Below are 72,089 nucleotides of genomic sequence, written 5' to 3' on the forward strand. Positions count from 1 at the left end.
CCAATCAATTGAATCAAGTTGTAGATGTATATCTCAAGGATGATCAATGGAAACAGGATGCACCTGAAATCAATTTTGAGTCTCATAGCAATGGGTCTAAATACTTATGTAAATAAGGTATTTCTGTTTGATTTAAGTTTGCAAAAATCTCTAAACTTGTTTTTGTTTTTTGTCATTATGGGGTGTTGATTGTGGAAACACGATCAATTTTAGAGTAAGGCTGTAACGTAACAATGTTGGGAAAAAGTCTGTATGAATACTTTCCAAATTCACTGTATACGGTATATAATGATATTGACATTCGTGGGTTAATTTACTGCTACTCTACACCTCTTAAGAAGATTTTAGAAACTGAAGTGGTCACACTTTCCCATTGTATAGAGGGGGCAGAACTTTTTTTTTTTTTTTCAGTTCTCATTTCCTCTGTTCTTCTGCTCTTCTCCCTCTTTTCTCTCCCTCCTTCTACCTGTCTCTTCATCGCTCTATTGCTCTACCCCTCCCCTCAATCACCCCCTTCTCCTTCCTTTCCTCATATATCTCACCGGTAGCCTGGCCTGGTGGAGAGGTTGGTAGTGGTGGACATCAGTCCAGCCCAGACCACCACCCGTACCAACTTCCACTCCTACATCCAGGCCATGAAGGATGTGAAGATCTCTAGCGACATCCCTCGCTCGACCGCCCGCCGCATGGCCGAGGACCAGCTACGCAAACTGGTCAAGGTTAGGGCAAGCTCCTCACTGGCTATCACTACTGTTATTACCACCAGGGTTCATACTACTGTTAACATCAGAGCTGTGTTCGAATACCCATACTGTATACTACATACTTAATGACTATATACTATTAGTTCAATTTAGTATACTGTAAACTTATCCTTTCAGTTGAGCATACTAGCGCTACACCTGTCTACCTGATGTTGATTGTTGCAATGCAACCTTGTGCTAGCTTGTTAGAGTAATATATTACTAGCTAGACATCTTATGACTTTGGGTGTGTTTGTTAATTCAATATGGAGTGCCAGCGTGCGCTCTGGGCGTTTGTAAATTCAGAGTTTTGTTCTCTGAGCGTTCAGAGCGCACACTCTGGCCGAGGAGTAGGGTTGATCCCAGCTTTCTGGCACAATCAGACTCGAGTGCTCTGAAATCGGAGTAGATAGCCAGAGTGAATTTACGAATAGAGTGAATTAACAATGTCCATTGAACGCACAACAGCAATCCCGCTGAGCTGGAAGAATGACGTGAATAATCAAGTCGATAAATGTTGGATAGTTAGCATGTTGTTAATATACTTGAAAGTTGGCCGTATTAGTAGCCAACTAACATTAGGTAGCAAGCTAACATATGGTACATACTGCTGTAATATGTTATGCGGTCCGTAAAGGACAGTGTAGCTAACAAATTGTCAGTCAACATAACTTTTTAAATACATTCCAAGTTATTACTTTACTAAATTTCTCAACATTTTCTTAACATTTGTTGTAATTGGTTAAAGCAATGAATTTTATCTGCTCTCATTGAACTTGGGCTGCATATTTTCTGCCATTTTCTTCAAATCTGAAAAGGTTTGTGAAGCCACGGCCATTTTCGGTAGAATTGCATTATGCGCCCTAAAAGCACGGAAATAGTGTCCACTGCTTGTATACTTAGTATTTCGGCGAATGTAGTACGACACCCGGGATCTTTTGGCATACTAACTATATCCATACTATGACCAATAAGCATAGTACATACAGTTGAAGTCGGAAGTTTACATACACTTAGGTTGGAGTCATTAAAACTCAGGTTGGAGTCATTAAAACTCAGGTTGGAGTCATTAAAACTCTTTTTCAACAACTCCACAATTGTCTTGTAAACAAACTATAGTTTTGGCAAGTCAGTTAGAACATCTACTTTGTGCATGACACAAGTCATTTTTCCAATAATTGTTTACAAACAGATTATTTCACTTATAATTCACTATATCACAATTCCAGTGGGTCAGAAGTTTACATACGCTAAGTTGACTGTTCCTTTTAAACAGCTTGGAAAATTCCAGAAAATGATGTTGTGACTTTAGAAGCTTCTGATAGGCTATTTGACATCATTTGAGTCAATTGGAGGTGTACCTGTGGAAGTATATCAAGGCCTACCTTCAAACTCAATGCCTCGTTGCTTGACATCATGGGAAAATCAAGTCAGCCAAGTCCCCAGAAAAGAAATTGTAGACCTCCACGCGTCTGGTTCATCCTTGGGAGCAATTTCCAAACGCCTGACGGTACCACACGTACAGATGATCAAGTAAACACCATGGGACCACAGCTGCCATACCGCTCAGGAAGGAGACGCGTTCTGTATCCTAGAGATGAAAGTACTTTGGTGCGAAAAGTGCAAATCAATCCCAGAACAGCAGCAAAGGACCTTGTGAAGATGCTGGAGGAAACGGGTACAAAAGTATCTACATCCACATTAAAACGAGTCCTATATCGACATCACCTGAAAGGCAGCTAATCATGGAAGAAGCCATTGCTCTAAAACCACCATTAAAAAAGCCAGACTACGGTTTGCAACTGCACATGGGGACAAAGACTGTACTTTTTGGAGAAATGTCCTCTGGTCTGATGATACAAAAGTAGAACTGTTTGGCCATAATGACCATTGTTATGTTTGGAGGAAAAAGGGCGAGGCTTGCAAGCTGAAGAACACCATCCCAACCGTGAAGCACGTGGGTGGCAGCATCATGTTGTGGAGGTGCTTTGCTGCAGGAGGGACTGGTGCACTTCACAGAATAGATGGCATCATGAGGGAGGGAAATGATGTGGATATATTGAAGCAGCATCTCAAGACATCAGTCAGGAAGTTTAAGCTTGATCACAAATGGGTCTTCCAAATGGACAATGACCTAAAGCATACTTCCCAAATTGTAGCAAAATGGCTTAAGGACAACAAAGTCAAGGTATTGGAGTGGCCATCACAAATCCCTAACCTCAATCCCATAGAGAATTTGTGGGCAGAACTGGAAAAGTGTGCGAGCAAGGAGGTCTACAAACCTGACTCGGTTAGACCAGCTCTGTCAGGAGGAATGGAAGGCTACCCGACACGTTTGACCCAATTTAAACCATTTAAAGGAAATGCTACTGAACACTCAATTAGTATATGTAAACTTCTGACCCACTGGGAATCTAATGAAAGAAATAAAAGCTGAAATAAATCATTCTCTCTACTATTATTCTGACATTTCACATTCTTAAAATAAAGTGATGATACTAACTGACCTAAAATATGGAATTTTTACTTTGATTAAGTGTCAGGAATTATGAAACTGAGTTTAAATGTATTTGGCTAAGATGTATGTAAACTTCCGACTTCAAATGTATGTGACAGTAGAGTAGTGGCCTGAGGGAACACAATGTGTTATGAAATGTAGTGTCTGGTAATATTTTAAGTGTGTGTGTATATAACTACCTTATGTTAATGGAACCCATAAGACAGCAGCTAATAGCCATCCTTAATAAACACAAGTACTACTGCTAATACCACCCAGGGTTCACACTACCTGTCACTATCATCTCACTACAACTGTAGCAACCCAATCGTCTGACAGCTGAAAGGCTATGTAATTGAACATACAACTACTGTAATGAAGTAGCGAATGTGAAACATAATACCATTTTATTGCCCAAATGCAATACCAGTAAATTATGCAAATTAACCTATAGACCGATCAGCATGACCAGTTAAATCGGTTAGCTGCCAAAAATACATATAACTGTTAACATCCCTGGTCTTTGGAGACTGAATGAATGAATGAATGCATTGTGAAACCAAATGGATATAAAGTAGTCTTCAATTGGTTGTTGACTAATCCCCAAGCACCATCTAAAGGGCTTTTTGAGTAAAAAGCATTATTATATACTGTAATTGCAGCCCATTGAAATGCCTTTTCTTTTGAAACCAAAGAGAAGGCATTTGGAGGACATACCCGGTGATAGTCTGTTTAGTAATGGTGTTGTTCCTTCCTGTGTTCAGGAGCGCTCAGTGCGCCAGTTCCTGCTGACCAACCTGGTGGAGCAGAATGGACACTACGCCTGGAGAGTCAATCTGGACGCCATTGCCGCACACCTTGATGACATCATGAGCTTCCCAACATTCGAAACCACATACGAGGGCCCCACCCTCTTCCTGGGCGGAGCCAGTTCTGCCTACATCAGGTATAAGATGTCACCTGTTATACAGTTTTTAATAGCTGTCATTGGTTTAAGACTGCTTTGTAATATTTCTGATTTGGTTTGGTGTCTTCTGTTTCCCTACTTTGACTCTTTCATCTTTTGTCTCTCTCACTTTCTCCCTCCTCGCTCTGCTCTCGCCCTCCTCTCTCGCCCTCCTCTCTCTCCCTCTGCTCTCTCCCTCCTTGCTCTGCTCTCTCCCTCCTTTCTCGCCCTCGTCTCTCTCACTCTGCTCTGTTCTCTCAGTTCTGAGGACTATCCAGAGATCCAGCGGTTGTTCCCATGTGCAGACATCCAGTACATCCCAGACGCCAGCCACTGGATCCACGCAGACAAACCCCTGGACTTCATAAGCTCCATCAGCTCCTTCCTGCAGCCCTAACCTACCCGGTTCCAACCCTCTCCACCACCTAATTTACTGTTCCAACCCTCTCCACCACCTAATTTACTGTTCCAACCCTCTCCACCACCTAATTTACTGTTCCAACCCTCTCCACCACCTAATTTACTGTTCCACCACCAACTGTTCCAACCCTCTCCACCACCTAATTTACTGTTCCAACCCTCTCCACCACCTAATTTACTGTTCCACCACCTAATTTACTGTTCCAACCCTCTCCACCACCTAATTTACTGTTCCAACCCTCTCCACCACCTAATTTACTGTTCCAACCCTCTCCACCACCTAATTTACTGTTCCAACCCTCTCCACCACCTAATTTACTGTTCCACCACCTAATTTACTGTTCCCCTCTCCACCACCCTAATTTACTGTTCCAACCCTCTCCACCACCTAATTTACTGTTCCAACCCTCTCCACCACCTAATTACTGTTCCAACCCTCTCCACCACCTAATTACTGTTCCAACCCTCTCCACCACCTAATTACTTATCCTACCCTGGTCCAGCCCTCTCCACCCTCCATCACCTAATTACAGGACATCCGCTGGCCTTTAACATTATTCACACTAATACAGCACAGCACAAAGCCACTGTTATCCAATGGCGGAAAAGAACACGCTCCAAAGGGCATGCTGTGTTGCGAAGGCTCTGAGGGTGTCGGTCACTGCTGTTGCCTGCACTCGTCAAAGTTCAAATAATTGTTTGACCTTTCCAACGTATGTGCGTGGTGTTCTCGCTCTGAGCAAAACGCCTTGTGCGAATAATGTGAAAGGCCTGTTAGGCTCCGCCCACTCACACTGGGGTCCACCTCTTAAAACAGCCAGTAGGTAGAGCTTCAAACCAGAGGAGGCACAGCCATCTTAGTAGACAATGCTAATATTGCTAACCCTGGACCAAACTCACTCTCTTTCCATGCTGTTTATCTTGTGCTTAAAGGAGCTGTATGGAATGGAATGTATGGAAAATGCCCTTAATTTATCTATAGTAATAGTGGAATGGCAGTGTTTCATCATATTTTGTTCCCCAAAAAAAGTTTATTGGGCTCACAAAAAATTGCATTCTAATGGTGCAGCCTTCTTATTGGTCAATAAAAGACGTACCATCTCTTGTGAAATTGACAACGAGTTACATATAGCTCCTTTAACCGCCATATTGTAATCAAGGATTTGTGTAAATCCTGTATTACCGTACTTAATAGATATGTAAATATTAAGAAAAGTAGGTAGTTGGGTAGTAAGAGGTTGAGATTATATTTAAGGTAGATAGATTGACAGTTTGTTTTTAAATGAGGGAGTGTTTTTAGGTATGAGTTACTAATCCAAAGATCCTCTCGTCATTGTTGCACAGTACCATTCTACTCTAATCAGGTTGATGTAAATCAGCATTGAAGAAAGGCTTTGAGCCAGGTCTTATATAGTCTAGTCTGGACATGTTCTGTATGTATGTGGCTACGTCTCAAATGGCACCCTGTATCCCATATAGTGCACTAGTTAAAGATGCACTATTCGGAAACTGCTGTGCCATTTCCTGGTTGCAAAAATTCTAATAGCTTACCTAATGTCAGTTTGTGACAAACAGGAAAGTATAGTGTGGAGAATCATTGTACCATTTAAACTGCTGTGAAATAATCCATAACCTAAAATATTGTATTTTTTAGGTGTTTGAAACTGGTGTTCAAATCTGAAAGTAAAAGATGCAAAAATGTAACTTAAGTATGGGGAACATAGAAATAGCGCACATAGAACAGATCTACCACTTCTTAGACTTGCTTTCAATGAGAATGACAGATCTATAGCTTAAATGTTTATGTGAATTTGGTCAGATCGCCCAAAAATGTACATATTGCAGCTTTAAAAGCCGTGCACTATGTAGGGAATAGGGTGTCATAACATCTTTAATATAGTGCACTATGTAGTCCAGGGGTACCAAACTCATTCCACTGAGTGTCTGCCGGTTAAGACCGAGACAACCAGGTGAGTTCCTTACTAATTAATGACCTTAATTCATCAATCAAGTACAAGGGAGGAGTGGCCCTCCGTGGAACGAGTTTGGCGAAATAGGGTGTCTAATTTGAGACTATGCCTGAGATACAGCGCAGTTCTAACCCTACAGTATGGGGAATATGTGTAATCTCTAAAGCAGCCAGACTGTGTCTCTGGGATGGGTAGTCTAGAGGGGTGATTCAGCAGGGAGCTTGGCAGAACAGGAGGGTTGGCGATATAGAAATATAATCTTGTTCTATTTTTATTTTTTTACCTTTTATTTAACTAGGCAAGTCAGTTAAGAACAAATTCTTATTTTCAATGATGGTCTAGGAACAGTGGGTTAACTGCCTGTTCAGGGGCAGAACGACAGATTTGTACCTTGTCAGCTCGGGGATTTGAACTTGCAACCTTCCGGTTACTAGCCCAACGCTCTTACCACCGCTGCCCTGCCGCCCCATGTGGTTGGAACCCTGGTTCATAATACTGGCCGAGAAGTGAAGCCTGGCCTAAAGACGAGCCAAGCGGAGAGAATGTAAAGCACAGCTAAAGCATTATTTACAAAGCATCTCGGAGTAGGAGTACTGATCTAGGATCAGTGCGCCCCTGTTTTTGCCTGATGACTCAAATTGAATTATTCCGCTGCTCTATTGTTCGCTACATACTTCAGGATGACTGCCATCATTAACCAGGCATGTTTCCATCCAACATTTTTTTTAAATGAGATTTATAGTACGTGTCGGATAAAAAAAAATGCCACGATAGCCTTGATGGAAAAAGCAAATTGGTCAGTGAACTTTCCAAATGTCTAGTGTATTTTGTTTAGTCTACAAGGTGGGATCTTTTTGTCGTAGAATGTATTATGCGAGAACTGGGGGTCCTTCCATTACGACTCGGGAAAGCATGCAGTTTATTAGGCTTCATATGAAATAAGTTGTGAGGAACTTCACATGGTGGTGAAAGTGCAAGGGGATTAGCTTGATGCTGCTTTCCAATAAATATTGAGGGTCTTATTCTAGTGACATGATGATCGCTGTTTGGCTGCCATTTGACAAATAAAAATTATCTTTCTCTTTAGTCCATAATAATTGAATTATTCAGAACCGGTCGATTTTAAGGCATTCCTAGTCGATCACCAAACATTTCTGTAGAAAATCCAACGTTAAAGGTTGTGATAAAGGCTTGCTCTCCTTTTAAATTCATGTTGTGCTTTTGGCGAGAGGTGCGCTTGATTTGAGAAGCCCTGCGCACCGGGTAATCAAAGTGTTCCCCATTTTGAACCATTTCAGTTGTCTGAAAAGTTAAACTGGGGGACTGGGAGATCTGTGGCTAAATCGAGTGCACCTACTTGGGCGGCCAATCTGATATATCAAATAACAGTGCCTAAGGAGCTTCCACGACCCCAGGCCATAGCAAAGTTTGATACAAGCCCAACTTAGATGTAATAACTTGTAAAACCATGACCACAGAGAGACTGTCAAAGAATACAGCAAAGAGCTGCTCTTTTTAGGAGCGAGTTCATGTTAAAAATATGTATTCAACACTATGCTCAGCTCTGCCTTGCAAGTGCTACACCAACTGATCTATTTTGTAATCAAATCTCATTTTTTTTTTTTTAAATATTGCCAGGTCAGGTAAATATAGCCAATATGCTGTGTTAATATATTAGGCCTACTGCACAAACCTCATTCTAACAGGGCTGCTTTTATTGGGTTAATGTTTCATTTTCTTAAGTCATGTTTGAAAGATAATCCTGAGCGGTATCTCGTGTTTCATTTTGACTGCGAAAGTGATCTTGACTCAAAGGTTGGTGACCTCTGAGCTGTTGACTAAAGCGCACAAGCCAATACCAGAGTGGCCACATTCGCTGTATAACGCAACATTTTTTTTTGTGACAAAACCATCAGTAGGCCTGGAGTTGAAAGTACCATGGAAACCCAGTTAACTTTGTTTATTGGGTACATATGAATCCGCAAAAGGTATTTTTATGTGCACTACGTCATCACGCACGGCCTTTTATCCACAACAAGTCCATTTGATGGAAACCTAGCTATTGGATGGAAACCTAGCAATTTAAGTCGTTAGCGGTGTTGTCAAAGAGGGGTGTTGTACAAAATAAAGTAATCAGCGATTGGCTCATCTCTGACTAATCAAACCTCTACTTTAACCGTGTGTGTTCTGGCTCTGGCCCAACCCATCTGTTTCTGGGACCAATCAGAACGGTTAGAATGTTTTTCCATTTTAGAAATCGTTGTGGAAGTACTCAAATTTAGACTCATTGCGGAGAAGCAATTAACACCCGTGGGTGTGGTTTAGCGTTTGGCTGGAGCAAGGTGCTTGGGTAGCCAGGCAACCCCTAAGGGAGGGGGAAGAGTGTGTGTGTGTGTATATATATATATATATATATATAATCCTACATCAGCACTCCTAATCCTACAATGCTTTATAAATACGGGCCCTAATTGTTTTATATTAGAAGTCTGGACTAAAGACAGGACCTCTCAAGCAGAGGGAATGTAAAGTACAACTGCAGCGCTGAACCATAGATTAGGGTGCTGATCTAGGATCAGTTTTTCCTTTTTAGATCATAGTGAATAATGTATGAACAAAGGGTGAACCTGATCCTAGATGAGCACTCACTCATAAGTGCTCTGGTTCTGTCTGAACTGAGGTGGATTTAGCAGCTGGAATCAGTGAAGGAACATCTACGGCTCCCCAGAGAGATCGGGGCTGTTGTGTTGCTGTGTGCAATCGCTTTTATTCTGTGTGCTGTATGTTACTAAGCCTGTGGGAATTAGCCAGAAATGGAGAACAAAGTTGTAAAATGATTGTTACCGAATGGAATAAGACATTAAGTGAAAGCACACAGTGTAGCCTAGTGTTAAAGCTGTTTTTTTTTTTGTATCTTATCCTCAGCTGGGGAAAAAAGGTGTTAGTAAATCTGACCCTTAGTCTTTGGAATTAATTTCAGTATTTTTTTGTCGTACTACTAGATTACATGTAGTGTAACATGTGTGACCTTTTTTATCGTGTGATGTCATTCAGATAGCTAAATAGCTACCTTTCTATGCCATTTAAGCGCTAATAAAGCTATATCTTTCCAGGTACTGTATTATCTCCTGTATCTCCCAGGTTAGACTCTAGAGCAGAGGGGGTCCTACTCTGGTCCTGGGGAATCTACTGGACCTGCAGGGTTTTGTTCCAGCCCTACACTAGCACACTCTGGAGATCCCTAGGACGGTGGGTCCTGACTCCCAGCACTAACACCTTATTCAACTAATCAAGTTCCAGACAGAAGACCATGAATAGTTGATTACTTGAAACGGGTGTGTTTAGTGCAGGGTTAGAACAAAAGCCTTCACTCTCTCGGACTGGAGTTGGAAAACCCAATGCTCTACACTACACTCTGGGTAATATTCTCTACTCTTCTGTGTTGTGAGTGGGCATTTTGTAAAAAATTAACTGTGTACTCTGTGATAATCTACTAGTGTCTGTTTCAATGGTCATTTATTCAAGTATATGAATCACATTGACTCTGTAGACAAAGGCAGCATTTACACAGGCAGCCCAATTCTGATATGTCGTTTGACCAATCAATGTTTCGCAAATAATTGGGCAAAGGATCAGAATTGGCCTGCCATGTTTTAGTGTTCATGGGTATGTCAGATATGCTGCAAAAATCTTAACTCATAATGTCCTTAATCTTATCAGATTTCCTCTACTGTGGTCGGGTTTGTTCTTCAGTGAAATGTTTTGGTGCTTGTGTGTCTGGGGAAAAGTACAATCAGTGATGCTGCAGCTCAGTCTGTGTTTGTGCCTCTGAGGCTTTTTTTGTTTTCATCTCTTTTTCATCTCTGTCAAATTTGTAACAAGTTTTTTCCGCAGTTATCCAGCAGCTCTGAGACTGGTCTCCGTGTTGCCAGTTATATATTATCACAGTAACTCATAGCCCCAAAAGGGTCCTAGTGTGTGTATAAGTTTTGTAGTTGAAAGTATTTTGATCAGTTGAAAGTTAAACAAAAAGTGTACTCCATTGGATGCCAGGTTTGAATAACTAAATATATCAGAATGGTTCGTGTTGAACTAGCTTACCCTTGTTTTAACTAAAATAGTTGTAATTGAGTAGCTAGGCAATCCCCTACCAATCACTCAGACCCCAGGATTCATATTGGCTTTCTGTTGGTCAAGAATGTGTCTAGGGGAAAGATGTACAGATATTGAACCTGGGTTGATGGGGTTTGCACTTTTGGGACTATTCCATTAACACTGTACAAGCTCAATCAAGCGCACACATAAAGTATTTGAAATAAAACCAATACTAATTGAACCAATTTAACCCAGGTTTGAGGTGAAATGTTTAATTTATTTATGTTCATGTTGAAATTGACAAACCGTAATTTAGTCTATTTTACTATGAGCATGCCTTTTCATCCTCTCGTTCAGTTGTCGATAGGCCTATGCATTTTAACTTTGCCACAGTAACGTTCATTCAATGTCAAATGTTATGTAGTTGTGAGATACATTGGGTGAATAATTGAGAAATATTAAATGATGTATTACTGATGTATATTAAAATTGAAGGGGAAAAAAACATGTCTTCCTGTCTCATACCAGTTAGTCTGCACTTGGTAAATATTATGGGTTAAGGAGAATGGGATGGTGTGATATCCTTGGGACATTGTGGCTGTTTTATCCCTAATTTTTAGCTGTGTACTTGTATCCTCGACTAGAATAAACACCACTCTCAGCATTTGGAAGGACGTTTCAATTACTTTAATCAAAGACACGCGTTTATAGTTAAATGAATGATTACAGTTGGAGAGACTACAACCCAAATGTACTATGAATGTGTGTAATCCATGTATCTCTCCCAGTAGGAATCAACAGTTTGAAAAATGTATAAAGTAGCAATGATTTGTCCCTTTCATGTTGTATTATAAGTCTATGGTATGAAACCCCTCCAGTCTGCTGCTGCTACTCGACGACCGCGACACCGGTGACGCCTGCGCTGCATCCTGGTCACCATGGTGACCCGTCTTCCCCCTCTTCAGCCTGTCCCTCCAGGTAACAGGGGTGCGTTGTAGGGCAGGGGTGGAGGCTGGCCTCTGGTGTGCGGGTTCTTTAGTTCTCCTCAGCAGCCCCAGACGGGAGGGTTTCCTCTGGGCTTGTTCTGCTGCCTGCTGGCTCTGGAGCTGCTGCTGCAGGATCCTCTGGATGTCGTCCTGACACGAAAATACATTTGACATATTTAGTGACTAATGGTAAAAAACACTATTGATGGATTATTTCTCATTATGGCAGTTGTATTTATGTTTATCTTATACCTTTGATAATACCTACAACGTCATCAAGATATGTGTGCAACAAAAGTTCAACATTCACACTTTGCTACTAGTTCTGTCAAACCGTCTACGCATACATTTGATAAATCCAGCATATGTAAGGCAAATTCAGCGTACCATTGGAAATGAATGCACTTCCGGTGTACGAAAATACAATGACGCTATCGGTGTGATCGAGGCATTAGACACCAAACTTGGTACACATTCTGACCAGTGATGTAATAGTAAAAAAATAAATGTATGTGTGAACTCACTAATGCTCAGTGACTTTCAACTGGCACCGTCATAGGATGCCACCTTTCAGTTCATAAAATTTCTGCCCTGCTAGAGCTGCCCCGGTCAACTGTAAGTGCTGTTATTGTGAAGTGGAAACTTCTAGGAGCAACAACAGATCGGCCACACAAGCTCACAGAACGGGACCGCTGAAGTGCGTAAAAATTGTCTGTCCTCAGTTGCAACACTCACTACCAAGTTCCAAACTCCCTATGGAAGCAACGTCAGCACAATAACTGTTCTTCAGGAGCGTCATGAAATCGGTTTCTTTGTTATTTTTCTCCAATTTCGTGATTATGAACTTGTCTCATCACTGCAACTCCCCAACGGGCTTGGCAGAGGCAAAAGTCGAGTCATGCGTTTTCCGAAACATGACCCGCCAAAACGCGCTTCTTAACACACGCTCACTTAACCCGGAAGCCAGCTGCACCAATGTGTGAAAAACCTTTCAAATTACGACAGAAGTCAGCCTGCAGATGCCCGGCCCGCCACAAGGAGTCACTAGAGTGCGATGAATCAAGTAAAGCCCCCCCCTGCCAAACTCTCCCCTAACCCAGATGATGCTGGGCCAATTGTGCGTCGCCCTATGGGACTCCCGGTCACGGCCTAGGATCGAACCCCAGGCTGTTGTGACGCCCCAACACTGAGCCACTCGCAAGGCCATAAATGGATTTCTATGGCCGAGCAGCCACACACAAGCCTAAGATCACCATGCGCAATGCCAAGCGTTTGCTGGAGTGATGTCAAGCTTGCCGCCATTGGACTCGAGAGCGATGAATCACACTTCACCATCTGGCAATTCGACAGACGAATCTGGGTTTGGCAGATGCCAGGAGAACGTTACCTGCCCAAATGTATAGTGCCAACTAAAGTTTGGTGGAGGAGGAATAATGGTCGGGGCTAGGTCCCTTAGTTCCAGTGAAGGGAAATCTTAACGCTACAGCATACAATGACATTCTAGACGATTCAATGATTCCAACATTGTGGCAACAGTTTGGGGAAGGCCCTTTCCTGTTTCAGCATCACAATGATCGTGCACAAAGTGAGGTCCAAACAGATATGGTTTGTCGAGATTGGTGTGGAAGAACTTGAACAGAGCCCTGAACTCAACCCTATCGAACACCTTATGGATGAATTGGAATGCCAACTGCGAGCCAGGCCTAATCGCCCAACATCAAAGCCTGACCTCACTAATGCTCTTGTGGCTGAATGGAAGCAAGTCCCCGCTGCAATGATCCGAAGACTGGAGGCCGTCATACCAGTAAAGGGGGGATTAATATTAATATTAATGCCCATGATTTTAGAATGAGATGTTCGACGAGCATGTGTCCACATACTTTTGGTCACTTTAGTGTATGTCATGTCGTATTGCACCATTAGAGGAAGTTGGTCCCTCACCACCAGATGGCCCCAGGCTCTATTACTCCATTATCATGCTAGGATACCAGCGGGTGACATGTACCGGCTGGATGCATTATACCGTGTGTGTTAACCCATGGGTAATTTGCCATTGTCCCTCATTAGTGAGAGCTTGTTTTCCACCGTAACCTAACCCCAGCTGAGCCCATATGTTGCTACTGTATGTCTCAGACATATCCATTTTTCCGACTCGCTCTCTCTTTCTCTCCTCCCACCATCTTTTAGTACCTTCCAGGCCTCTAGTTCCAGTGAGAGCTCCAGTCGTTTCTGCACAGCCTCCAACAGCTGGTTGTTCAGTAACATCATCTCTGTCTTACTGCGGAGAAGCTCCGCCTCCATGGCCTTCTTCCTGTTCAACAGGAAGGGAAAAAAAAATAAACAAAACATCAATGTGTCATTTTTCTACAGGAACAATGCAGTTCCCTCTTAGAGGAGGCATTGACACTTCTCTTTGCTGTGAATGTGTGTGTGTGTGTGTGTGCACTCACTTGTCCATGGCATCGTCTCTGTCCCGTAGTGCCTGTTGTAGAACAACACTGTCATCCATACCATTCCCTTTCTTAACCCAGAACTGGGCATCCTGGGGAAAACAAAACAAGAGAGAGTGGTTGGGAGAAAAAAGGCAGGTTTGTTTTATTTATATTCACACAGTTATGGAATACTTTGACATAAAAGGGTGTTTCTTAATATTGATGACATCAGTTCTTCTGCTAGTTGGAATAAAATCTTTGCTGATGTATTCTGACCTTCTGTGTATGTGGTGATGCATTACGCCTGGGAGTCACGTGGTGATACATTACGCCTGGGAGTCATGTGGTGATGCATTATGCCTGGGAGTCACGTGGTGATGCATTATGCCTGGGAGTCATGTGGTGATGCATTATGCCTGGGAGTCACGTGGTGATGCATTACGCCTGGGAGTCACGTGGTGATGCATTACGCCTGGGAGTCACGTGGTGATGCATTACGCCTGGGAGTCACGTGGTGATGCATTAAGCCTGGGAGTCACGTGGTGATGCATTAAGCCTGGGAGTCACGTGGTGATGCATTATGCCTGGGAGTCACGTGGTGATGCATTACGCCTGGGAGTCACGTGGTGATGCATTAAGCCTGGGAGTCATGTGGTGATGCATTACGCCTGGGAGTTATTTAAATGCCACAGAGTAATTAAAATTCCATTGAAACCAGGTTGAGCTAACTGAAACCATCAGGTCACATACCTGAACTGAACCAGTCTGGGCTCACCTGAGGGCGGTGTCTAAACTCACCTGACATGAACTGTTAGCCTCTGAGCTACGGTTGGATAGGCACAGATTTACTCATCTTTGTATTCTCTGGGTTTGCCTGTGGGGGTGGGATCTAAGCTCACCTAAGAGGTGTGAGTGCAAGCCTGGGTCACATTCACTAAAAACTGAGGACTAAATGCATCCTTGAGGACCCTGGCCGAACTTGTGCTGTGTGGCTGAGAGCTAGTTTAGGTTCACCTGTGCTGTGTGGCTGAGAGCTAGTTTAGGTTCACCTGTGCTGTGTGGCTGAGAGTTTAGGTTTGTGGTTCACTAGTTTGTTCACCTGTGTGGCTGAGAGCTAGTTTAGGTTCACCTGTGCTGTGTGGCTGAGAGCTAGTTTAGGTTCACCTGTGCTGTGTGGCTGAGAGCTAGTTTAGGTTCACCTGTGCTGTGTGGCTGAGAGCTAGTTTAGGTTCACCTGTGCTGTGTGGCTGAGAGCTAGTTTGCGTGCGACGTTCTGCAGCAGGACCAGCGCTGTATCCAGACTGTTGTCCTGAACAGATGGTTCTACTGTGCTGGACTCTGCTTCTGTCAGAGGAAGCAACAACCTCAGAACGGACTGAACCTCCTCTGTAACCTAGAGAGAGAAACAGTCAAGGCATTCATGCAGAAGAACAGCTCCTGACTTTTATAACTTCTTGTTTGTTAAGATCACAATGAAAATGTGCTACAAAATATAAGTAATCAAATTATACAACTGAAGATCGGGGACAAGATTGACAGTGAGTTAGATTTTTTTTTATATCTTAATCGTGCTAGCTAGCTAGGTTGAAATTTGTCAGTTAGCTTGCTAGGAAGTTAATCCCTGGAATTTGGGGAATTTTTCTTAAATTCACCAAAAAAAAAGTTAGCTTATAACAGTGAATCTTTTTTTTGTGGGATACACAAGGCAATTCTAAGTCTTGTGGCATATTTTGGTTAAACTATCCCCAATCCAATGGAATTGCAACCCTCTGCATGCACAGTGCATTCTTCCATCACATGTACAGCTGATACTCAAGATCTTGCACACTAATGAGATGCTACAGAGCCCACACTACTACACTGTCTGAGCCAAAGACTACATTCTTTCTGGTAAGTTGATTACAATCCTGGATGGGGTGAATATTTTATGACATTATTTTTTGTTAATTAGTGAATAGTAGCCTACAGCAAAGTGTGTTTAAATAATTTCTAACTTAATAATTTCTGCTAGTTAGTTTTTGCTACCATGTGGGTTTTCGCTTGCTTGAGCCTGCCAACTGAGTGTGAATTCACCTGTTTCCATACATGTTTCATTTATCTTACAAAGAAGTTGTGTAATCTAACTGCTTAACTATTCATCTGTACATGGAATTGTATTTGTTGTTTTTTTACTCTTTTTTTCTAATGGTTACAGGGAAATGCCACAGGCACCATCTGATGTGTGGAGACTGCAGGTAATGTAGAAGTTAAAGCTGTGTACATTTGCAAACACTGTGCCAAATTATATGTGAAGAATGCAACAAAGATGCAGAATTATCTGGCCTAGTGTATAAAGTCCCCTCAGCGCTCACAACAAGCAACCTCTGACAAAATTCCCTCTACATCCATTCGAGGTGAAAATGATGAATCAGACACCACAAACAAGGGACAACAGACACACCGGTCTCGACATTGCAGATGAGCTGAAGGCAGTCATCAATTACCTTGGACCACAGAAGGTATTTGCACTGGTGAGACAATGCTCCGAACATGAAGACTGTTTGGTCTAAAGTGGAGGAGTCCTACCCTCACATCACACCCATTGGCTGTGCTGCTCATGCATTGAATCTGCTCCTCAAGGACACCATGGCACCGAAAACAATGGATCATCCAGGAGGATCCTCTTGATGGGAGAGCCAAGGAAAGAGAGCCAAGGAAATGGTTAGGTATGTGATGGGTCATCACGTTATAGCAGCAATCTATCTCACTAAGCAAAGTGAGAAGAATAAGAGCACCACATTGAAGCTGCCCAGCAACACCCATTGGGGTTGTGTTGTCATCATGTTTGACAGTCTCCTGTAGGAATCTCTCAAAGAAATGGCCATATCAGTCTGCTGATATGGACAGCCCCATCAAGAGGCTCCTCCTGGATGATGTATTTTGGGGGAGGGTGGTAAGCTGCCTGAAACTCCTGAAACCTAAAGCAGTAGCCATTGCACGGGTTGAGGGAGACAATGCCATCTCGTCTGATGTTCAAACTGCTTGCAGATGTAAGAGAAGAAATCCATACTTCCCCTGCCCACTGTTGCTCCAAGCAGAAGAAACTGAAATTCTGAAATACATCAAAGAGCGTGAAGACTTCTGCCTGAATCCCATACACGCCACAGCGTACATGTTGGATCCCAAGTATGCTGGCAAGAGCATCCTGTCTGGAGCAGAGATCAACAAAGCCTATGGACACTACTGTGTCTCACCACCTTGGCCTGGATAAGAGCAAGATTCTTGGCAGTCTGAAGTACACTTCCAAGCAAGGGCTTTGGGATGGAGATGCAATATGGCAGTCGTGCCAACATCTCATCAGCCACCTGGTGGAAGGGACTTTGTGGATCTGAGGCTCTTTCCCCTGTTGCCTCCATCTTCCAAATCCCACCAACATCAGCCGCCTCAGAGCGCAACTGGTCCTTGTTTGAGAACACACACAGCAAAGCATGCAACAGGCTGACCAATACAAGGGTTGAAAAATTGGTGGCCATCCAGGCAATTTTTTTCTTTTTGAGCCTGACAAGGAGCCATTCTCAACAAGGTTGGAAAGTGACCATGAAGATGAGGCCTCAGTCTGATGTTCAAGAGGTGGACATTGAGGTCCAGGAAGAAGACATAGAAGCCTGAGAAGAAGACAACCAAAGCTTTAGTTTAAAACTGTTTAATTTGAACCTGAGTGTAGGTTACTTCCCTGACATCTGGAATCTAGGACTCATAACCCCAATCTTTAAGAATGGAGACAAATTTGACACTAACAATTAGAGGTATTTGTTTGAACAGTAACATGGGGAAAGTTTTCTGTAGTATTATAAATGTAAGAGTTCTATACTTCCTTAATAAGCACAATGTCTTGACTAAAAGTCAAATTGGATATCTACCAAAAACATCTCATGACATGACAATTAAATCCTTGGCAATAAATGGAGCATCAGAATTGGCAAGAAATGATTTAACCAGGGGCCTTTGCCAGGGTTGCAATCTCAGCCCTGCGCTCTTGGCCACTATTCTAGAAAAATCCTCAGCCCCGTTGTTGGTCTCCACAATACAGAGGTTAAATGCCTGCTCTTCGCAGATGACCTGTGGCTGCTGAAACCCACAGCACATCAACTAGAGCAGTACTGCCAGACCTGGGCCTTGGCAGTAAATCCCCAAAACACTAAAACAATGCTTTTCCAGAGAAGATCTCGATTGGTACAAAATATACAGAGTACTGCACACACAACAATTACTTAGGTTTCAAAATAAGCTCAACTGGACACCTAAAAGAGTCAGTGAATGAATTGACAGAGAAAACACTAAAAAACGAATCCAAATAGAAATACCTCATCTAGTTTGGCTAAAACTAATTGAATGTATCATTGAATCAATTGTACTTTATGGCAGCGAGGTGTGGAGTCCACTTGCAAAACAAGATTTCACTCAATGGGGCAAACACCTACAGTACATGTCCAGAGGAAAACTACAACAATGCATGCAGGGCAGAATTAGGCCAACATCCACTAATAATAACTCAAAAAAGAGCAATGACGTTTTGAAAACATCTCAAATGTAGTGACCCCTTCAAATAATGTTATTCAGCCTCTATACATCACACTGATCTTGTTTCTGTATGTTTCAACAATTGCATGACCTTTGAAATTACCTGTCAAATTTATGGTTATGCTTGACTGTATTTGAAGTGTGCGTGTTACCTTCTCCCTGTGTTGGATCCATCCCGGTTCGTCTCTGTTCTCCTGTAGTTTGTCCACCTGAGCCTTCAGCCTCAGACTGCGTCTCACTGACAGCGCCACCTCCCGACGCACTTCCTTCAACTATACACAAGCACGTTTGTAAAGAAGCATGTTTAACAAATTCCTACAGGTGTTGCTGAATTTCCTCTTCCCTTCAACTAGACACACACCACCAGTGTTACATACATAACACACACACACACACACACACACCACCAGTGTTACATGCATAACACACACACACACCACCAGTGTTACATGCATAACACACACACACACCACCAGTGTTACATGCATAACACACACACACACCACCAGTGTTACATGCATAACACACACACACACCACCAGTGTTACATGCATAACACACACACACACCACCAGTGTTACATGCATAACACACACACACACCACCAGTGTTACATGCATAACACACACACACCACCAGTGTTACATGCATAACACACACACACACCACCAGTGTTACATACATAACACACACACACACCACCAGTGTTACATGCATAACACACACACACACCACCAGTGTTACATGCATAACACACACACCACCAGTGTTACATGCATAACACACACACACACCACCAGTGTTACATGCATAACACACACACACACCACCAGTGTTACATGCATAACACACACACACACCACCAGTGTTACATGCATAACACACACACACACCACCAGTGTTACATGCATAACACACACACACACCACCAGTGTTACATGCATAACACACACACACACCACCAGTGTTACATGCATAACACACACACACACCACCAGTGTTACATGCATAACACACACACACACCACCAGTGTTACATGCATAACACACACACACACCACCAGTGTTACATGCATAACACACACACACACCACCAGTGTTACATGCATAACACACACACACACCACCAGTGTTACATGCAAAACACACACACACACCACCAGTGTTACATGCAAAACACACACACACACCACCAGTGTTACATACATAACACACACACACCACCAGTGTTACATGCATAACACACACACACACCACCAGTGTTACATGCATAACACACACACACCACCAGTGTTACATGCATAACATGGCAGGGTAGCCTAGTGGTTAGAGCGTTGGACTGGTAACCGAAAGGTTGCAAGTTCAAATTCCCGAGCTGACAAGGTACAAATCTGTCGTTCTGCCCCTGAACAGGCAGTTAACCCACTGTTCCTAGGCCGTCATTGAAAATAAGAATTTGTTCTTAACTGCCTTGCCTAGTAAAATAAAAAAATAAAATAAAAACACACACACACCACCAGTGTTACATGCATAACACACACACTCCACCAGTGTTACATGCATAACACACACACACACACCACCCGAGGCACTACCTTTAACCATGCACACACACACACAACCTTCAACTAAGAATAAATGGTGTCATGAAAAACTCAGGCACAGTGGTAAACGGTGCTAATCCAGATTCCTGGAAGATGAGACAAATCCTGTTGTACTGGATATGCATGCGACAGCTCATATTACACACGCACACAGATACACCAGGTCCCTAACTGATAAGAGCCCAACGAGCGACAACAATATTCCCTTCAGCCACAAATCAAACCTGTCTCTATGAGCTGATAACATTCCATAGCAGAGTATGACACATTTGTACTGAACGAGGTGAAAGATCTGTTCTGGTCCAAGATCTTTGAAAACCATAACAAGTACTGCGTCAAATTATATTCAATATAATTTCTTGGCCGCACAGCACACACATTTTATTTTTGTCCGTCCTCACTCTCTCACCGTGTCGGACACTGGTCCTAATGTTCTGCGTCTGCCGAGCTGTTGTCCACTCCTGATGAGGTCCGGTAAGGTTCGGGCTACGTAGCTCCGTCTGAAAGGGCTCTTATCCTCACTGACCTCATCAGGACCATCTCCCTCACTAACCATGGTCAAAACACCTGGATCGCCATTCTCTATGGCCAAACTCTCCTTGACCACAATCAGCTCACCAGAACCATCAGGACCAGCATCTTCTGCGTTCAAAGATTGCATCAAGCAGGTACTGGTCATGGTCAACAGATCATGACAGTTGTCCCCCTCTTCGGTCAGCGAAGTCAACCTTTCTGTGACCACATCCTCCTTCTCTGGGTCATCCTCTGGTTCGGTCGTGGTCGAGCTTGAATCATCCTGTGTTTGTATTTCATCTCTCAGTGTTGTAGACCGTGTGGTTGAACTGCCACTGACAATGCCAGGCAGCTGGTGTCCATCTTCCAGGGTGTGCAGGGAGTAGCAGAGTTGTTCCATGGCAGTCAACTGTGGTCTCAGTCTCTCGTTCAGGATGGAGAAAGGCACAGGGTCTCCCATGGCATAATAGAGGGGTCACAACCACCCAACACCAAACCGACAACAGGAGAGTTCGAGAGAAAGAATTGAAGAGAGGAGCTCACAATCTCACTGGGACAAAAACAATGACTGGCAGTGAGAAGAGGCTATGACAGTGAGAGAAAAAGAGAGAGCGAGAAGGGGAGGGAACAAAACACAGAGAATGTCGCCCAACTCGTTTTTCCTGAACTTTGAGTAACCAGAATAGGACCAACATATCTTGTGTGATGTCATCGAGTGATGTCAGAGGAGGCTGCACCCTCGCCTTTTTTTCCCTTCAACTTCTATTGCTACGGTGATGGTAGCCTGGATACGGACACGTCAACATGTCAGGGATTCAGAGAAATGGACCTTTGATGTCCTTACACAATCAGAGACAGATTACAGACATGACGTACGATACCTATCTGTTTATACTGCCCTGTCATATAACAACGCCAAGCTAAACAGGCACCTTTTCAGAAGGGATGAGGAGGAAGCGTGTAAGAGAGATAAGAGGCAAGACATGGGAGGGAGAGTACAAATGAGAGAGGTCGTTCCACCAATTCGGTGCCTTTTGAGAAGTGTTACTTGGTAAAAAAAATATATATACAGTACCAGTAAAATGTTTGGACAAACCTACTCATTCAAGGGTTTTTCTTTATTTTTTACTGTTTTCTACATTGTAGAATAATGAACACAAGGAGTCATGTAGTAACTACAAAAAAAGTGTTAAACAAATCAAAATATTTTAGATTCTTCAAAGTAGCCACCCTTTGCCTTGATGACAACTTTTCACTCTCTTGGCATTCTCTCAACCAGCTTCACCTGGAATGCTTTTCCAACAGTCTTGAAGGTGTTCCCACATATCCTGAGCACTTGGCTGCTTTTACATCACCCTGCGGACCAACTCATCCCAAACCACATCAATTGGGTTGAGGTCGGGTGATTGTACAGGCCAGGTCCTCTGATGCAGCACTCGGTCACTCTTCTTCTTGGTCAAATAGCCCTTACACAGCCTGGATGTGTGTTGGGTCATTTTCCTGTTGAAAAACAAATGATAGTGGGACTAAGATCAAACCAGATGGGATGGCGTAGCGCTGCAGAATGATGTGGGAGCCATGCTGGTTAAGCATGCCTTGAATTCTAAATAAATCCCTGACAGTGTCACCAGCAAAGCACCCCTACACCTCCTCCTCCATGCTTCACAGTGGGGACAACACATGCAGAGATCATCCGTTCACCTACTCTGCTTCTCACAAAGACACAGAGGTTGGAACTAAAAATCGAAAATGTTGACTTATCAGACCAAAGGACAGATTTCCACCAGTCTAATGTCCATTGCTTGTGTTTCTTGACCCAAGCAAGTCTTCTTATTGGTGTCCCTTAGTAATGGTTTCTTTGTAGCAATTTGACCATGAAGGCATGATTCCCACAGTCTCCTCTTGAACAGTTGATGCTGAGATGTCTGAATTTATTTGGGCTGCAATTTCTGAGGCTGGTAACTATATTGAACTTACCCTGTGCAGGAGAGGTAAATCTGGGGCTTCCTTTCCTGTGGTGGTCCTCATGAGAGCCAGTTTCATCATAGCGCTTTATGGTTTTTCCGACTGCACTTGAAGAAACTTTCAAAGTTCTTGAAATTTTGCAGATTGACTGACCTTTGTGTCTTAAAATAATGGACTGTCATTTCCCTTTGCTTATTTGAGCTGTTCTTGCCATCATATGGACTTTTACCAAATAGGGCTATCTTCTGTATACCCCCAACCCATACCTTGTCACAACACAACTGATTGGCTAAAACGCATTAAGAAGGAAAGAAATTCCAGAAATGAACTTAACAAGGCACACCTGTTAATTGAAATGCATTCCAGTTGACTACCTCATGAAGCTGGTTGAAGAATACCAAGTGTGTGCAAAGCTGTCATCAAGGCAAAAGGTGGCTACTTTGAAGAATCTGAAATATAAAATATTTTGATTTGTTGGAAACACTTTTTTGGTTACTACATGATTCCATATGTGTTATTTCATAGTTTTGATGTCTTCATGATTATACAATGTAGAACATTGTATAAAAAAAATTAAAAACCTTGAATGAGATTTTGTCCAAACTTTTGACCTGTACTGGATATATAACCTGATTTCACATCATTTTATTTTTAACATTTGTCATAAAGAGCACTTGTTCAGCTTCATAAAAAACATGTTTTCCCATCTCATGAGGTTAAAGAGCGACTGCCCCTAAAAAACAACTTCTCCTTTTGAAAACGGCCTGTGACATATGAGTCAGAAACATTTATTATAGTGTTAAAATGTACTACAATGTGTAAATAGGATAATTTGGGTCATAAAGTCTCGTCCAAAATGAAGATTTGTGAGATAAGAAAAAAAATGTATGTCACGAAATTTAGGGTACCTTTAACAGTGTTCCTCTGTTTGGGTTTATTTCAATCATGCCCACAGCGCTCAAGTAATGGTCAATTTGGTTTGACATTTGATATCTCTACAGGGCTGGTTAGTTGGCCATCAGTAAATTATACAATATACTTAATACAATATTTTTTAAATGTCAATAGCTCCATATTTCAACTTGACTTAACTCCTTACAAACTATAAATTGTGAAAATTCATATAAATATTGAAAGCATTTAATGAGACAACCAAAAATGTCACATTTACATTTGTGTAATTTATTGACGATCCCATAACTAGCCCCAGAGATAAGCTATCCAATGTCAAACCAACTTTGCCCTGTTCGCACACGAGCCGGCTGAAGCGAATTGCAGAAAGAAGTTGGCCTTGGCGACTTCGAGACCTGGTTAGACTGTTTCTCAGTTATCTAGATGGGTGAGCGGCTGTAACAGTGTATGGTTTTGGCAGAGTGAATGTACAAACGTTTGCCACGTATAAACCACCTCCAAGACAACTCTTGTCTAGTTTCAGTCATGGCCGCTTAATTTCTTAACCTTTTGTGACTAGGGGGCAGTATTTTCATTTTTGGAAAAATAATGTTCCCGTACTAAACGGGATATTTTGTCAGGACAAGATGCTAGAATATGCATATAATTGACAGCTTAGGATAGAAAACACTACAAAACTGTAAAAATATTGTCTGTGCTGGACAAAATGCTATACTAGGCTATCGATAAACTTACACATATGCTTGTCTTGCTTTGGCTGTAAAGCATATTTTGAAAATCTGAGATGACAGGGTGATTAACAAAAGGCTAAGCGGTGTCTCAATATATTTCACTTCCTTTTCTAGGAATATTTATGTCCGTTGCGTTATGCTAATTAGTGTCAGTCGATGATTACGCTCCCTCATGCGGGATGGGGAGTCACTAGAGGTTTAATGACCAAGACTAAAAGCTAGGCCAAATCAGGAAATTCAAATCAGCCCCCTTAACCCTCGAGTCCATTTTCGCGGCCCTATGGAAATCAAATTAACATAATTAAAATTCCCCATATAAAGCTAAAGGTATATGTTTTCTTGCATTGCGGAGTCTAAATTCAACGCAATGGTGGCGGAACTAAAGTGGTGTTTGTCAGAACATGATACATCCAGAAAATCTCTTTTCGGGTTTATGTCCCAAAATTAGATTTTTATTTATTTATTTTATGGATAAAAGTACAGACTTCTAAATGGTTTATCATAATTGGAGAAACATCGGAAGGTAATGCTGCTTTTAAAATTGATACAAGTATAATTTAAGCATTTTGCTGCGATTTTCACACTTGCTCTACATTAATCATTGGGAAACATATTTAGAAAAGTAATATTTTTACCAAACTGCCTAAATGGATTCTCTGAACGTTATCTCACCAAGTTCCCCCATTTGGCAAACCATTAACAGTATTAAATTGCCTATTGTTGTATAATAAAGATAACCTTTCACATTGACCAGCTAGTGTTTTATGCCCAATTAGCCTCGTTCACACGCTCTTAAGCAACGGATCTCTTAAATAATTCCCATGAGAACACGTGACTCTGGCCATGCGCTAAAGCAGTGAGGTAGTGCTTGAAAAACAATAAAATATTTAAAGAGTAAAAGACCACTAAAGGTGGCAGCCTACAATTAGGAAAAACGTAAAACCCACAATCACACAGGCTTAGGTCTATCAAATTAGATCCCTTGTGACTTTGGTTCAGGTCAGGATCAAATCCGATTTTATGTCACATGCACTGAAAACAACAGCTGTCGACTTTATCGTAAAATGCTTACTCAAGAACACTTTTCCTACAATGAGTAAAAAATAATAATAATAACAATAGCCAGACTACATACAAGGAGTACCGGTACAGACTTCCCTGGAAGCCAGATGTGCTGGGGAAAAGTCACACACAGCTGTGGGGGAGGGGGCGCATCCATGAGTCTCTGCTGCTTTAACTGTTGGAGTAAAGGGTTTGTTGGGTTGAGTGAATGTGACATTAGGGGGAGCCATGGTGACTTCCGTCCCTCCCTGAAGCTCAGTGTGCCCCTATTTAGGTCTAACTGGCAGCCTGGTAAGAAAGTCCAACCCCAGGTAGGGTATGAACAAATTAATCTAGCCTGTCAGAGCATTATTTCTGTCCTGCTCACTTTGAAGCAGGACATAGGCTCACATGTCCAATGTCACAATATCTGGTCCATATACTGAACAAAAATATAAACCCAAACATGCAGCTCCAATTTCTGGGGGAAGTGGATTTTACTGAGTTACAGTTCATATGCGGAGGAAATCAGTCAATTTAAACCCCAGCAGATACTTGTGTTTCTGTGTGGAAACACCATACAGTTACGGCGGGCTGCTCCACCCCCAGCTCGCACAGAGGGTGTGTCTCCCTGCACCCCCACCAAAGCCCCAGCTACATCCAAAGCCATGCCAGGCCTGTCACATTGAGTCACTAGAGAGAGATGGGACAAGGACATCCCAGGCCGGCCAAATCAAATTTATTTATATAGCCCTTCGTACATTAGCTGATATCTCAAAGTGCTGTACAGAAACCCAGCCTAAAACCCCAAACAGCAAGCAATACAGGTGTAGAAGCACGGTGGCTAGGAAAAACTCCCTACAAAGGCCAAAACCTAGGAAGAAGCCTAGAGAGGAACCAGGCTATTAGGGGTGGCCAGTCCTCTTCTGGCTGTGCCGGGTGGAGATTATAACTAGAACATGGCCAAGATGTTCAAATGTTCATAAATGACTAGCAATGGTCAAATAATAATAATCACAGGCAGAACAGTTGAAACTGGAGACAGATAACCCACAGCACGTGACCTTCCAGGTGGACTGGGGACAGCTGAACCTGGTCTTAACTTCCAAGTCATCATGCCAGCCAACCACCAGATCCTGAGGCATGGTTCTAGGGATTGACAGGTCCTCCGAGAGTCAGTACAACACAACCACCTCCTAGCCTAAAAGAACAGACAATACCATTTAGAGAAACGGGCATTTAAGCATACTTAAATTCACACAGGACACCGGATAAGAAAGGAGAAGTTATCTCCAGATTTGGCAAACCATTAAAGTATTAAATTGCCTATTGTTGTATAATAAAGATAACCCCATTGACCAGCAGTGTTTTAAACTACTGCATCTCATAAATACTGAGAACAGGCTGAGACAGGAGGGGTCAATAAAATATTTAAAGGAGACACTAAAGGTGGCCCCATAGGATGAAACCCCCGGACAGGGCCAAACAGGAAGGATATAACTCTCTCCTAACCTGGACAACGCTGGGCAAATTGTGCGCCGCCGGCTGCAACAAAGCCTGGGATGAACTCTGGAGATGCAAATGTGCCTCAGACCGCTGCACTTTGTCAGGACATGTAATGTTTTGTCCATTCAAAAATTAAACAGAACATCGCAATTTTTGAGTTACAGTTCATTGTCAGTCAATTTAAATAAATGCCTGCCTATAACATAACCCCAGGCCGTCACATTGAGTCATGATGGGCACTCTGTTCACATTTATTTATTGACATCTGATATCTCAAAGTGCTGTACAGAAACCCAGCCTAAAACCCCAAACAGCAAGCAATACAGGTGTAGAAGCACGTGTTGCCTAGAGAGAAACCAGGCTATTAGGGGTGGCCAGTCCTCTTCTGGCTGTGCCGGTTGGAGATTATAATAGAACATGGCCAAGATGTTCTCATAAAAACAACATTCACAGGCAGAACAGTTATGAGCAGCAGCACGAAGGTGGACTAGTCATCATTTAAATTCTCTGGCTCCGAGAGAGAGAAAGAAAGAAAGAATTAGAGAGAGCATTCACACAGGACACCGGATAAGACAGTCTGCATGCCAGATATAACAAACTGAGCAAACTAAACTACTGCATCAAAACTTGAGACATCGGTGGCATTGTGTTGTGTAACAAAACATGGGATCAACACTCCTTACATGTTGCAACAAAGCCTTTATATTTCTGTTCAGTGTATCATTCTGCACCAGCTGTCAGAATAACATAACCCCACCTCACCATGGGGCAGACATGACATCACCTATCGAGCCATACAGCGTGTTTGGGATGGTCTGTCAAGTATCTAAAACAACATTGAAGGTGGCTTATGATAGAGAAATTAACTTTAAATTCTCTGGCAACAGCGTGGGGGCATTCCAGTTGCATGCCAATTGCAAACTCCCTCAAAACTTGAGACATCGGTGGCATTGTGTTGTGTAACAAAACATGGGATCAACACACAGCCATTTCTGTTCAATCTCTGCACCAGCTGTCAGGAGACATGTCATATCTGTTTGGGATCACAATCAACAGAGTGATGTGAAGGAGATGTGTCTCGCTGTATCAGGCAAATAGTGGTCACACCAGATACTGACTGGTTTTCTGATCCACGACCCTACATTTACTTTAAAGGTATCTGTGACCAACAAATGCATATCTGTACTCACAGTCATACAAAAGCCATAGATTAGGGCCTAAAGTATTTATTTTAATTGACTGATTTCCTTATATGAACTGTAACTCAGTAAAATCGCTGAAATTGTTTGCATGTTGCGTTTATATTTTTGTTCAATGTAGATCGCTATAGTGAGGGAAAAAAGTATTTGATCCCCTGCTGATTTTGTACGTTTGCCCACTGACAAAGAAATGATCCGTCTATAATTTGAATGGTAGGTTTATTTGAACAGAATAACAACAAAAATCCAGAGAAACGCATGTCAAAAATGTTATAAATTGATTTGCATTTTAATGAGGGAAATTAGTATTTGACCCTGGCAAAACCCTTGTTGGTAATCACAGAGGTTAGATGTTTCTTGTAGTTGGCCACCAGGTTCGCACACATCTCAGGAGGGATTTTGTCCCACTCCTCTTTGCAGATCTTCTCCAAGTCATTAAGGTTTTGAGGCTGATGTTTGGCAACTCGAACCTTCAGCTCACTCCACAGATGTTCTAAGGGATTAAGCTCTGGAGACTGGGTAGGCCCCTCCAGGAACTTAATGTGCTTCATCTTGAGCCACTCCTTTGTTGCATTGGCCGTGTGTTTTGGGTCATTGTCATGCTGGAATACCCATATCCACAACCCATTTTCTTTGCCCTGGCTGAGGGAAGGAGGTTCTCACCCAAGATTTGACGGTACATGGCCCCGTCCATCGTACCGTCAAATGTATTATTATTATCGTACCGTCAAATGTATTATGCCATAATGTATTATTCCAGGACGGGCGCCATTTAGATTTTGGCCACTAGATGGCAGCAGTGTATGTGTAAAGTTTTAGACTGATCCAAATAACCATTGCATTTCTGTTCAAAATGTTGTATCAAGACTGCCCAAATGTGCCTAATTGGTTTATTAATAACTTTTCAAGTTCATAATTGTGCATTCTCCTCAAACAATAGCATGGTATTCTTTCACTGTAATAGCTACTGTAAATTGGACAGTGCAGTTTGATTAACAAGAATTTAAGCTTTCTGTCCATATCAGATATGTCTATGTCCTGGGAAATGTTCTTGTTACTTAAAATCTCATGCTAATCGCATTAGCGCACAATAGCTCAACCGTCCCGTAGGTGGGACACCGATATGTAAATATCCTTAAGAGGATTTATTAAAGAATACTCACAGTCATTCAGTAGAACATGTGGCTGAAACTTATCAAAGTAACATGAAGTTGCTGTGTAAATTCACCTCTAAGGACTCAAACTCAATGTAAATTAATCAATCTTTATTATCACAGCTGGAGATGTTCACAAAATCAATTCAAACTTGAATAAAACTCTGAAAAGGGCTTTCCCTCTCAGTCCTTAATATACTTATTAATGTTGGTTCCTGCCTGTTACTGACAAGGCTTCTCTCAAAGCTGAGATCTTGAAACTGAGATACTCCTCTAGACTCCCTCCACCTACCCAAGAACATTGGAGTACAAAAATCTGTTAACCACCTAACCGAGGATCTAAATTTAACCTTGTGAAATACCCTAGATGCAGTCACTCCTCTAAAAACAAAAAAAATGTGTCACAAGATATTAGCTCCCTGGTATACAGAAATTGCCCGAGCCCTGAAGCAATTCACTGTTTAAACAAGTTTAGAGAGAGAGGTTGCTACATACTGTAACTAGGAGACAGTGCTTTCTGTCTGTAATATCTACTGCAGAGTTACACAACACTGTGTATATATACATAATATGACATTTGAAATGTCTTTATACTTTTGTAACTTTTTAATTGTTAATTTCACTTTTGTTTATTATCTATGAGAGAGAGAGGGAGAGAGAGAGAGAGAGGGGTTGCTATTTACTGTAGCTACGCATGTCTACACCATACTATCGTGTAAGCCTGTGATTGGACTATCCATTTCCTTTGTCACATATATATAAGATTGCCTAACTTTTTCAGCAGACTATCTTCAGTGAAGCTGCTTATACCTCTCCTCTCCCTTCATGTGTGTGTAAATCCCTCTGTAAGTGCATTTTTACTTTTATGTTCTCTTTGTTTCAAGAGCTTTTTGTAACATTGTTTGCATTGATAATCATTGAAATACTTGTAAGAGATATGTTTGTGGGTTTAGCTGCTTCACTACCAAAAGGCACTGTTGACTCTAGTGTTAAGTTATGTAATGTCTGTAATATCTACTGCAGAGTTTACCGGTGTGTGAAGGCCATAAATCATGTAATGTTTCTTATTTTCATCACATTATACAGATCTACCAGCTAAAGAGTTCAGCATCTGAGAACCTGGGGCAATCTAGAAGTGGCTTTCACTGACAAAGCCGACTGGGACTTACCAGATCATTTATACACAGAAGAGACCGTGTTTAAGGTATGTAGTAAGGTTTAGGGTTGGATCCAAATGTATTATTCAGATGTACACAAATGTTATGAGAGTTAAACAGATCTTCAAAATATTTGCTGTCAAATTCGAAGGGAAAATGGATGTCTATCTGCCGGTAATTTCCTGATGTCACCAGCTATGGCAGCACCCCCTGGTCTACCGCACCTTTAACCTTTAGATATGGAATAGTACAGCTTATTGAAGTCTACACACTGATGGTCGGACTATAACATGTAGCCTGATATAACATTCATTTGTGAATGATTAAGTATTTATTGCATAAAATTAAACACCAAATGTACATTTTGCCAAAGAAATAGGAGTGGAAAAATATCATTTTTCTGCATCTCTCTAGCGCATTTACGAACGGGTGGGTACTGACCGCGGGCTAACTTCCAATATTTATTTTTGCAATTGACCCATTTGTCTTTAATTTCCTTATAAACAGTTAAACTGATGTCATTAGGAAAATGCCGGGAAGGCTATAAACCTCGCTACACGAGAAGAGCAGAATTGACAGTAAAATCACAACCAATGCCAACTACATTATTTATTAATACCATGTATTCTTGTGAGTAGTGCTGTATAGTCTTCTAATTGTGATTGACAAATAGCCAGACAAGTATCCTGAATTACAAACAGACAAATATCTAAATAAGGCCGAAAGGTTGCTGGATCGAATCCTGAGCTGACAAGGTTAAAATCTGTCATTCTTCCCCTGAGCAAGGCAGTTCAGTTCACTGGTAGGCTGTCATTGTAAATAAGAATTAGTTCTTAACTGAATTGCCTAGTTAAATATAAATAAATGCAATTATTGAATAGTGTTTGTGCATAAAGATGGAGCCCCCAATATACTTATCACAAATGCCTTGCTTGAAGTATTGAATATGGCTCTCCATTACTCAATTTTGGATCGTCATTAGCACAGTATACATAATCCCAATTTTAGCTCCAAGAGACCAGCCATCTGAAAAAGGTTGTGCTGATTCGTTGGCACATTGAACCATGTCGTGTACGTACTGGATTTAAAAATGTTAGTGGAATATGGTAAAACAATGACGTCATATGTGGATTCCGGCATCTTTATGCATCTTTGCCATTTGGGTATGGCATTTTGGGGAAAATAAATATTACATTTTTCTAGATTTCTTTAAAAAATATATGTGGTTACATCTCCCCATTCCAAATCAACTAATATGCATTTTAAGCCCTGTTTCCATTGAATTAGGGACAAACTCGAGCTGGTTCGAATGGAATTCTGAAGTTCAAGCTAGTTCGGGGGAGATCTGGTGCTAGCCCGATTAGAATCCATGCAGGTGATGCCGTTACTATGCAACCACCAGCTGATCACTGCTGGACGCTGACATGTTTAGTTAGTCTGGGTGTTATTGCTGTTAGCTAGCACATGGACAAGCAGTAGTCAGACATGACACGAATTACCACCATAGCTGGATACATTTTTGAGAACAGTCAGCCCTCGGATGCTAGCCAGCTAACATTAGCTTTCAAATCAGAGTTGAAATGAGCTAGCTAGCACATGTGAGCTAACAGGGATTTTAGCTAGCTAGATACATCTATCAAACCTTTCGTCTGGTTCTATTTGCAAGCTAGCTAGTAGCCAATGTCCTGGCAAACATGGTAGGAACCACGCTAACCACTTAACTAGCTAGCAAGCCAAAAATGTGTCTAGCTGGCACTGGCAGCAGTATGAGATAATGTTAGTTACAGTGTGATAAGGGTGCTAGCTAGGTATCTAGCTAGTTGTAGACATGACTTTCTACAAATTCTAGATAACTAGCTAGCCTACATTAGTGAAGCTAGCTGCACAGTCACATTGGCTAGCTAGCAACATGACTAGCATAATTTCTAAATTCTGGAGGCAGTGGAAATGCAATTCAAGCTAGCCCACCAATGCCAGTCTAGTAAGGCCAGATAGCCCACCTGGGCCGGGATTATGATAACATTGTGCCACCAGTAGGAGTAGTAACGCCAATGACGATAACCACTGAATTTTAGGTCAATTAAGATGTATTTTTTTAATGGAGGCCACAGATTCTCAGATCATTAACTAAAGTGATATGATGAATCATTTTGCTCACAATATACTTTCCCTTCATTTACACTGAACAAAAATATAAACGCAACATGCAACAATTTCTAAGATTTTACTGTGTTACATTTATCGAAATCAGTCAATATAAATACATTCATTAGGCCCTAATCTATGGATTTCACATGACTGGGCAGGGGTGCAACTATGGGTGGGAAATGAACACCCTTTCAGTATGTCATACATTTGAGGATTCCGTTAATAATTTGATGTCTAAATTCAGTGTAACTTGGTGCTACCATGTTTACAACTGAACCAAAAAATATAAACACAACATGTAAAGTGTTTGTTCCATGTTTCATGAGCTGAAATAACAGACCCCAGGAGTTTTGTGTGTATGGAAAGTTATTTCTCAAATTTTGTGCACAAATTTGTTTACATCCCTCTTAGTGAGCATTTCTCCTTTGCCAAGATCATCAATCCACATGAAAGGTGTGGCATACAGTATCAAGAAGCTGTGCTGAGGACAATAAATGGCCACTCTAAAATGTGCAGTTTTGTCACACAACACAATGCCGCAGTGCCTTCAGAAAGTATTCAGATCCCTTGACTTTTATAAAATTGATTAAATAAATAACAATTCTCAGCAATCTATACACAATACCCCATAATGACAAAGCAAAAAAAACAGAAATACCTTATTTACATAAGTATTCAGACCCTTTGCTATGAGACTCAAAATTGAGCTCAGATGCATCCTGTTTCCATTGATCATCCTTGAGCTGTTTCTATAGCTTGATTGGAGTCCACCTGTGTTAAATTCAATTGATTGGACACGATTTGGAAAGAAACACACCTGTCTATATAAGGTCCAACAGTTGACAGTGCATGTCAGAGCAAATACCAAGCAATGAGGTCGAAGGAATTGTTCATAGAGCTCTGAAACAAGGTGGAGTCGAGGTACGGACCTGGGGAAGGGTACAAAAAATGTCTGCAGCATTGAAGGTCCCCAAGAACACAGTGGCCTCCATCATTCTTAAATGAAAGAAGTTTGGAACTGCACAGTGCTGTACAGAAACCCAGCCTAAAACCCCAAACAGCAAGCAATACAGGTGTAGAAGCACGGTGGCTAGGAAAAACTCCCTACAAAGGCCAACACCTAGGAAGAAGCCTAGAGAGGAACCAGGCTATTAGGGGTGGCCAGTCCTCTTCTGGCTGTGCCGGGTGGAGATTATAACAGAACATGGCCAAGATGTTCAAATGTTCATAAATGACTAGCAATGGTCAAATAATAATAATCACAGGCAGAACAGTCGAAACTGGAGCAGCAGCACGACCAGGTGGACTGGGGACAGCAAGGAGTCATCATGCCAGTTAGTCCTGAGGCATGGTCCTAGGGCACAGGTCCTCCGAGAGAGAGAAAGAAAGAATTAGAGAGAGCATAATTAAATTCACACAGGACACCGGATAAGACAGGAGAAGTACTCCAGATATAACAAACTGAGCCTAGCCCCCCGACACATAAACTACTGCATCATAAATACTGGAGGCTGAGACAGGAGGGGTCAGGAGACACTGTGGCCCCATCCGATGATACCCCCGGACAGGGCCAAACAGGAAGGATATAACTCTCTCCTAACCTGGACAACGCTGGGCAAATTGTGCGCCGCCGGCTGCAACAAAGCCTGGGATGGAACTCTGGAGATGCAGTGCCTCAGACCGCTGCACCGTCACTGTATTTTTGTGCATTCAAATTGCCATCGATTGTGTTCATTGTCCGTAGCTTATGCCTGCCTATAACATAACCCCACCGTCACCATGGGGCACTCTGTTCACAACATTGACATCACCAAACCGCTCGCCCACACAACGCCATACAGCATGTTGTGCGGTTGTGAGGCCGGTTGGAGGTACTGTCAAGTTCTCTAAAACAACATTGAAGGTGGCTTATGATAGAGAAATTAACTTTAAATTCTCTGGCAACAGCGCTGGGGGGCATTCCCGCAGTCTGCATGCCAATTGCAAACTCCCTCAAAACTTGAGACATCGGTGGCATTGTGTTGTGTAACAAAACATGGGATCAACACTTTACATGTTGCGTTTATATTTCTGTTCAGTGTATCTCTGCACCAGCTGTCAGAATCCGTACTCACGAGACATGTCACCTATCGAGCCTGTTTGGGATGCTCTGGATCGACATGTACGACAGCGTGCTCCAGTTCCCGGCAATATCCAGCAACTTTGCACAGCCATTTAAAAGTGGGACATTCCACAATCAACAGAGTGATGTGAAGGAGATGTGTCTCGCTGTATCAGGCAAATAGTGGTCACACCAGATACTGACTGGTTTTCTGATCCACGACCCTACATTTACTTTAAAGGTATCTGTGACCAACAAATGCATATCTGTACTCACAGTCATACAAAAGCCATAGATTAGGGCCTAAAGTATTTATTTTAATTGACTGATTTCCTTATATGAACTGTAACTCAGTAAAATCGCTGAAATTGTTTGCATGTTGCGTTTATATTTTTGTTCAATGTAGATCGCTATAGTGAGGGAAAAAAGTATTTGATCCCCTGCTGATTTTGTACGTTTGCCCACTGACAAAGAAATGATCCGTCTATAATTTGAATGGTAGGTTTATTTGAACAGAATAACAACAAAAATCCAGATAAACGCATGTCAAAAATGTTATAAATTGATTTGCATTTTAATGAGGGAAATTAGTATTTGACCCCTGGCAAAACCCTTGTTGGTAATCACAGAGGTTAGATGTTTCTTGTAGTTGGCCACCAGGTTCGCACACATCTCAGGAGGGATTTTGTCCCACTCCTCTTTGCAGATCTTCTCCAAGTCATTAAGGTTTTGAGGCTGATGTTTGGCAACTCGAACCTTCAGCTCACTCCACAGATGTTCTAAGGGATTAAGCTCTGGAGACTGGGTAGGCCCCTCCAGGAACTTAATGTGCTTCATCTTGAGCCACTCCTTTGTTGCATTGGCCGTGTGTTTTGGGTCATTGTCATGCTGGAATACCCATATCCACGACCCATTTTCTTTGCCCTGGCTGAGGGAAGGAGGTTCTCACCCAAGATTTGACGGTACATGGCCCCGTCCATCGTACCGTCAAATGTATTATTATTATCGTACCGTCAAATGTATTATGCCATAATGTATTATTCCAGGACGGGCGCAATTTAGATTTTGGCCACTAGATGGCAGCAGTGTATGTGTAAAGTTTTAGACTGATCCAAATAACCATTGCATTTCTGTTCAAAATGTTGTATCAAGACTGCCCAAATGTGCCTAATTGGTTTATTAATAACTTTTCAAGTTCATAGTTGTGCATTCTCCTCAAACAATAGCATGGTATTCTTTCACTGTAATAGCTACTGTAAATTGGACAGTGCAGTTTGATTAACAAGAATTTAAGCTTTCTGTGCATATCAGATATGTCTATGTCCTGGGAAATGTTCTTGTTACTTAAAATCTCATGCTAATCGCAATAGCGCACAATAGCTCAACCGTCCCGTAGGTGGGACACCGATATGTAAATATCCTTAAGAGGATTTATTAAAGAATACTCACAGTCATTCAGTAGAACATGTGGCTGAAACTTATCAAAGTAACATGAAGTTGCTGTGTAAATTCACCTCTAAGGACTCAAACTCAATGTAAATTAATCAATCTTTATTATCACAGCTGGAGATGTTCACAAAATCAATTCAAACTTGAATAAAACTCTGAAAAGGGCTTTCCCTCTCAGTCCTTAATATACTTATTAATGTTGGTTCCTGCCTGTTACTGACAAGGCTTCTCTCAAAGCTGAGATCTTGAAACTGAGATACTCCTCTAGACTCCCTCCACCTACCCAAGAACGTTGGAGTACAAAAATCTGTTAACCACCTAACCGAGGATCTAAATTTAACCTTGTGAAATACCCTAGATGCAGTCACTCCTCTAAAAACAAAAACAAATGTGTCACAAGATGATAGCTCCCTGGTATACAGAAATTGCCCGAGCCCTGAAGCAATTCACTGTTTAAACAAGTTTAGAGAGAGAGGTTGCTACATACTGTAACTAGGAGACAGTGCTTTCTGTCTGTAATATCTACTGCAGAGTTACACAACACTGTGTATATATACATAATATGACATTTGAAATGTCTTTATACTTTTGTAACTTTTTAATTGTTAATTTCACTTTTGTTTATTATCTAAGAGAGAGAGAGAGAGAGAGAGAGAGAGAGAGAGAGAGAGAGAGAGAGAGAGAGAGAGAGAGAGAGAGAGAGAGAGAGAGAGAGAGAGAGAGAGAGAGAGAGAGAGAGAGAGAGAGAGAGAGAGAGAGAGAGAGAGAGAGAGAGAGAGAGAGAGAGAGAGAGAGAGAGAGAGAGAGAGAGAGAGAGAGAGAGAGAGAGAGAGAGAGAGAGAGAGAGAGAGAGAGGTTGCTAGTTACTGTAGCTACGCATGTCTACACCATACTATCGTGTAAGCCTGTGATTGGACTATCCATTTCCTTTGTCACATATATATAAGATTGCCTAACTTTTTCAGCAGACTATCTTCAGTGAAGCTGCTTATGCCTCTCCTCTCCCTTCATGTGTGTAAATCCCTCTGTAAGTGCATTTTTACTTTTATGTTCTCTTTGTTTCAAGAGCTTTTTGTAACATTGTTTGCATTGATAATCATTGAAATACTTGTAAGAGATATGTTTGTGGGTTTAGCTGCTTCACTACCAAAAGGCACTGTTGACTCTAGTGTTAAGTTATGTAATGTCTGTAATATCTACTGCAGAGTTTACCGGTGTGTGAAGGCCATAAATCATGTAATGTTTCTTATTTTCATCACATTATACAGATCTACCAGCTAAAGAGTTCAGCATCTGAGAACCTGGGGCAATCTAGAAGTGGCTTTCACTGACAAAGCCGACTGGGACTTACCAGATCATTTATACACAGAAGAGACCGTGTTTAAGGTATGTAGTAAGGTTTAGGGTTGGATTCCGAATGTATTATTCAGATGTACACAAATGTTATGAGAGTTAAACAGATCTTCAAAATATTTGCTGTCAAATTCGAAGGGAAAATGGATGTCTATCTGCCGGTAATTTCCTGATGTCACCAGCTATGGCAGCACCCCCTGGTCTACCGCACCTTTAACCTTTAGATATGGAATAGTACAGCTTATTGAAGTCTACACACTGATGGTCGGACTATAACATGTAGCCTGATATAACATTCATTTGTGAATGATTAAGTATTTATTGCATAAAATTAAACACCAAATGTACATTTTGCCAAAGAAATAGGAGTGGAAAAATATCATTTTTCTGCATCTCTCTAGCGCATTTACGAACGGGTGGGTACTGACCGCGGGCTAACTTCCAATATTTATTTTTGCAATTGACCCATTTGTCTTTAATTTCCTTATAAACAGTTAAACTGATGTCATTAGGAAAATGCCGGAAGGCTATAAACCTCGCTACACGAGAAGAGCAGAATTGACAGTAAAATCACAACCAATGCCAACTACATTATTTATTAATACCATGTATTCTTGTGAGTAGTGCTGTATAGTCTTCTAATTGTGATTGACAAATAGCCAGACAAGTATCCTGAATTACAAACAGACAAATATCTAAATAAGGCCGAAAGGTTGCTGGATCGAATCCTGAGCTGACAAGGTACAAATCTGTCATTCTTCCCCTGAACAAGGCAGTTCAGTTCACTGGTAGGCTGTCATTGTAAATAAGAATTAGTTCTTAACTGAATTGCCTAGTTAAATATAAATAAATGCAATTATTGAATAGTGTTTGTGCATAAAGATGGAGCCCCCAATATACTTATCACAAATGCCTTGCTTGAAGTATTGAATATGGCTCTCCATTACTCAATTTTGGATCGTCATTAGCACAGTATACATAATCCCAATTTTAGCTCCAAGAGACCAGCCATCTGAAAAAGGTTGTGCTGATTCGTTGGCACATTGAACCATGTCGTGTACGTACTGGATTTAAAAATGTTAGTGGAATATGGTAAAACAATGACGTCATATGTGGATTCCGGCATCTTTATGCATCTTTGCCATTTGGGTATGGCATTTTGGGGAAAATAAATATGACATTTTTCTAGATTTCTTTAAAAAATATATGTGGTTACATCTCCCCATTCCAAATCAACTAATATGCATTTTAAGCCCTGTTTCCATTGAATTAGGGACAAACTCGAGCTGGTTCGAATGGAATTCTGAAGTTCAAGCTAGTTCGGGGAGATCTGGTGCTAGCCCGATTAGAATCCATGCAGGTGATGCCGTTACTATGCAACCACCAGCTGATCACTGCTGGACGCTGACATGTTTAGTTAGTCTGGGTGTTATTGCTGTTAGCTAGCACATGGACAAGCAGTAGTCAGACATGACACGAATTACCACCATAGCTGGATACATTTTTGAGAACAGTCAGCCCTCGGATGCTAGCCAGCTAACATTAGCTTTCAAATCAGAGTTGAAATGAGCTAGCTAGCACATGTGAGCTAACAGGGATTTTAGCTAGCTAGATACATCTATCAAACCTTTCGTCTGGTTCTATTTGCAAGCTAGCTAGTAGCCAATGTCCTGGCAAACATGGTAGGAACCACGCTAACCACTTAACTAGCTAGCAAGCCAAAAATGTGTCTAGCTGGCACTGGCAGCAGTATGAGATAATGTTAGTTACAGTGTGATAAGGGTGCTAGCTAGGTATCTAGCTAGTTGTAGACATGACTTTCTACAAATTCTAGATAACTAGCTAGCCTACATTAGTGAAGCTAGCTGCACAGTCACATTGGCTAGCTAGCAACATGACTAGCATAATTTCTAAATTCTGGAGGCAGTGGAAATGCAATTCAAGCTAGCCCACCAATGCCAGTCTAGTAAGGCCAGATAGCCCACCTGGGCCGGGATTATGATAACATTGTGCCACCAGTAGGAGTAGTAACGCCAATGACGATAACCACTGAATTTTAGGTCAATTAAGATGTATTTTTTTTAATGGAGGCCACAGATTCTCAGATCATTAACTAAAGTGATATGATGAATCATTTTGCTCACAATATACTTTCCCTTCATTTACACTGAACAAAAATATAAACGCAACATGCAACAATTTCTAAGATTTTACTGTGTTACATTTATCGCAATCAGTCAATATAAATACATTCATTAGGCCCTAATCTATGGATTTCACATGACTGGGCAGGGGTGCAACTATGGGTGGGAAATGAACACCCTTTCAGTATGTCATACATTTGAGGATTCCGTTAATAATTTGATGTCTAAATTCAGTGTAACTTGGTGCTACCATGTTTACAACTGAACCAAAAAATATAAACACAACATGTAAAGTGTTTGTTCCATGTTTCATGAGCTGAAATAACAGACCCCAGGAGTTTTGTGTGTATGGAAAGTTATTTCTCAAATTTTGTGCACAAATTTGTTTACATCCCTCTTAGTGAGCATTTCTCCTTTGCCAAGATCATCAATCCACATGAAAGGTGTGGCATACAGTATCAAGAAGCTGTGCTGAGGACAATAAATGGCCACTCTAAAATGTGCAGTTTTGTCACACAACACAATGCCGCAGTGCCTTCAGAAAGTATTCAGATCCCTTGACTTTTATAAAATTGATTAAATAAATAACAATTCTCAGCAATCTATACACAATACCCCATAATGACAAAGCAAAAAAAACAGAAATACCTTATTTACATAAGTATTCAGACCCTTTGCTATGAGACTCAAAATTGAGCTCAGATGCATCCTGTTTCCATTGATCATCCTTGAGCTGTTTCTATAGCTTGATTGGAGTCCACCTGTGTTAAATTCAATTGATTGGACACGATTTGGAAAGAAACACACCTGTCTATATAAGGTCCAACAGTTGACAGTGCATGTCAGAGCAAATACCAAGCAATGAGGTCGAAGGAATTGTTCATAGAGCTCTGAAACAAGGTGGAGTCGAGGTACGGACCTGGGGAAGGGTACAAAAAATGTCTGCAGCATTGAAGGTCCCCAAGAACACAGTGGCCTCCATCATTCTTAAATGAAAGAAGTTTGGAACTGCACAGTGCTGTACAGAAACCCAGCCTAAAACCCCAAACAGCAAGCAATACAGGTGTAGAAGCACGGTGGCTAGGAAAAACTCCCTACAAAGGCCAACACCTAGGAAGAAGCCTAGAGAGGAACCAGGCTATTAGGGGTGGCCAGTCCTCTTCTGGCTGTGCCGGGTGGAGATTATAACAGAACATGGCCAAGATGTTCAAATGTTCATAAATGACTAGCAATGGTCAAATAATAATAATCACAGGCAGAACAGTCGAAACTGGAGCAGCAGCACGACCAGGTGGACTGGGGACAGCAAGGAGTCATCATGCCAGTTAGTCCTGAGGCATGGTCCTAGGGCACAGGTCCTCCGAGAGAGAGAAAGAAAGAATTAGAGAGAGCATAATTAAATTCACACAGGACACCGGATAAGACAGGAGAAGTACTCCAGATATAACAAACTGAGCCTAGCCCCCCGACACATAAACTACTGCATCATAAATACTGGAGGCTGAGACAGGAGGGGTCAGGAGACACTGTGGCCCCATCCGATGATACCCCCGGACAGGGCCAAACAGGAAGGATATAACTCTCTCCTAACCTGGACAACGCTGGGCAAATTGTGCGCCGCCGGCTGCAACAAAGCCTGGGATGGAACTCTGGAGATGCAGTGCCTCAGACCGCTGCACCGTCACTGTATTTTTGTGCATTCAAATTGCCATCGATTGTGTTCATTGTCCGTAGCTTATGCCTGCCTATAACATAACCCCACCGTCACCATGGGGCACTCTGTTCACAACATTGACATCACCAAACCGCTCGCCCACACAACGCCATACAGCGTGTTGTGCGGTTGTGAGGCCGGTTGGAGGTACTGTCAAGTTCTCTAAAACAACATTGAAGGTGGCTTATGATAGAGAAATTAACTTTAAATTCTCTGGCAACAGCGCTGGGGGGCATTCCCGCAGTCTGCATGCCAATTGCAAACTCCCTCAAAACTTGAGACATCGGTGGCATTGTGTTGTGTAACAAAACATGGGATCAACACTTTACATGTTGCGTTTATATTTCTGTTCAGTGTATCTCTGCACCAGCTGTCAGAATCCATACTCACGAGACATGTCACCTATCGAGCCTGTTTGGGATCACAATCAACAGAGTGATGTGAAGGAGATGTGTCTCGCTGTATCAGGCAAATAGTGGTCACACCAGATACTGACTGGTTTTCTGATCCACGACCCTACATTTACTTTAAAGGTATCTGTGACCAACAAATGCATATCTGTACTCACAGTCATACAAAAGCCATAGATTAGGGCCTAAAGTATTTATTTTAATTGACTGATTTCCTTATATGAACTGTAACTCAGTAAAATCGCTGAAATTGTTTGCATGTTGCGTTTATATTTTTGTTCAATGTAGATCGCTATAGTGAGGGAAAAAAGTATTTGATCCCCTGCTGATTTTGTACGTTTGCCCACTGACAAAGAAATGATCCGTCTATAATTTGAATGGTAGGTTTATTTGAACAGAATAACAACAAAAATCCAGATAAACGCATGTCAAAAATGTTATAAATTGATTTGCATTTTAATGAGGGAAATTAGTATTTGACCCCTGGCAAAACCCTTGTTGGTAATCACAGAGGTTAGATGTTTCTTGTAGTTGGCCACCAGGTTCGCACACATCTCAGGAGGGATTTTGTCCCACTCCTCTTTGCAGATCTTCTCCAAGTCATTAAGGTTTTGAGGCTGATGTTTGGCAACTCGAACCTTCAGCTCACTCCACAGATGTTCTAAGGGATTAAGCTCTGGAGACTGGGTAGGCCCCTCCAGGAACTTAATGTGCTTCATCTTGAGCCACTCCTTTGTTGCATTGGCCGTGTGTTTTGGGTCATTGTCATGCTGGAATACCCATATCCACGACCCATTTTCTTTGCCCTGGCTGAGGGAAGGAGGTTCTCACCCAAGATTTGACGGTACATGGCCCCGTCCATCGTACCGTCAAATGTATTATTATTATCGTACCGTCAAATGTATTATGCCATAATGTATTATTCCAGGACGGGCGCAATTTAGATTTTGGCCACTAGATGGCAGCAGTGTATGTGTAAAGTTTTAGACTGATCCAAATAACCATTGCATTTCTGTTCAAAATGTTGTATCAAGACTGCCCAAATGTGCCTAATTGGTTTATTAATAACTTTTCAAGTTCATAGTTGTGCATTCTCCTCAAACAATAGCATGGTATTCTTTCACTGTAATAGCTACTGTAAATTGGACAGTGCAGTTTGATTAACAAGAATTTAAGCTTTCTGTGCATATCAGATATGTCTATGTCCTGGGAAATGTTCTTGTTACTTAAAATCTCATGCTAATCGCAATAGCGCACAATAGCTCAACCGTCCCGTAGGTGGGACACCGATATGTAAATATCCTTAAGAGGATTTATTAAAGAATACTCACAGTCATTCAGTAGAACATGTGGCTGAAACTTATCAAAGTAACATGAAGTTGCTGTGTAAATTCACCTCTAAGGACTCAAACTCAATGTAAATTAATCAATCTTTATTATCACAGCTGGAGATGTTCACAAAATCAATTCAAACTTGAATAAAACTCTGAAAAGGGCTTTCCCTCTCAGTCCTTAATATACTTATTAATGTTGGTTCCTGCCTGTTACTGACAAGGCTTCTCTCAAAGCTGAGATCTTGAAACTGAGATACTCCTCTAGACTCCCTCCACCTACCCAAGAACGTTGGAGTACAAAAATCTGTTAACCACCTAACCGAGGATCTAAATTTAACCTTGTGAAATACCCTAGATGCAGTCACTCCTCTAAAAACAAAAACAAATGTGTCACAAGATGATAGCTCCCTGGTATACAGAAATTGCCCGAGCCCTGAAGCAATTCACTGTTTAAACAAGTTTAGAGAGAGAGGTTGCTACATACTGTAACTAGGAGACAGTGCTTTCTGTCTGTAATATCTACTGCAGAGTTACACAACACTGTGTATATATACATAATATGACATTTGAAATGTCTTTATACTTTTGTAACTTTTTAATTGTTAATTTCACTTTTGTTTATTATCTATGAGAGAGAGAGAGAGAGAGAGAGAGAGAGAGAGAGAGAGAGAGAGAGAGAGAGAGAGGGGTTGCTATGTACTGTAGCTACGCATGTCTACACCATACTATCGTGTAAGCCTGTGATTGGACTATCCATTTCCTTTGTCACATATATAAGATTGCCTAACTTTTTCAGCAGACTATCTTCAGTGAAGCTGCTTATGCCTCTCCTCTCCCTTCATGTGTGTGTAAATCCCTCTGTAAGTGCATTTTTACTTTTATGTTCTCTTTGTTTCAAGAGCTTTTTGTAACATTGTTTGCATTGATAATCATTGAAATACTTGTAAGAGATATGTTTGTGGGTTAGCTGCTTCACTACCAAAAGGCACTGTTGACTCTAGTGTTAAGTTATGTAATGTCTGTAATATCTACTGCAGAGTTTACCGGTGTGTGAAGGCCATAAATCATGTAATGTTTCTTATTTTCATCACATTATACAGATCTACCAGCTAAAGAGTTCAGCATCTGAGAACCTGGGGCAATCTAGAAGTGGCTTTCACTGACAAAGCCGACTGGGACTTACCAGATCATTTATACACAGAAGAGACCGTGTTTAAGGTATGTAGTAAGGTTTAGGGTTGGATCCAAATGTATTATTCAGATGTACACAAATGTTATGAGAGTTAAACAGATCTTCAAAATATTTGCTGTCAAATTCGAAGGGAAAATGGATGTCTATCTGCCGGTAATTTCCTGATGTCACCAGCTATGGCAGCACCCCTGGTCTACCGCACCTTTAACCTTTAGATATGGAATAGTACAGTTTATTGAAGTCTACACACTGATGGTCGGACTATAACATGTAGCCTGATATAACATTCATTTGTGAATGATTAAGTATTTATTGCATAAAATTAAACACCAAATGTACATTTTGCCAAAGAAATAGGAGTGGAAAAATATCATTTTTCTGCATCTCTCTAGCGCATTTACGAACGGGTGGGTACTGACCGCGGGCTAACTTCCAATATTTATTTTTGCAATTGACCCATTTGTCTTTAATTTCCTTATAAACAGTTAAACTGATGTCATTAGGAAAATGCCAGGAAGGCTATAAACCTCGCTACACGAGAAGAGCAGAATTGACAGTAAAATCACAACCAATGCCAACTACATTATTTATTAATACCATGTATTCTTGTGAGTAGTGCTGTATAGTCTTCTAATTGTGATTGACAAATAGCCAGACAAGTATCCTGAATTACAAACAGACAAATATCTAAATAAGGCCGAAAGGTTGCTGGATCGAATCCTGAGCTGACAAGGTTAAAATCTGTCATTCTTCCCCTGAGCAAGGCAGTTCAGTTCACTGGTAGGCTGTCATTGTAAATAAGAATTTGTTCTTAACTGAATTGCCTAGTTAAATATAAGTAAATGCAATTATTGAATAGTGTTTGTGCGTAAAGATGGAGCCCCCAATATACTTATCACAAATGCCTTGCTTGAAGTATTGAATATGGCTCTCCATTACTCAATTTTGGATCGTCATTAGCACAGTATACATAATCCCAATTTTAGCTCCAAGACACCAGCCATCTGAAAAAGGTTGTGCTGATTCGTTGGCACATTGAACCATGTCGTGTACGTACTGGATTTAAAAATGTTAGTGGAATATGGTAAAACAATGACGTCATATGTGGATTCCGGCATCTTTATGCATCTTTGCCATTTGGGTATGGCATTTTGGGGAAAATAAATATGACATTTTTCTAGATTTCTTTAAAAAATATATGTGGTTACATCTCCCCATTCCAAATCAACTAATATGCATTTTAAGCCCTGTTTCCATTGAATTAGGGACAAACTCGAGCTGGTTCGAATGGAATTCTGAAGTTCAAGCTAGTTCGGGGGAGATCTGGTGCTAGCCCGATTAGAATCCATGCAGGTGATGCCGTTACAATGCAACCAGCAGCTGATCACTGCTGGACGCTGACATGTTTAGTTAGTCTGGGTGTTATTGCTGTTAGCTAGCACATGGACAAGCAGTAGTCAGACATGACACGAATTACCACCATAGCTGGATACATTTTTGAGAACAGTCAGCCCTCGGATGCTAGCCAGCTAACATTAGCTTTCAAATCAGAGTTGAAATGAGCTAGCTAGCACATGTGAGCTAACAGGGATTTTAGCTAGCTAGATACATCTATCAAACCTTTCGTCTGGTTCTATTTGCAAGCTAGCTAGTAGCCAATGTCCTGGCAAACATGGTAGGAACCACGCTAACCATTTAACTAGCTAGCAAGCCAAAAATGTGTCTAGCTGGCACTGGCAGCAGTATGAGATAATGTTAGTTACAGTGTGATAAGGGTGCTAGCTAGGTATCTAGCTAGTTGTAGACATGACTTTCTACAAATTCTAGATAGCTAGCTAGCCTACATTAGTGAAGCTAGCTGCACAGTCACATTGGCTAGCTAGCAACATGACTAGCATAATTTCTCAATTCTGGAGGCAGTGGAAATGCAATTCAAGCTAGCCCACCAATGCCAGTCTAGTAAGGCCAGATAGCCCACCTGGGCCGGGATTATGATAACATTGTGCCACCAGTAGGAGTAGTAACGCCAATGACGATAACCACTGAATTCTAGGTCAATTAAGATGTATTTTTTTTTAATGGAGGCCACAGATTCTCAGATCATTAACTAAAGTGATATGATGAATCATTTTGCTCACAATATACTTTCCCTTCATTTACACTGAACAAAAATATAAACGCAACATGCAACAATTTCTAAGATTTTACTGTGTTACATTTATCGAAATCAGTCAATATAAATACATTCATTAGGCCCTAATCTATGGATTTCACATGACTGGGCAGGGGTGCAACTATGGGTGGGAAATGAACACCCTTTCAGTATGTCATACATTTGAGGATTCCGTTAATAATTTGATGTCTAAATTCAGTGTAACTTGGTGCTACCATGTTTACAACTGAACCAAAAAATATAAAACAACATGTAAAGTGTTTGTTCCATGTTTCATGAGCTGAAATAACAGACCCCAGGAGTTTTGTGTGTATGGAAAGTTATTTCTCAAATTTTGTGCACAAATTTGTTTACATCCCTCTTAGTGAGCATTTCTCCTTTGCCAAGATCATCAATCCACATGAAAGGTGTGGCATACAGTATCAAGAAGCTGTGCTGAGGACAATAAATGGCCACTCTAAAATGTGAAGTTTTGTCACACAACACAATGCCGCAGTGCCTTCAGAAAGTATTCAGATCCCTTGACTTTTATAAAATTGATTAAATAAATAACAATTCTCAGCAATCTACACACAATACCCCACAATGACAAAGCAAAAAAAACAGAAATACCTTATTTACATAAGTATTCAGACCCTTTGCTATGAGACTCAAAATTGAGCTCAGATGCATCCTGTTTCCATTGATCATCCTTGAGCTGTTTCTATAGCTTGATTGGAGTCCACCTGTGTTAAATTCAATTGATTGGACACGATTTGGAAAGAAACACACCTGTCTATATAAGGTCCAACAGTTGACAGTGCATGTCAGAGCAAATACCAAGCAATGAGGTCGAAGGAATTGTTCATAGAGCTCTGAAACAAGGTTGAGTCGAGGTACGGACCTGGGGAAGGGTACAAAAAATGTCTGCAGCATTGAAGGTCCCCAAGAACACAGTGGCCTCCATCATTCTTTTAAATGAAAGAAGTTTGGAACCACCAAGAGTCTTCCTTGAGCTGGTCACCCGGCCAAACTGAGCAATCGGGATAGAAGGGCCTTGGTCAGGGAGATAACCAAGAACCCAATGGTTATCTGCAGACCCTCACTGAAACCAATACTATCACCATCTACTGGCCAATGTCAACTGCCTTTGCATAATCCTAAATCCTGTTCCCCCTCCTTTCCAAACTCCTTTCCTAGCTCCCTTTGCTTCTTTCCTAGCTTCCTTTCCACTGTGAACCTCGTCCCATTACCAAAAACAGGAGAGGTTAGAATTTTGCCAGAGGCATGGTCTTTGTGACTGTAACTTTCACACCTGTAACGATCGTCGTAGGTGGAAGAAGGAGAGGACCAAGGTGCAGCGTGGTACGTGTTCATGATCTTTTAATTACACTGAACACTAGAACAAAAATAACAAAACAGCACAAACGAAACAGTCCTGTCTGGTACAGAGACAGAAAACAACTACCCACAACTCAAGGGCAAAAACAGGCTGCCTAAGTATGGTTCTCAATCAGAGACAATGATTGACAGCTGCCTCTGATTGGGAACCATACCAGGCCAAACACATAGAAATACAAACATAGAACAAAACAGAATGCTCACCCCAACTCACGCCCTGACCAACCTAAAAATAGAGACATAAAAAAAGGAACTAAGGTCAGGACGTGACAACACCCATGATTATTAATGATTAATGAATGATTATTACTAAAAATGGCAGCATCCAAAATTATTACACCCTTGATAAAGATAAAATAAATCATTCAAATACTAAGATATATTCTATGCTCCAAAAAAATGGGAAAAATATTTTTATCCTAATACAATTGCTCAGAGAAAGAGATTTTGTTTTGGTTGTGATTCTGATTATTTTGTGCCCAATTGAAATTAATGGTGAATAATGTATTATGTTATTTTGGAGTCACGATTATTGTAAATGATTATGGAGAATGCTGAATGAATTGCGAATAATGATGAATGAGAAAGTTAGTGTCAAACTTCATGTCTTAAAGTATTGATGGACTGTCGTTTCTCTTGCCATAATATGGACTTAGCCCTATATAGATAGATAGACCATCTTCTGTATGCCACCCCTACCTTGTCACAACACAACTGATTGTCTCAAACGCATTAAGAAGGAAAGAAATTCCACAAAATCACTTTTAACAAGGCACACCCGTTAATTGAAATGCATTCCAGGTGACTACCCCATGAAGCTGGTTGAGAGAATGCCAAGAGTGTACAAAGCTGTCATCAAGGCAGGGGGGCTACCTTAAAGAATCTCAAATATAAAATATATTTTGATTTGTTGAACACTTTTTTTTTAGTTACTACATGATTCCATATGTTTTATTTCATAGTTTTGATGTCTTCACTGTTATTTTACAATGTAGAAAATAGAACATAAATGAAGAAATCCTGGAATGACTCGGTGTGTCCAAACTTTTGACTAATTTTGTAGTCACTTTTATTGTAAATAATAATAAGATACATTATAGGCTATCCTATTACTATTTACAATAAAAGTGACTACAAAATTACACCGTACATTATTTACCATTCATTTCTATTGGGCACAAAATAATCAGAAACAAAACCAAAACAAACTGCAAATGCATCCAACATGTTTCAGTAGTCACTAGCTTGATGTCATCATTGCGTGCTAGGACCAAATACTAAACTTTGACTACTTTATTCATAAGAATCTTTAGAGGTGTCAATCATTTACTTGTTGAACAAAATCTCTTTCTCTAAGCATTTGAAATAATATAAAATAATATAATTTTCATTTGTTTTTATAATACAATACATTTAAATTTTAGCTTCACTGTCCAAATACACATGGACAATAAAGCTGCATTCTATTCTATGCTCTTGGGGCCCGATTCAGACTTGTACGCCTTTCATTTAACTTTTTCAGTACATTTACCAAAAGCCATCCACTTAAATTTGGTGTACCTTTTTTAACTTGAATTATCTCGTCAGACTCATTTGAATATATGGAAAGACCGGTTCAGAATATTAGGGATCATTGAAAGAAAGCCAAGTAAATACGTACATATTCGTCTCATTTTCAGCACCAATTGGTAGATTTAAAAATACTATGATCTTGTATATTATTTAGGGTTAGAAAAGTATTTATGAATAATAAAAACAAAACCGGTTTGGAGAGGTTTTACGAACAAAATATATTGGTGAACCAAAAATCCAGTGGTCTGATTAATAAATTGTTCAATCCATGAACAATTGGAATGTGAGAAAAGAGTACAATAGGGGATGAACAGCAGTCCTAGAAATCTACCCGAACAATACTCACTAATCGTAGACTGTGAAAACAACAGGGCAGTCGTTGTGAACCGTGCACCAGGCTTCAGGTTTAAGTTACTGTGTATGGTCTGCGTTCCATAATGATTCAAATAGGCTACATGTCCTAAATTATTGGGACAACTTGTAATACGTTAGCCTGATATGATCCACTATTGCTTGCGATCCCGAGGAACAACCACATGAACGTGATAGAGGAAATAAAGGTAAACTATCAATGGAATGGAATGATGCAAAATGTAAGAAAACTAACCGTAAAGAGAAAGTTATAAATGCATGTGGGTAAAACTAACGGTGGCTACTGTTACTGGCTAATATTTAACACGATACAAATTGTATTAAAAAAAATACAGTGAAAAGCCTGGGTATAACAATTAAAACATTCTAGGAATCATAAATCAACTCGGTATGTTTGGCGCTGTACTGTCATTTGCACATGGCATCTTTAAAAAAAAAGTAGATGTCGTTCCACTTGGAACTAGCAGGTTGCTCAACCTTATTGATCGTTTCATCGCCTGTAAAGGTGGTGGAATTATGAGGGAATTAAGTCAAGGTCAGAATATGGCGTATCTGTAGACACATCTCCGCCACACCTTCAGTTCTATGATCTTCACCCCAAACGAATAACAGTTGAAAAGGATGCTATTCTCATTCTTAAATTCAAGGTCGGAATACACGTAGAGTGAACAGCACATACAAATGGAATTCCTTTCCATTTACGTGCGTTTATCTTGGGTCGGGAATCCCCCTTGGTGCTCGGGATGGAATTGTTGATTAGAAATTAATGGCATACTGCTGTAGGTGTTTTCACAAATTCCAGGTGTAAAATTAGAGTTTGAATGTTGTTGGGTAACTTCTGTTTTAGATGTATTGTTCTAAATAACAATCTCTTACCCTGTCATAGGAATTGTAGGATTCCCATCACTACGGAAGAATTGGGAGAAGAGCTTGTCCTTTCATATAACTTTTCCTTGCAAGATTACTGTACTAAAATGACAATTTTATGTTCTAAAATCAAGTTGCATAATAAAACTCATCACAAGTTTGTATTTTATATTCTAGGTATCATAGCTGAGACCAGATCCTTATGAGAAACATCAAGAGGGAGAACCTACAAGAAGCCAGAAGATGTGCAGCACTGCAGAAGCTGGCTCAAATTCATCTTGGATATGTACTCTATACATGTTTTAAATTGGCTAAGACAATAATACAAGAGTCTTGAGCAGTTGCTAATATCACCTGTATGAAAAGACAAATTATCCATTGGACTAATTAGTATGTTAAACATGCATCATTTAATTTACAAAGTTGTGAACTGATTGTTTAGTTGATATATATTCTCGGCAACACAGAAACAAGATTCCTCCTTGATTAGGTTCTGGAGATAGAGGTATGAGATTTGATACTAAAGCCAGTGGGGGAACCAGGGTGGAGTCTCTTTTCTAGCTCCACCCCCATCTCCACCCCCATCTCTCCGCAAGTCTCGGCCAAGTCTATTGGCCAAATGTCTCATCCCCTTCCGTAATTTGAAAGATGCCAGGTGCACCCCTGTGAAAGTGTAATTCAGCCAAAAAACGAGTGACACGAAACGAGTGACACGAAACCAACACACTGGAACACTTCCCCTGGTTATTCATTACATCTCAAAGACATTAGTTACATTTATCTTAAACTGAAATGGCTCAGAAAAGACAGAGTGATGAGCCATTGGACAGAGCCCCCAAAAGGTCACCAGTTTCTAATTCAATGGACTCAAACCCTACCAATATAGCTCATGAACTGAATGCCAGATCCCCTGGTTTTGTTCCCCCAGACCTCCCCCAAATTGACAACACAGATAATGGGCAGTCTCAGAACCTGCCTTCACTGCCTTTTACAGCAGGTGAAAATGATGCCCATTCATCCACTAATGATACTCAGCAAACGGATCCTCTTGGTGCGTTGAATGCGTATTTAGAGAGACTTCAGCAAGGTGACGATGGCATAGACAGATCCATAAGAGTGATTCATAGAGCAAAGTTCAACACAACTGAAATTAGACAGCGGCTGGACATGAGTCGGGATGATGTGAACGACTATGCCGTCTTCTATGCTATGATTTTAGAGGCAATAGATGGACTTTCAAAGAAAACGACAGAACTGGCCAGTGCTAATGATGTAAGACTGTTACAGTTGGAGGGTGACTTTGTGTTCCCAGTCTCAGCCCGTTTGCCAAATGGAGAAGTGGAACCTGACACATTTCTTTCATTAATCGAGCAGGTGGTCCAGAGTAACCGAGAAATATTGACTGATGACACCCTAGAGCTTGTTGTTCAAATCGTGCACAATCTCGAGGGTGGTGGTGGTCCACGTAGAAAGGTGACAGCTATCTTGGATAGTGAGCTAATTAAGAAAAAGCGTATGCACCTCATTGTACTCACTAACAAAGACAACAACCTTTGCTTTGCCACTTGTGTAGTTATGCTTTTAGACCCAGGATTGACTACGAGTGATGCTGAGCAGAAAGGCAGAGATCTGCAGACTTCAGTTGGGTTGTCTGAGCTCACTAAGGTTTCTTTATCAGACATTAACAAATTTGAGAAGGAACTGGGTGTTAAAATAGTGGTATTTTATCGTGAACGGTCAGATATAAAACACTTTAAAACACATTTTAAGAAAACTCATGCCAAAACAGTGTTTCTTTACCTGCACGATGACCATTACTATGGTATCAAAAACCCAAAGGGGTTTCTGGGAGTTAGCTATTTTTGCAACTTTTGCTATTCTGGCTATAGCAAAAAGAATGACCACAAGTGTGAGAATTGCTGCAATGTCTGTCATCATGCTAAGTGCCCAGATCAGCCAAAGAAGACCATCCGGTGTACAGAATGTTTGCGTTTCTGTCGATCTAAATTCTGCCATACACAGCACAAAGTTCGTCATTTGAATGAAGCCTCTGGTAAAATGTTTTCCACGTGTGATGTAACCAAATACTGTTCCCAGTGTAACAGATGTTACACTATTAATGTGGCCAATCCGAAGGAGCACAAATGTGGAGCTAATCGATGCCACTGCTGTAAAGCTGCAAACATGGAAGCAGAAGGCCATCAGTGTTTCATTCAAAAACTTGAACCCGAGGAGCCTAGTGAGAAGTACATCTTCTATGACTTTGAGACAAGACAAGACACAGATGAGCACGTTCCCAACTTTGTGTGCTGTATGGATTTCCATGGAGAAACCTGGACTGCAGAGGGAGAGCACTGTGTTAAAGCCTTTTACAAAAAATACAGAACAAACAGGTACAAGGACTATACATTCATAGCCCACAACTCAAAGGGATATGATGGGTATTTTTTGATGAACTATCTAGTCGACAACATGATTACACCAAAAATCACAGCACAAGGCAGCAAGCTTTTATGCATTATTGACAAAGACTTTGGACAAAGATACATTGATAGTCTCAGTTTTTTATCAATGAAGCTGAGTGACATGCCAGAGGCAATGGGCTTTGAAAATGACAAGAAGGGATATTTTCCACATTGGTTTAACACACAGCAAAACCAGAATTACATTGGCAAGTACCCCTCCCCTGAATTATATGGTGACAGAACCATGATGAAGAAAGAGAGGGAAAACTTTCTGCAGTGGCACAAATCAAAATCTGAATCAAACTCTGAGTTTGACTTCAAGAAGGAGATGGCAGAATATTGTAAGAATGATGTGATCATTCTGCGGAAAGCATGCTTACGGTTTAGGGAAGAGGTCCTTAGCACTACAAAGGTTGACCCACTGCAATGTGTGACTCTTGCATCCCTGTGCATGAAAATCTACCGCACAAAATTCTTACCCGAAAAAACCATTGCCATTCCTCCATTAGACAATTACATCCAAAGTCAGAAGACTTTTTCTACTCAATCTATTCAATGGTTGGAATATTTGTCTCACAAGGAAAAACGATCCATAAAGCATGCTCTGAACGATGGAGAAAAACGGATGGGCAAGTACTCGTTGGATGGTTTCTCAGAGGATGATGATGGTACCATAGCCTATGAGTACGCTGGCTGCTATTTTCATGGTTGCCCAGACTGTTATGGCTATGATGCTTTTTGTAAGCAGACCAAAATGACCTTTGGTGTCATGCATCAGCGTTTCCAGGACAAAATCAGCTCGTTGCAAAAGGACCACCATTTGAATGTGAAGGTGATGTGGGAGCATGAGTGGAATGTTCTCAAAAAGACAAATTCAGAGGTCCAGACATTTTTGAAAACCTTTGAAATGCCTGAGCCCATGGAACCCAGAGATGCCTTTTTTGGGGGTAGGACGAACGCACTTCACCTGCATTACAAAGTGCAACCAGGGGAGACAATCCAATACTATGATTTCACGTCACTTTATCCCTTTGTAAATAAGGCAAAGGCTTACCCCATCGGACACCCTAACATAATTGCACGTGACTTTGAGCCACTAGACAAATACTTTGGTTTGGTCAAAGCCAAAGTATACCCCCCAAAGGGTCTGTATCTCCCTGTGCTACCATATCGTGCTGCTGGCAAGCTCATGTTCCCACTCTGCAGAATCTGCTCTGAGTCAGAGAATCAAGAGACTGAGTGTACTCACTCAGATGAGGAAAGGGCTCTAACTGGAGTATGGTGTACTGTTGAAATGGCCAAAGCCGTTGAAAAGGGGTACAAAGTTGCCAAACTGATTGAAGTGTGGCATTTCCCCAAAAAGTCTGAATCTCTCTTCGCTGAGTATGTCAAGACCTTTCTAAAAGACAAACAAGAGGCCAGTGGGTGGCCTCATAGTGCAGCTGATGAAGTTAGCAAAGAAGCGTACCTTCAGAGATATGAGGAAACGGAAGGTATTAAGCTGAACCGTGAAAAAATTGTTGTCAACAAGGCCATGAGAAAAATTGCTAAGCTTTTTCTGAACAGTCTTTGGGGAAAGTTTGGCCAAAGAGCAAATCAAATGAACACAACTTTGATTAAAGATTTGCAAGAACTTCTGAACTGTGTGTTCTCTCCTGAGATAGATGTTTCTAATATCTCTTTCTTGAATGATGATGTTGTCATGGTGAATTGGAAGTACATTGAGAAGCGCCACAGTTCTCCTGGTCCTGTTAATGTTTTCATTGCCGCTTTCACAACTGCCTATGCTAGACTGGAGCTCTACGACCTCATGGAAAAACTGCAGAAACGAACACTGTACCATGACACAGACAGTGTCATATTTGTGAGTAGGCCTGGAGATTGGATGCCAGAGCTAAATGAGTTCTTGGGGGGCCTGACGAGCGAGTTAGATCCAGGTGATCACATTGTGGAGTTTGTATCGGGTGGACCAAAGACATATGGATACGAAACACACAATGGAAAGAAATGCATGAAAGTTAAGGGAATCACGTTACATCATTCCAATGCAGCTTTGGTACATCTGGAGTCTCTCATAGGATTGGTTAATGACTTTCTTAAAGACAGGGACAATTCAGATGAGATATTGACACAGAATACCCAGATTGTCAGGGACAAGAGGAGATTCACTTTAAAAAACCGCTCCGCCCCAAAACGATTTAGAATCGTGTATAACAAGCGGAGGCTTTTCCCAGACTACAGTACACTGCCTTATGGGTACTAGGTTCTCTGTCTGTACTATGCCATTCTTGGCAAGTGTATTTAATCAATCTAATGGAATAAAATCACTATTCTGTGAAGAATGCCTGTATATGTTGACTATGAATATCATTGTAATTATGATAGCACTACTGGGATTGTCAAGACCCTCGATTATGATTTCTGGGCAAAATTACAGAACATTGTATTTGTTTATGCTATCCTTATCTCATAGCTTGTGGTAAAGTATATAGAGGTTTTTACGTAATATTCCATATTATATTGAACATAATCTTTATTTGTTGTATCTGACTTTTATTTTATTTTTGTATTTTTATACGATATGTGATTATTCTTTACAAACACAAGTGTTTTTGTGGACCTTTTCAGGCCATATTTATACTGTGTGTATATATATTTTCAATATTGTACTATCACATTTTTGAACTGTCATATTATTATTTTTTTTACTTATTTAAAATCTGCAAATAAGTGCAAAAGTAATTAGATACATTTTAGAGTGGAAGGTATTTCATATGTTATTGTGGCATAAGAAATTCCCATTTACCCAATAAATTACTGGGAGTTAATATAGAGTGTGTGACTCTCTTTATTTATTTATATAGCTTATAAGAAATTCCATAGACCCAATACATTACTAATAAATGCCTCATGAGCTTAGTTCAATTGTTGTACCCCATCAGCACCCACCATAACCTTGTTTTACTCCAATTTTTGTAAACAAAGTAATTGTTAACAAATACTGTATTCAACCCACATGTTTTTGTGCAAAACTGATAGAGACATACCCCAAGCGACTTACAGCTGTAATCGCAGCAAAAGGTGGCACTACAAAGTATTAACTTAAGGGGGCTGAATAATTTTGCACGCCCAATTTTTCAGTTTTTGATTTGTTAAAAAAGTTTGAAATATCCAATAAATGTCGTTCCACTTCATGATTGTGTCCCACTTGTTGTTGATTCTTCACAAAAAAATACAGTTTTATATCTTTATGTTTGAAGCCTGAAATGTGGCAAAGTTCAAGGGGGGCGAATACTTTCGCAAGGCACTGTAAACACCTAGATGGAAACAACTCCATAAATCTACAAAAAACCCTAGACAGTGGAAAACACCCTAGAATGAGACAAAAACACACATATCACCCATGTCACACCCTGACCTAACCAAAATAATAAAGAAAACAAAGAATACTAAGGTCAGGGCGTGACAACTAAAATATGCCCCTTATTAAATATATGTAAATAATAATTTAAATGATTTTCAAATTTAGAAAAAGTGGTGTATTTGGATGTTGTGCTAATTTTCACAATACAATTATTTAATTCAATAAAGCACAACATAAAACATATATTAATCCAGTTTTAAACTGATGGAACTTTTTAAAATGTTGGACAGTATTTTATATCATGTGTATTTGGAATTAGGTCAATCCTAATTTGTCCATGTTATGAAAAAGTGTTAATTTAACATGTTTTCCATCTAAGTGGTTAACAGTGTCAAGGCGAGATATTGACGGAAGAGAACTCAATACATTAAATGTATCATTGTGTTCTAGTTTTGGTTTCCGTCCCACCATTATATAATTTCATAACAGGGCTCAAGACCGTAAAAATGGCAGTGTGAGAGAAGTATCCTGTGGCTTCTGTCAACATCCGTATGATTGATGACCCTGACATTAGTCCCGCCCCACTATGAGTCATTCTGTCATTCTGCCAAAACAAAAGGATGAATGACTTTAGTTTTGGCAGAATGACAGAATCATTCGTCTTGTGGTGAGTAGGCCTACATTTTGAAAGCCAGATATAGATATAGGCTTGTTATTGATGAACTTTTTGACAATATACAAGAAGAAGAGAAGTCACATCTATGTATATCATTCTATTTATCTAGGTTTCTTCTTATCTTGGAAATGTCTTTTTCAAAAAGTATAAAAAATACAAAAACATGAGTGTGCACACTTTCCTGTATGCCATCTTATAGTCAGTTTTCTACAGGCCCAAAGAAAAACATTGTTTTTCCCAGGTGAATGTATACATCAACAAATGAATTGACAAAAACAGACTAAATTACAGCATGTGTATGTGTGGTTAGGGCCTGAGAAAAAAAAAAAAAAAAACACAGTGTAGACTGAAATATACATTTGATGGTGACTTCATGCTATGGCCGTACCAACTTCACTATTGACAATGTCACTTGTCCTGCTTCACGTTTACTCTCACTCCTGACTGCTGTAGCTATTGTGTTCTAACTGACCTTCTGCTATCCACTGCTTCCTCTGATACTGGCCTCCCCTCTCCTGGTGACACTATGTGTAACTTTGACCTCCCATCACATAACTAGAGTATGACAAAAGCAGTATAAAAAAGAGACAAACAAGAGCCTTTTGATAAATCATTATTTTATTGATGAATGAAAATTTGACAAACAACAATTACATCTCGGCAAGTAGGGTGTTTTTTTTTATCCATTGAAGGCTTCCCAGGCTGCAACCCGGTGGCAATCCTAGCGCCTCCTGCCAAACACATAGATGTTTGTCTTCCAATGGATGGCTGTTGTCCAATAAATGGTTGCCATCCAATCGATCCTGTAAGGAGCTACTTGCAATTTCAACTGAAGGCCCAGCACTCCACTGAGGAAACATTGGATCTTCTTGTGCTTCATAGTCCATGGGATGATGGTTGAACGCTTTCCATTCCAAAGGATGGCTGTTGTCGTCCAATGGATGGCTGTTGTCCAATGAATAGTTGCCGTCCAATTGACCTGGAGAGAAGCCACTCGCGCTTTCAGCTGAAGACCCTGCACTCCACTGAGGAAACACTGGATCCTCTTGCGCTTCATAGTCCATGGGATGATTGTTGAAGGCTTTCCCTGAGACATGTTTCAAGGTACGTCGTCTTAAGATAACTGAGTAGAAGTGTGAGATCCCTTGAATTAATACCCTTATTTATACACAGGTAAATCAGAAAATGTGGAGGATTCTGGGTATGAAATGACGTAATAGTGGGACGTACCAAGTACAGGGGAGGGCCAAATGAGACATTATATGTCAGGGGGTGGGACTAAATACAGAGTCATCAATCAAAAGTTTGACAGCAGCCCGTAGGATACTTCTCTCTCACTGACTGTACTATTGAGATGATCACCTTGTCCTGCTTCACGTTTACTCTCACTCCTGACTGCTGTAGCTATTGTGTCCTAACTGACCTACTGCTATCCACTGCTTCCTCTGATACTGGCCTCTCCTCTCCTGGTGACACTATGTGTAACTTTGACCTCCCATCACATAACTAGAGTATGACAAACGCTGTATAAAAAAGAGACAAACAAGAGCCTTTTGATAAATCATTATTTTATTGATGAATGAAAATTTGACAAACAACAATTACATCTCGGCAAGTAGGGTGTTTTTTTTATCCCTTGAAGGCTTCCCAGGCTGCAACCCGGTGGAAATCCTAGCGCCTCCTGCCAAACACATAGATGTTTGTCTTCCAATGGATGGCTGTTGTCCAATAAATGGTTGCCATCCAATTGATCCTGTAAGGAGCTACTTGCAATTTCAACTGAAGGCCCAGCACTCCACTGAGGAAACATTGGATCTTCTTGTGCTTCATAGTCCATGGGATGATGGTTGAACGCTTTCCATTCCAAAGGATGGCTGTTGTCGTCCAATGGATGGCTGTTGTCCAATGAATAGTTGCCGTCCAATTGACCTGGAGAGAAGCCACTCGCGCTTTCAGCTGAAGACCCTGCACTCCACTGAGGAAACACTGGATCCTCTTGCGCTTCATAGTCCATGGGATGATTGTTGAAGGCTTTCCCTGAGACATGTTTCAAGGTACGTCGTCTTAAGATAACTGAGTAGAAGTGTGAGATCCCTTGAATTAATACCCATATTTATACACAGGTAAATCAGAAAATGTGGAGGATTCTGGGTATGAAATGACGTAATAGTGGGACGTACCAAGTACAGGGGAGGGCAAAATGAGTCATTATATGTCAGGGGGTGGGACTAAATGCAGTCATCAATCAAAAGTTTGACAGAAGCCGTAGGATACTTCTCTCTCACTGACTGTACTATTGAGATGATCACCTTGTCCTGCTTCACGTTTACTCTCACTCCTGACTGCTGTAGCTATTGTGTCCAAACGGACCTTCTGCTATCCACTACTTCCTCTGCTACTGGCCTGCCCTCTCCTGGTGACACTATGTGTAACTTTGACCTCCCATTACATAACTAGAGTATGACAAAAGCAGTATAAAAAAGAGACAAACAAGAGCCTTTTGATAAATCATTATTTTATTGATGAATGAAAATTTGACAAACAACAATTACATCTCGGCAAGTAGGGTGTTTTTTTTATCCCTTGAAGGCTTCCCAGGCTGCAACCCGGTGGAAATCCTAGCGCCTCCTGCCAAACACATAGATGTTTGTCTTCCAATGGATGGCTGTTGTCCAATAAATGGTTGCCATCCAATCGATCCTGTAAGGAGCTACTTGCAATTTCAACTGAAGGCCCAGCACTCCACTGAGGAAACATTGGATCTTCTTGTGCTTCATAGTCCATGGGATGATGGTTGAACGCTTTCCATTCCAAAGGATGGCTGTTGTCGTCCAATGGATGGCTGTTGTCCAATGAATAGTTGCCGTCCAATTGACCTGGAGAGAAGCCACTCGCGCTTTCAGCTGAAGACCCTGCACTCCACTGAGGAAACACTGGATCCTCTTGCGCTTCATAGTCCATGGGATGATTGTTGAAGGCTTTCCCTGAGACATGTTTCAAGGTACGTCGTCTTAAGATAACTGAGCAGAAGTGTGAGATCCCTTGAATTAATACCCATATTTATACACAGGTAAATCAGAAAATGTGGAGGATTCTGGGTATGAAATGACGTAATAGTGGGACGTACCAAGTACAGGGGAGGGCAAAATGAGTCATTATATGTCAGGGGGTGGGACTAAATACAGAGTCATCAATCAAAAGTTTGACAGAAGCCCGTAGGATACTTCTCTCTCACTGACTGTACTATTGAGATGATCACCTTGTCCTGCTTCACGTTTACTCTCACTCCTGACTGCTGTAGCTATTGTGTCCTAACTGACCTACTGCTATCCACTGCTTCCTCTGATACTGGCCTCCCCTCTCCTGGTGACACTATGTGTAACTTTGACCTCCCATCACCTAACTACATGGCAGCTCCTTGCTGGCTGACGGTTCTGGCAGCTCTTGGCTGACTCACGTCTCTGGCAGCTCCTGGCTGACTGACGGCTCAGGACAGACTGACGGCTCTGACGGCTCAGGACAGACTGGCGGCTCTGACGGCTCTGGACAGACTGGCGGCTCTAGCAGCTCAGGACAGACAGAACACTCTAGCAGCTCAGGACAGACGGGAGACTCTAGCAGCTCAGGACAGACGGGAGACTCTTCCAGCTCTGGACAGACGGGAGACTCTAGCGGCTCAGGACAGACGTGAGACTCTAGCGGCTCAGGACGGACGGGAGACTAGTGGCTCAGGACCGAGGGGAGACTCTAGCGGCTCAGGACCGATGGGAAACTCTAGCAGCTCAGGACATACGGGAGACTCTAGTGGCTCAGGACCGACGGGGAGACTCTAGAGGCTCAGGACCGGCGGGAGACTCTAGCGGCTCAGGACAGACGAGGCGCACTGTAGGCCTGGTGCGTGGTGCCGGCACTGGTGGTACTGGGCCGAGGACACGCACCTCAGGGCGAGTGCGGGGAGGAGGAACAGGGAGAACTGGGCTCTGGCGACGCACAGGAAGCCCGGTGCGGGGGGCTGCCACCGGATAGCTGGTGCGTGGAGATGTCACCGGATAGACCGGACCGAGAAGGCGCACTGGAGATCTGGAGCACCGAGCCTTCCCAACCTTACCTGGTTGAATGCTCCCCATAGCCAGGCCAGTGTGGCGAGGTGGAATAGCCCACACTGGGCTGTGCAGGCAAATCGGGGACTCCATGCGTAAGGCTAGTGCCATGTATGCCGGCCTGAGGAGACGTACTGGAGACCAGATACGTAAAGCCGTCTTCATGGCACCTGGCTCGATGCCCACTTTAGCCCGGCCGATACGAGGAGCTGGAATGTACCTCACTGGGCTATGCACACTGTGACGACCCTCCCACTCTGTCTGCCGTATTCTCTCTTTGTTGTTTCCTTATTAGGATGTCGGTGGGCGGAGTTGGGAGGGTCGTCAGCTACATGGGAAACACCTGGGCCCGGTGTCTCCCAGGATAAATACACCACTTCCCCATTCATGGAGGAGACTCTCTCCATGCAGACACCTTTATGGATTTTGTTGTGTTTCTTGGTGGTTTTTGAGTTGTTTGCTTTTAGCATCTTTTCAACACCCTGCATTATCACACTCTTGCATACAAAACACTCACACTACTGATTACTGATTACACACACCATTGTATATTTTCCTTAGTTGCTTTAGTTAATAAATATATATTTTGTTACTACTTATCTCCACGTTGTCTCCCTTTTGTTACGGGCTTTGAGCCGGTTCGTGACAAGTGGGGGCTCGTCCGGGATCTTTGAACTATTGGTTTGGGAGACCATGGAGGTATGTGTTTGGTTTGCATATTTCGTTTGAGTTTAACCTCTTGAAACTCTGGGGGCGCAATTTCATTTTTGGATGAAAAACGTTCCCGTTTTAAACAAGATATTTTGTCACAAAATGATGCTCGACTATGCATATAATAGCTTTGGAAAGAAAACACTGAATTTTCCAGAACTGCAAAGATATTGTCTGTGGGTGCCCTAGAACGGGAGCTACAGGCAAAACCAAGATGAAACGGCAACCAGGAAATGAGCAGGATTTTTGAGGCTCTGTTTTCCATTGTCTCCTTATATGGCTGTGAATGCGAGAGGAATGAGCCTGCCCTATCTATCGTTTCCCCAAGGTGTCTGCAGCATTGTGACGTATTTTTAGGCATATCATTGGAAGATTTACCATAAGAGACTACATTTTCCAGGGGTCCGCCCGGTGTCCTCCGTCGAAATTGGTGCGTCATTTTCAGCTACTGGTATTTTTCCATGGGATTCTGAGGGGAAAGCATGCTTCCACGAACGGCATATCAATGAAGAGATATTGGAAAAAACACCTTGAGGATTGATTCTAAACAACGTTTGCCATGTTTCGGTCGATATTATGGAGTTAATTTGGAAAAAGTTTGACTTTTTGGTGACTGAATTTTCGGTTCGTTTCGGTAGCCAAATGTGATGTACAAAACGGAGCGATTTTTCCTACACAAAGATTCTTTCAGGAAAAACTGAACATTTGCTATGTAACTGAGAGTCTCCTCATTGAAAACATCCGAAGCTCTTCAAAGGTAAATGATTTCATTTATTTCGTTATCTGGTTTTTGTGAAAATGTTGCGTGCTAAATGCTACGCAAAATGCTAAGCTAGCTTGCAATACTCTTACACAAATGCTTGATTTGCTATGGTTCCAAAGCATATTTTGAAAATCTGAGATGACAGTGTTGTTAAGAAAAGGCTAAGCTTGAGAGCAGGCATATTATTTTCATTTCATTTGCAATTTTCAGAAATCGTTAACGTTGCGTTATGCTAATGAGCCTGAGGCTGTATTCACGATCCCGGATCCGGGATGGGGAGTATCAAGAGGTTTTAATAGGCCCAGTATTGGTGGCCTTTGTTGTTTGGGTTGTGTGCTGCGTTGGAGAGAGTATAATGGTTAGTTTCCAGGCCCTGCCTAGCCTGGAAACATTTGTTCTACTGTCCGTTGGGACGTCAGTCTGAGGTGAGTAATCGGCTGTGTACCTCGGTGGGAGATTTGGGTAGGGTAGTGGAACTTGCTACCCGGAGCTATAGCCTTCTTCCCCTGATAGGCTTAGCGACATGTTTCATTTTTTGGAATATGTTGGGCATGGTTAATGTTTGTTATTTTTGTGTGGTGTCTGTGGACTGAGCAGTTGTCTCGGGGGCACATCCGTGGCTTGGTGGAATTTGTCAGCATGCTGGGGAGTTCTATTTCCTTGCCAGCAGGCTACAGTGCATAAATTCCCACCGCAAATCCGCACGAAGACTAGGGTTGAGTTATTATAGGTTTTGGGGAAGCTCCATATCTCATCTCTCTTCTATGGTGCTCAGGGTGATTGTCAATTCTTGGGTTGTGGTCTGGTGTGCTCAGCAGAGGGGAAGAGTGAGAATTTTTTTGGGGTGACTATGGCGTCTTATGTAGATGTGTTCATTCGCTTTCCATCAGAGGAATTGTTAGATTTAGGTACTAAACAACAGCTGTTGAAGATCGCTGAACACTACAAGGTTGAAATTAGTGATAAACATTTAAAGAATTCTATTAGGTTGATATTGAAGGCCAATTTGATGGAGAGTGGTATTCTTGAAGTTACCACTGGGCCAGCCTCTGCTGAGGACTTGTCGTCTCCCCATAACGTTACAATGGCCATTGCATCGGTTAGTCCTAGTAGCCTTCTTTTTGAACAGCAGAAAGAACTGCTTCTGTTACAGCTAGAGCATGATCGGCAGCATGAACGTGAGAAAAGAGAGCATGATCGGCAGCATGATCGTGAGAAGCTAGAGCATGATCGTGTAAAGTTTGAAAAGGAATTGGCATTTAAACAAGATATGGAGCGTGCTAAAATCAAGTTGCAACAAGAACGTATAGAGTTGGTTAGGGAAGGAAAGATCTCAGGGGAGAGTTTGTTCTGGGAAGGTGACCCAGATTTACCTAGGGGTAGTTCCTCTTTTGGTCGTGCCCCAGAGACATTTGATATTGTTGGGAACTTACGGTTATTGCCTCAGTTTAATGAAAAGGACCCTGAGACATTCTTTTCGTTGTTTGAGCGTGTTGCTGACGCTAGGAGTTGGCCTGATTCTGACCGCACTTTAATGTTGCAGTGTGTGCTGACCGGTAAAGCGCAGAAAGCATATTCAGTTCTTGGTGTACACGATAGTGCCAGTTATGATAAAGTTAAAACCTCTGTGTTACAGATTTATGAATTGGTCCCTGAGGCTTACCGCAAACGATTTAGAACTTTAAAAAGGGATGATAAGCAGACTCATGTTGAGTTTGCGTGACAATTATCTTTACAGTTTAATTGCTGGTGTTCCGCCTCTGCAGTTGTGACTTTCCAAGGGCTGTGTGATCTGATTATGTTAGAGCAATTTAAGGACACAATTCCTGATCGTATTGCCACGTATATTAACGAACAGAAAGTAAAGAATGTCGCTGAAGCTGCGGTTTTGGCGGACGAGTATGTGTTGACTCACAAAAGTGTCTTTGCAGAGCCCCGTATTCGGATAGAGTGGGGGCGTTTGGATAGATTTGGGCTTCGCTCACCGAGATACTTTGGTTCACGGGGAGAGTTCAATTTAACTAGGGTTGAGCCTGACTCCCATGGTAAAGCTGACTTTGGGCAGGAGTGTCACTACTGTCAAGGTTCAGGTCATTGGAAAAACGAATGTCCACTTCTCAGGTCAAAGGGTGCTTATGCTAAATCTAAGCCTACCGCGTTAGCTGCACCTGTTCGACATCAGTTCACTCATGACTCATTTCCTCAGGCCCAGGAGAATGTGAAAGTCCATATTGATCCAGACTATTTACCTTTCATTACGGAAGGTTTTGTGTCTATGTTAGGAAGTAAAGACCTAGTGCCAGTGAAGATCCTGAGAGACACAGGTGCCTCTGAATCATTTGTGTTGGAGTCTGTGTTACCCTTTTCTGCTGAGACTGATTCGGGGAATAGTGTTCTAATTAGGGGAATAGGTTTGAACACTCTGTCAGTTCCATTGCATAAACTGATGTTGGATTGTGGGCTGGTGAAGGGGGAAGTTGTTATGGGGGTGCGTCCTTCGTTGCCTATTGAGGGTATCGACGTTATCCTTGGGAATAACTTGGCTGGTGAGCGTGTATGGCCTGTCGTGTTTCCATCTCTAGTGGTTTCCACCAAGCCGTCATTTGTTGGGATTCCTGATGAGAGTGTACAGAGTTTCCCAGAGGTGTTCTCTGCGTGTGCAGTGACACGTTCTATGGGCCGTGGCGAACTGGTCACTGCGCCGACTAATGATAATAATACCAAGAAGTATGTCACTGTTTTCCCTGTTATCCCATTATCTGTAACCCGCTCAGTTCTAATCAATGCGCAACGGGATGACCCCACGTTAGAAGAGTTGCGTGACCAAATTGTGCCTGTAGAACAGTTGGGAGATGTCGCCCATGGCTATTTTCTCCAAGAGGATGTCCTGATGAGAAAGTGGGTGTCTCATGATAGTTGTTATTTGGGGGAGGCAATTAGTCAGGTTGTTGTACCAGTTAAGCTTCGTGAGTTGGTGTTGGAAACTTCTCACAGTGACGTTGCTGGACATATGTGGGTGAGGAAAACCTACAATCGCATATTAAGACATTTCTTTTGGCCTAGATTAAAGAGGGATGTTTCTGATTTTATCAAAACTTGTCACACCTGTCAATTAACTGGTAAGCCTAATCAAGCTATTAAGCCGCTACCCTTGTTTCCTATTCCTGGACTCAGCCAACCTTTTGAGTATCTGATTATTGACTATGTGGGTCCTCTGCCTCGTTCTAAAAAGGGTACCAGTTACCTGTTCACTCTGATGTGTCAGAACACTAGGTTTCCTGCTGCCTATCCTCTCCGATCTATCACGACTAAGTCTGTGTTAAAAGCTTTGACTCAGTTTCTCTCATTGTTTGGAATCCCTAAGGTCATTCAGAGTGATCAAGGATCTAATTTCACCTTTAATCTGTTTAGTCAGGTTCTGCAACAGCTCCATATTAAACACAATTTGTCTAGCGCCTATCACGCGCAAAGTCAAGGAGCACTGGAACGTTTCCATCAAACACTTAAGTCTTTGTTGAGAGCTTATTGTACTGAGATGGATAAGGATTGGGAGGAGGGGTTGCCTTGGTTGCTGTTAGCCGCTAGGGAGGTTTCACAGGAGAGCACTGGTTTCAGTCCAAATGACCTTGTGTTTGGGCATAGGGTGCGTGGACTTTTATCTGTTCTTCAGGATGACTGGAAGTCTCCCGAGCCTCCTCAGTCCCTGTTAATGTATGTGTGTGATTTCCGGCGACGCCTGAATGCCGCCGGTGAAATGGCTAAGGAGAAGTTATCATCTTCACAGGAGAGGATGAAGGGCATATTTGATCGCCGATCTGAGCCTCAGCACTTTAGTCCGGGTGACCAGGTGCGGGACATCGTGCGCTCCACTGCATAACACGGTGCCTGCCCGGTACAACGCCCTCTCTCTCTCCACGGTAAGCACGGGGAGCTGGCGCAGGTCTCCTACCTGACTTCGCCACACTCCCCGTGTGCCCTCCCCCAATACATTTTTGGGGCTGCCACTCGGGCTTCCAGCCGCTCCGCTGTGTTGCCTCTTCATACCGGCGCCTCTCTGCTTTCGCTGCCTCCAGCTCTGCTTTGGGACGGCGATATTCCCCTGGCTGTGCCCAGGTTCCTTTGCCATCCAGAATCTCCTCCCAAGTCCAGAAGTCCTTTGATTGCTGCTGCTGTCCGTTACCACGCTGATTGGTGCATTGTTGGTGGGTTATTCTGTTACAATCGTCGTATGGGGGGACCAAAGCGCAGTGTGGTGTGAATACATTCTTCTTTATTGAATGAAGGACAAGAAGAACACTTAAACAAAAAACAAAACGATTAAGACGAACGTGACCGCTATATAAACAATGTGCAAACGTGCAACATAACATAGACAATAACCCACGAAATACCCAAAGAGGATGGCTGCCTAAATATGGTTCCCAATCAGAGACAACGATAAACACCTGCCTCTAATTGAGAACCAATCTAGGCAACCATAGACCAACATAAACACCTAGATGAAAACAACTCCATAAATCTACAAAAAAACCTAGACAGTGCAAACACCCTAAAATGAGACAAAAACACACATATCACACCATGACCTAACCAAAATAATAAAGAAAACAAAGAATACTAAGGTCAGGGCGTGACAACTAAAATATGCCCCTTATTAAATATATGTAAATAATAATTTAAATGATTTTCAAATTTAGAAAAAGTGGTGTATTTGGATGTTGTGCTAATTTTCACAATACAATTATTTAACTCCATAAAGCACAACAGAAAACATATATTAATCCAGTTTTAAACTGATGGAACTTTTTAAAATGTCGGACAGTATTTTATATCAAGTTTAATAGGAATTAGGTCAATCCTAATTTGTCCATGTTATGAAAAAGTGTTAATTTAACATGTTTTCCATCTAAGTGGTTAACAGTGTCAAGGCGAGATATTAACATTTACATTTACATTTAAGTCATTTAGCAGACGCTCTTATCCAGAGCGACTTACAAATTGATGAATTCACCTTCTGACATTCAGTGGAACAGCCACTTTACAATAGTGCATCTAAATCATTAAGGGGGGTGGTGAGAAGGATTACTTATCCTATCCTAGGTATTCCTTGAAGAGGTGGGGTTTCAGGTGTCTCCGGAAGGTGGTGATTGACTCCGCTGTCCTGGCGTCGTGAGGGAGTTTGTTCCACCATTGGGGGGCCAGAGCAGCGAACAGTTTTTGACTGGGCTGAGCGGGAACTGTACTTCCTCAATGGTAAGGAGGCGAGCAGGCCAGAGGTGGATGAACGCAGTGCCCTTGCTTGGGTGTAGGGCCTGATCAGAGCCTGGAGGTACTGCGGTGCCGTTCCCCTCACAGCTCCGTAGGCAAGCACCATGGTCTTGTAGCGGATGCGAGCTTCAACTGGAAGCCAGTGGAGAGAGCGGAGGAGCGGGGTGACGTGAGAGAACTTGGGAAGGTTGAACACCAGACGGGCTGCGGCGTTCTGGATGAGTTGTAGGGGTTTAATGGCACAGGCAGGGAGCCCAGCCAACAGCGAGTTGCAGTAATCCAGACGGGAGATGACAAGTGCCTGGATTAGGACCTGCGCCGCTTCCTGTGTGAGGCAGGGTCGTACTCTGCGGATGTTGTAGAGCATGAACCTACAGGAACGGGCCACCGCCATGATGTTGGTTGAGAACGACAGGGTGTTGTCCAGGATCACGCCAAGGTTCTTAGCGCTCTGGGAGGAGGACACAATGGAGTTGTCAACCGTGATGGCGAGATCATGGAACGGGCAGTCCTTCCCCGGGAGGAAGAGCAGCTCCGTCTTGCCGAGGTTCAGCTTGAGGTGGTGATCCGTCATCCACACTGATATGTCTGCCAGACATGCAGAGATGCGATTCGCCACCTGGTCATCAGAAGGGGGAAAGGAGAAGATTAATTGTGTGTCGTCTGCATAGCAATGATAGGAGAGACCATGTGAGGTTATGACAGAGCCAAGTGACTTGGTGTATAGCGAGAATAGGAGAGGGCCTAGAACAGAGCCCTGGGGGACACCAGTGGTGAGAGCGCGTGGCGAGGAGACAGATTCTCGCCACGCCACCTGGTAGGAGCGACCTGTCAGGTAGGACGCAATCCAAGCGTGGGCCGCGCCGGAGATGCCCAACTCGGAGAGGGTGGAGAGGAGGATCTGATGACAGAAGAGAACTCAATACATTAAATGTATCATTGTGTTCTAGTTTTGGTTTCCGTCCCACCATTATATAATTTCATAACAGGGCTCAAGACCGTAAAAATGGCAGTGTGAGAGAAGTATCCTGTGGCTTCTGTCAACATCCGTATGATTGATGACCCTGTCATTAGTCCCGCCCCACTATGAGTCATTCTGTCATTCTGCCAAAACAAAAGGATGAATGACTTTAGTTTTGGCAGAATGACAGAATCATTTGTCTTGTGGTGAGTAGGCCTACATTTTGAAAGCCAGATATAGATATAGGCTTGTTATTGATGAACTTTTTGACAATATACAAGAAGAAGAGAAGTCACATCTATGTATATCATTCTATTTATCTAGGTTTCTTCTTATCTTGGAAATGTCTTTTTCAAAAAGTATAAAAAATACAAAAACATGAGTGTGCACACTTTCCTGTATGCCATCTTATAGTCAGTTTTCTACAGGCCCAAAGAAAAACATTGTTTTTCCCAGGTGAATGTATACATCAACAAATGAATTGACAAAAACAGACTAAATTACAGCATGTGTATGTGTGGTTAGGGCCTGAGAAAAAAAAAATACACAGTGTAGACTGAAATATACATTTGATGGTGACTTCATGCTATGGCCGTACCAACTTCACTATTGACAATGTCACTTGTCCTGCTTCACGTTTACTCTCACTCCTGACTGCTGTAGCTATTGTGTTCTAACTGACCTTCTGCTATCCACTGCTTCCTCTGATACTGGCCTCCCCTCTCCTGGTGACACTATGTGTAACTTTGACCTCCCATCACATAACTAGAGTATGACAAAAGCAGTATAAAAAAGAGACAAACAAGAGCCTTTTGATAAATCATTATTTTATTGATGAATGAAAATTTGACAAACAACAATTACATCTCGGCAAGTAGGGTGTTTTTTTATCCCTTGAAGGCTTCCCAGGCTGCAACCCGGTGGAAATCCTAGCGCCTCCTGCCAAACACATAGATGTTTGTCTTCCAATGGATGGCTGTTGTCCAATAAATGGTTGCCATCCAATTGATCCTGTAAGGAGCTACTTGCAATTTCAACTGAAGGCCCAGCACTCCACTGAGGAAAAATTGGATCTTCTTGTGCTTCATAGTCCATGGGATGATGGTTGAACGCTTTCCATTCCAAAGGATGGCTGTTGTCGTCCAATGGATGGCTGTTGTCCAATGAATAGTTGCCGTCCAATTGACCTGGAGAAGCCACTCGCGCTTTCAGCTGAAGACCCTGCACTCCACTGAGGAAACACTGGATCCTCTTGCGCTTCATAGTCCATGGGATGATTGTTGAAGGCTTTCCCTGAGACATGTTTCAAGGTACGTCTGTCAGGACCCGGTTTCGAACCTGGGTCTCCGGAGTGAGAAACAGTCACTTAACCAACTGAGCCACGAATAGTCAGCAGAACCCAGAAGATGAGGCAGACACAGCAGTACTTAAGACGGTGTATTTAATAAAGAAAAAATCCTTAAATACAAAAAATGGCAAATCCAAAAGGTGGTAGGTAAAGCACAAAAAGGCCTCAAAAGAAACTCACAAAAAATAAACAAAAACAAAAAAAACAGAATACCACAAGAGCGTCACCCGGAATCGACAAGAGCACACAGAACACTAGGGCAGGGTGCTAACATACAAACACAGAGCACAGAACTGAGGGAAACTAAGTGTTTAAATACAATCAGGGAAACAAGGCACAGGTGCAAATAATAATGGGGATCAAGGGAAAAACATAAGGACAAAAAGCACAATGGGGGCATCTAGTGACCAACAACCGGAACAACCCTGGCCAAATCCTGACAGAATCCCCCCCTAGGAACGGCTCCTGACGTTCCTACCAGCTCTCTCAGGGTGGAGGGCACTGAACTGACGAATGAGGTCAGGGTCCAGTATGTCTTTGGCAGGAACCCAGGAGCGCTCCTCAGGACCGTAGCCTTCCCAGTCCACCAGATACTGCCAGGACCGCTGCACCCAGCGGAAGTCCAGTATCCGATGGACGGTATAAGCCGGCTGGCCTCCAATGACACGAGGCGGAGGGGGAGGTCTGTCTGCCGGGACAAGGGGAGAAAAAACAACAGGTTTTAACAAGGAAATGTGAAATGTGGGATTAATCTTAAGGGATCTGGGTAAGTGTAGGCGATAAGAAACTGGGTTAACTCTCCTGGCAACCTTAAAGGGACCGATGTATTTTTGGGACAGCTTGCGAGACTCCACCCGTAGTGGTAAGTCTCTTGTGGAGAGCCAGACTCTCTGGCCGGGGCGCAGGGTAGGCCCGGGACGGCGACGTCTGTTGGCTTGTTGTTGGTACCTCTGTGATGAACGCATAAGATTAAGACGGGTCTTCCTCCACATAAGCCGACAGCGTCTGACGAACTTCAAGGCTGAAGGCACTCTGACTATGAAATGACGTAATAGTGGGACGTACCAAGTACAGGGGAGGGCAAAATGAGTCATTATATGTCAGGGGGTGGGACTAAATGCAGAGTCATCAATCAAAAGTTTGACAGAAGCCGTAGGATACTTCTCTCTCACTGACTGTACTATTGAGATGATCACCTTGTCCTGCTTCATGTTTACTCTCACTCCTGACTGCTGTAGCTATTGTGTCCAAACTGACCAACTGCTATCCACTGCTTCCTCTGCTACTGGCCTCCCCTCTCCTGGTGACACTATGTGTAACTTTGACCTCCCATCACCTAACTACATGGCAGCTCCTTGCTGGCTGACGGTTCTGGCAGCTCTTGGCTGACTCACGGCTCTGGCAGCTCCTGGCTGACTGACGGCTCAGGACAGACTGGCGGCTCTGACGGCTCAGGACAGACTGGCGGCTCTGACGGCTCTGGACAGACTGGCGGCTCTAGCAGCTCAGGACAGACGGGAGACTCTAGCAGCTCAGGACAGACGGGAGACTCTAGCAGCTCATTCATTCCACTTTTACACCCGCTGACAGGGGTCAGTTGTAGAGTATCAATTCCAAACCATTTCAATTCAGGACTAAGGACCCATCCACGGACCACTGCAATCTTATATTTAATGTAAAGCTTGTTCTTTATTATGTTTGTTTTTGTTTCTAAGATTTATTTGAGCTTTGAGGCCTTCAGAAAATGTTTTGCACAGGTATTTTCAATTTTATTCAACTGAAGCAGGTGACTT

At 42.0% G+C, this 72,089-nt stretch overlaps 3 protein-coding genes across 7 annotated transcripts in view; 2 read left to right on the forward strand and 1 right to left on the reverse strand.

Annotated features, from left to right (window-relative positions):
* Positions 1-4,711, forward strand: part of abhd11 (abhydrolase domain containing 11) — a 9,757-nt gene extending 5,046 nt beyond the window's left edge. The window contains exons 4-6 of the mRNA XM_064971449.1: positions 549-719; positions 4,005-4,186; positions 4,448-4,711. Coding sequence (XP_064827521.1) covers positions 549-719; positions 4,005-4,186; positions 4,448-4,583 — 489 coding nt within the window. The 3' untranslated portion in view covers positions 4,584-4,711. The remainder of the gene's footprint in view (positions 1-548; positions 720-4,004; positions 4,187-4,447) is intronic.
* Positions 4,712-11,343: 6,632 nt separating this feature from the next.
* Positions 11,344-21,390, reverse strand: bicdl2l (bicaudal-D-related protein 2-like). Its single transcript, XM_064971451.1, has 6 exons — positions 20,663-21,390; positions 18,802-18,921; positions 15,324-15,482; positions 14,108-14,199; positions 13,848-13,968; positions 11,344-11,807 (listed from the first exon to the last, which is right to left on the reverse strand). The coding sequence occupies exons 1-6, from the start codon at positions 21,224-21,226 to the stop codon at positions 11,520-11,522; spliced, it is 1,344 nt and encodes a 447-aa protein (XP_064827523.1). The 5' UTR covers positions 21,227-21,390; the 3' UTR covers positions 11,344-11,519.
* An 8,621-nt stretch (positions 21,391-30,011) lies between these two features.
* LOC135544082 (uncharacterized) lies at positions 30,012-56,299 on the forward strand. 5 transcript variants are annotated; one of them, XM_064971453.1, is made up of 7 exons: positions 30,012-30,119; positions 30,361-30,478; positions 37,095-37,156; positions 37,398-37,515; positions 43,884-43,944; positions 44,185-44,302; positions 50,818-56,299. In XM_064971453.1, exon 7 carries the CDS (start codon positions 51,433-51,435, stop codon positions 55,366-55,368), a length of 3,936 nt encoding a protein of 1,311 aa, XP_064827525.1. In that variant the 5' UTR covers positions 30,012-30,119; positions 30,361-30,478; positions 37,095-37,156; positions 37,398-37,515; positions 43,884-43,944; positions 44,185-44,302; positions 50,818-51,432; the 3' UTR covers positions 55,369-56,299. The 5 variants fall into 5 exon arrangements, with proteins under 5 accessions (XP_064827525.1, XP_064827527.1, XP_064827524.1 ...); XM_064971455.1 differs by having other exon boundaries at positions 37,098-37,156; positions 43,881-43,944; XM_064971452.1 differs by having other exon boundaries at positions 37,098-37,156.
* The last annotated feature ends 15,790 nt before the right edge of the window (positions 56,300-72,089 follow it).

This window comes from Oncorhynchus masou, chromosome 8 (genome assembly GCF_036934945.1).
Source record: "Oncorhynchus masou masou isolate Uvic2021 chromosome 8, UVic_Omas_1.1, whole genome shotgun sequence".
NCBI classification, from domain to species: domain Eukaryota; kingdom Metazoa; phylum Chordata; class Actinopteri; order Salmoniformes; family Salmonidae; genus Oncorhynchus; species Oncorhynchus masou.

Bases quoted from the DNA above. Each gene is read 5' to 3' on its own strand.
- LOC135544082 (XM_064971453.1), top strand. From the start codon at position 51,433: ATGGCTCAGAAAAGACAGAGTGATGAGCCATTGGACAGAGCCCCCAAA.
- bicdl2l (XM_064971451.1), bottom strand. From the start codon at position 21,226: ATGGGAGACCCTGTGCCTTTCTCCATCCTGAACGAGAGACTGAGACCA. The intron at 18,922-20,662 runs GTGAGAGAGTGA...GCTTGTGTATAG, and splicing joins TAGGACCAGTGTCCGACACG to TTGAAGGAAGTGCGTCGGGA. The intron at 15,483-18,801 runs GTAACACGCACA...TTCTCTCTCTAG, and splicing joins GGATCCAACACAGGGAGAAG to GTTACAGAGGAGGTTCAGTC.